This window comes from Saccoglossus kowalevskii, chromosome 12, assembly GCF_978046115.1.
Source record: "Saccoglossus kowalevskii chromosome 12, keSacKowa6.1, whole genome shotgun sequence".
NCBI lineage: Eukaryota > Metazoa > Hemichordata > Enteropneusta > Harrimaniidae > Saccoglossus > Saccoglossus kowalevskii.
In genome coordinates, this window is record NC_140652.1 from 21108833 (window position 1) to 21171012 (window position 62180).

A 62180-nucleotide genomic window follows, 5' to 3' on the forward strand; every position below is an offset into this window, starting at 1 on the left:
AGTGGGGGGTGGGGGTTTGGAAAAAAACTAAAGGAATTAAGTTTTTTATTCGACATCGATCTTTTGACGTCGTCCCTTAGTCCCTATGAAAATACATTTTCATTAAAAAAAAGTTGCATGCATTATTGGCCAGGTACCCCATTGTGTTATATTAGTGTTTCTGCAACTCCACACTTCCGTTTCATCTCTATGTAGATGTACTTCTTGGCCGGTCTGCCTTTGATATAGCTCTATGAAATTCACTACAATGAGTTGAATTCATGTGGGCGTAGAAGCTGTGATGTTTTCCAATAAAGAAAACTTACTACGAACACATGTGTATGGTATATGTGCTATTTATCCGTTTTTAACGCATGAACTCACGAAACTTGGTATGTCGTGTTTTTTGCTTGGACCCCCACACCCGCGATTTAGCGAGAGGTCAACGTATATGGTGATGGGTGTATTCTACGATTAGTGTTTGTTACGAAAATATTTGTTCACTATTTTATAAAATGGCTTTGTAATTCCCATCACCAATTATATATAATGTCACATCATGTTGACAAAATTTTAACTACAAGGTAATCCAAAATCGCTCTCGATAATTTTGTTTACTCTGTATGTGTACTACGGTTGCATTTGAAGTTTTTATCATTTTACTGGTGTGCATATTTTACCGGTAATACATTACATTACTGTGCACTTTACAAAAATACCCATGATATATTATTTATAGAATCCATTATACAACCTGGACAAATGAAATTATTATTTTTATTGGCATAATGATAACATGTACCTTAAATGCGGAAATCCTAGTAAATGAGATTTAAAAAAAAATTGATTGTCACTTGTCTCCAGGGTTGCAAGTTTTTAAAAAAAAATAAAAAAGATTATTCACTCTGACATTTATTTTGTAGTAACATGTTCATGTGTACCATATAGGGTTCACAGTATCTTTTGCTTACTGACTTGACTACACTTTGTACAAGGCAGTTTCCAGCATAAATATCAGATTATTCGGAAACATAATATTGTAATGTAAATTTCGTTCATTAATGCTGTATGTTGACGCTACTTCAGGTCCTACCTGTTATCCAGACTGAGTCTCATGTTGACTATGCGCCAGATCGTTTACTTACTAAATACTTGCTTATCAGTGTAAAATTCGATCAAGAAGAAGTAAGAATGGTAAAAAAAAGAGATAAAAGTCAGTTGCCCGTGTCAGAAAAGCTACAGAATCAAAATTTTATACAAAGAAATTGAAAATCACAATTACATAGAAATGTTCAATACACTGCTATTCCGGCCATCAACTGAATCATCAGTCTTCATCATTGATTTAACTGATATTTCCATCCATTTGCTTAGTTGTCTGAGACTGAATGTTGTCAAGTTCTTGAGTGTATTTTTACGTACGGCGACGTCAACATTACCGATTACATTACAGTCCCTCAACACTGTGATTACATTAAATGCGCGTTGATCAGGAAGTTAATTTTGAGAGTAGAGGAATTTTTATACTGGAGACGTTCCAGTACCGAGTTGTTCGATTGGCATATCAAATTCCTTTATTTGAATAGAACATGTTCTATATATTCACCAAAATAATAACGTTCCTATGTTTCTTGGTATACAACGAACTTGAAACAAAAGAAATCGTTCGATCCAAACGACCTGCGTCCTTGGAAATCAAGTTTTATAGCCCTTGTCTTTCCGAGCGAAGATACCCGGGGAACAAATATTAATGCCGTAATTCCCTCTGATGTGGGAATAGGTGACAAAGGTCAAAACAAATTTGAGGGAATCCGAAAACGTAACTTACTGCACGTGAATTTCACGAAGAAGTTTTCAACGTTCTGGTTATCTCTGTGCGATTGCAGTGTTTTAAACAAAATTGAGGAACTCTAAAAACACAATTTATGGCATGACAAAAACGCTATGTAATGCAAGTAATGCAATATCACGATGAATGTTCGCCCATTCGTCCATGTTTATTTGGTGATACGAATGATTCAGCGAACGCAAATTAATGCGAGTAAATTTCCCTACTAAGGTTTAAATGTTGTCGTTGTATGTCGTGTCCAATATGGCGACCAAGGGCAAACGCATTGTTATGTAAATTAGCCTTAGTTGAAAATTTGAGTTTTCTCGGCGATAGCTACGTGAGTTTGAACCAAAATGTTATCGGCAAGACTCAAAATTCGACAGTGACAGCCACTGAAACGTAATTGAAGACAAAAGAACACGTCAATCAAAAAAGACTTGTTTCGAGTCCTGGTGTAAAATGGAGGCACCTACCATTGTTGACTCTTGAGGGGAATGGAAATCGGTCGATTTGAGGGTGTCACAATAAGCGAGGTAGCAAATCGTTTTTAAGCTACGAAAATATGAAGACTTTGAACCTACTCTTTGGACTTTAGTACAATGTCATTTTTGTTTGATTACCTAAGGGGTTTAGGTTCATATGCTGCAAGTTACAAAGCACATACCAAAGCGGCCGTCCCTCAGCATATAATATAGCCAAGGCATTTTCGATGTCGAAATCGCTAAACGCCCTTTTTACGCAAACTGCGAAGTTCGAATTACTAAATGAAGTAAAGGACGACGAAGATAAAATATCCAAGAACCAACACATACAAACAATTGTATCTCAAAAGTGAATATTCTTGATGTATTTTAAGTCTAACCGGACCGGAAATGGGAATTTGTTAGTTTTCTAAATATCCAAACATATTTTAGTATAAGGTAGTAACGATCATTTATTCACAAGCATAATCATTATGTTTGTAATTGTGATTAACGAGGCAATAAACCACCGCTGAGTATACCACGAGATTCTGCACAATCCACAACATACACAAGAGCAATAACGATGGTGGTGTAATGTCATTATATTGTAACAACTTCTGAGAAATTCATCAGTGACATGAAAATAGCCTTGAAGCATCACACACCTCACATGACTGTATTATGATACAGCAACCAACACGTTCTGCTTTCAACCGTGATAAAATAAAATGAGCCCTGGGACGAGTAGCATACAGTGATCATGGAAACATCGAGTGGTGGCGCAAACTCGGACCCGTATTTCCGCGATTCGAGGTGTGTTTGAGTAATTTCCCGGCAACGTTGGTACTATATGTACATGCTCACAGTTGACGTGTTTTTTTTTTTTAAATACAGCCGCCAATTAGAACCGTAAGTCCGGTTGCGTTGTTGAAGGAATCGAACAACCTGACCGGTTCATGGACGAATCACTGCAGTCGGGAAACAATTTTTGGCGTCGCTTGTTTCGTTTTGGACCTACTTCTAAACATGACAAAAAAACTGTGGTATATGGTGTTGTTGCGTTGTATTTGGAATACCCTTGTTTACAGTGTTATAGACATTCGGTACGTTTAATCGTTGACACGCATTTTAAAAAATCTGTCAATTGGTTACAATGTGACCCAGCATGTAGACAGGGGGTTTTAATATTAGCAGTCAGAGCTGACGTAGTTCAATTGACAAACAACAGCGGTTCGTTGTGTTTGCTTTTCTCTTTGGCTATATATAATAGAAGCATTATTCGACAAAACAGATTTAAAGGGTAAATGTGGTTCAACGGAAACAAAACGGAATATCTATATATTTACGCATTATAGTAAGCATTCACAATTGGGTCCTGTCGATTAGAAGCAAACACAAACAACAAAAACAAGAATTGTATCTACGAGAGATTTATATTTCAGCAACCGCTCGTTGTATCTAAAATGAATTTTGTTTTGTTTTGTTTTGTTTTTTATTTTGTTTTTCTGTTAATTAATTAATAAGGAAATAAACCACCACCGAGTGTACCACGAGATTCTGCACAATCCACGACATACACAAGAGCATTAAAGCCACCCTGACACTTGCACGATTCTGTGGCACGCAAACTAGTCGTTAACTGGCGTGAAGTGTGCGTGAAGACTGCGTGCCATGACGGGACGAGAATTATGAAATGTACAAAATTTTGGTTACGACAAAATTTCGCGACCGGGTCGTGAACTATGCGCAAACTGTTCGTGACCTCGTCGTGAACTCTACGGGAGAATGCGTGCCAGTAAGTACGAGCATAACATTTATCTCAATTGTCCCTCGATTTTGACCAATGTCATGACCTTTCAGATTGTTCACAGTATGGAATATTTGTTTGCAAATCAATTGCCTAAAAATTAAATGTTTGGAGCAATTTCCACAGGAAGGCATGTTAAGCTATAATGGACTTCTTGGTTTAGATAAGTATGCGTCATCGCTCTTGTTTACGCTATGCGCGAGTGCGCAGTTTCTGGTACACATGTTTGCACTCGAAGATAAAATAACGGTGTTTTTCGCTGCTGTTTCAAATGTTATCACAGGAAATCGCAAGCCTGTTCTGATCAGTCTGTATTGATTTCTTATCATACTTTCACATCCCGGTGAAGTGGTTTGTGGTTTAGTGTTTATTTTATAGCATTACCCGACTTACAGAAAGCATGTGACTATCATATGCAAATAACAAGACGGACCGTTTTTATTACACTATTTGAGATCTTTACGAACTTTCTTTGAATTTAATCAATTGACGACTACGTTACTTGAAACAGAATATCATATACATTCACGCAACCCGGTGACTCTGTTTGAGTCACATTAGGTGATACTCTTAATGTCAAAATTTGTAATAATCTGCGAATGTTCTTGAAACTCCTGCGATATACTCCGATAACATCAAAACAATAACAATTACTTCGAATTGAGGTTATAGATGTCGGAAAATAGAATCTCAGATGTTGATCTGACCATTTCTCAATTATAGATATATAAGGTGGCCTCACAGTCTAAAGTTTCCGATGATGGGATAAGTTAATATTTCATACGCAAAATACATTCTATCTGCAGGTGAAGCTAAATATGTAATATATATATACAGTAACTGTTACGAATAGAATAACCTCTTTATGGGCTTAATTTAATATATAATTGTAAAATATATTTTGTATTAATAGAAATATGTCGCTATGTCAAATAAAATGTACGTTACTAAGGGAGTAATGCAGCAAGCTTTAAGGTGGTATAGACGTGTATGTGTCGGATGTTGTATTTCAAATAGGTGGTATTACGTTACGGAAGGTGATCTACATGTAGCCGACAGAACGATTTACTTGTTTTAAACTTAGTTGTCAATTTATGCAATGATATCATTGATTTTCCATTTGATTCAACTCATTATAGTAAATTGTATGTTTTATTTATATTTTACTTTTGACCGAATCGTTTATTCCATGCGTCGGTTCTTTAATTATATTTATTCTGCCTCAAATTATTTGTTTGTTTTTTTTTCTAGTATGACAGCTAGATAATGTTAATGTGATAATTATATAACAGAAACGTGACAAAGACAAAGAAGAAAGGTATCTCCTTCTCTGTCGTGTCAAGCGAGTTGAAGCACTTGGACATCGTTGAACAGAGCATGGTTCTGAATTAACATAGTTTGTTAAAAGATCGAGTCCAATAAAAGGATTCGGATCCGTTACCGGTCTAGAAAATATAAGTAGATCTGAGAGTGTGGGAAAGTATTATAAGGTTACAAATTCAGATCGAATTCAGACTTTAGTATAACCAATATATATTTGCTTATGCGCAGAATAACGACTAAAAAATGCAAATATCAATATATGTTTAGTAGTAGTTTGTTAATGCAACTGGTGTGCACCGTATGTCGTGTAATATGATGAAATTGTTTGCGTGTATCTGTTAATCGACTTAATTAGCTGATTACTAGCGAATGGCTGTGTTATGTCTGTCATCGTTTAAGCCTATGCGAGGTTCTGCACGGAAATTGGCTCAGTGATTTGGAACTAATTACCAGATAACCGTCGCTATTCGGACTACTATTTCTGACAGTTGGTATTCGCAGTTATTAATTTAGTGAACGATTAATCAAAACATATGACGTGTTCAGTACTTAGTGTGATTGGCTGTATGATTGAAGGTTACGCCCTAGAGTCTTTTTACTGCTTTGTAATTGGTTAAGGTTTTGAAAGTGAATAAAGTTGTTTTAGTTGGTCTTGGCGAGTACACGAGGAGAGAGGCAGTCTTGGGAGAGTCTAAGGCAGTCTTGAGACGCAGTCTTGACGCAGTCTTAGGGCGAGTCTTGACGCAGTCTAGAGAAAGTCTTGGGTCAGCCTTGCCATAGTCTTGGAGATTTTTCCCCAGGGCGCTGTGTCTTATAGAGTGCTCGACTGACCGACTAAGACAGAGTTGAAACGTATTTCGTTGTGTGTGTCTTATTTGACTGTAAAGTTTAAGTGACTTTCCCGATCCCGCACCTCAAGGGGACGCGATAGAGAGACGAGACGAGACGAGATTCCCCCCTTAGTTTTCGCTAAGCGATGAATTAATTGTCCACTAACAGGAAAGTGGGACGGGTTTGGACAATCGCGAGATCAGGCTTACCTTATTGATGTTTTAACCCAAGCAGAGTTTGCCAAGGATTAGGCTGCTCACCCACTAACAGGAATCGTGAGATGGGCTTTGACTGTCAGCAGTGAATTTTACCATGTTACTAGCATAGCTTTTCTTAATGGCAATTATTCCTTATCTTCCCTTGTGTTGTCAGCTTGCCAGGGACATTTAACATTTTGATTTTTTCTTTGTTTTCTTTAAACATTCGTACTAAATTTATGGCGTGATTTGCTGTTAAAAAGTGAAGCACAGTTGTGTTGTTGTGCTTTTGTTATCAAGTAAGAAAGTTCAAGCCAGATGCAGAAAACACAAAATGATCAAACTGTTGCCTGTGGATGTAACTTTTACATGCATAAATTAAAAGCGATGTGCTCACACACACAGACACCGTATACAAACAAACTGTTCTGTATTGCATCAACACTACGTCAAAGTTAATTGAAATCCCATATATTCTCAGACGTCTCACAAAATTATGTTCCTAATTACAACAGTGTTACATACATTTATATTACTCTATTAAGAATAATATTAGGAATATTGTGCAGCGTTTTAACTACGAGTGTGTGGGATATTGGTTACTAAACTTTCATAAATAGAGAACATCTTTATCAGATTCAAGACTAGTCTAGAATTTGCATTTTTTGCTCTACACTTGTACATTATTTATCATATTCAAATCAGCACTAATGAAAAAATATTACTGTGCTAGAAAGTTACGGTTTAGGGATGCATTTGTAACATAATTATTCCATCACGACGGCCGATTAAATCTAGTTTGTATACAATCTGTGAAAATGATGGATACACGCCACTTTGTGAAACACGTACATTCGAATTCATATAATTTGCTAACAGCACTACTGACAATACTGACTCACAACTTTCAATGTAAAGACAATATTTGCATATGTGAATAAAAGTATGTAGTGTACGCATCCAGTCAATAATGCATAACACAAATCAAACTGTACATTTAGTACATACTAGTATTTAAAAATATGTAACCATAATTGTTATTCAAAGACATACGTGACATCTGAAGAAAACGCATCTTGATGGGAACAGACTTTTTAGATATACATACAAGACAAATTATATATTTGTTTTGGCTTAATTGGCGATTGTTTCCAAATAGCAACAACGTTTTTCATATTTATTTTAGAAAAACATGATATCAGTTTTTGTGCTCAATCATCTACGATTTTGTTTCGTTTCGTGGTTTTATTTTTCTAGATCCTATCAAATAGAATTTTTGTATGCGCCTACGTAATTTGCTTGCTAACTCTGAAGTAAAACGGAGTTCAGGTTTGGTCATCTGCACGCAGACGGTGTTATTTTTAGCTGATTCCTTTAATTTATAACTTTGTATTTGAACTCCACCCAAATGCCACACGCCCTTTCCATTATCTATGACGTCATCAATACATATGTCCCTGTAGACACGCACTTCTTTCCTCAAAGCCGTTTTCTCTCTTTCCATTCTACCAATTCCGAAGTCAGCAACTTTCTCCCAAAATGTCTTATTAAAATACATATAGAGTTGATAGTCTGCAGTGTTCCACTCTTTTATCCGTTCTTCCATCCATGGAGTCATTTGTGTGACCGTGCTTTGATTACGTGCATTCACATTAAAGTACACAATGTCTTCAATGTCCCAACACATGGCGTGGCGCAATAAAATCAACGATTCTTCAAAGTACTCCGCAATAAACACAAGGTCAAATACGCTGTTAACTGTGTTGATGATTTCCGGAATTCTGTCGTTGGACATCCAGTCTTCTGCACTGAAACCCAGGTCGTACAAGTAATTATTATGTACATAAGGGTTGTGCTGGTGATAAATTTCAGGGGTTTCTAAAAATGATTGTAGTTTACTAGTCTTTGTGGCGTTGACTTTTAAGAAATCTCCCAGTTTATAGTAGTTGAACAATGACTCAAACTGCGTCACCGGATTCCGTAAAATGGTACTGTATATTGTATCGTTCGGCATCAGCTGAAGTATACCTGCAAACAAACACAGTGTTGCATGTGATCCTCAACAATACATCTTGAATTTAACGGAAGGCTAGTTATTGCTTGCAAGGTAGTCTCGAAAGACATATGAAACACAAAAAGTCCCAATTTTAAACGCTAACAAAAAGCTTACACTTACTAATAAAACATTGAGCAACAAACACAATATTTGTGCAACAACGGACATCATAGTGTTTATATTGTTCGAGTGAAAAACTACTCAAGAACGGTGATTGCGTATAATGGACCACTTTCTTCTCATTGCGAGCGAGGTCCCGCATTATGCGTGAAATCGGTCATGAAAACAAGATTGTCCGCATACTTTATTCTACGTTCTGTCATATTACCTCAAACCCTGCAAATAGAAGTGTGCATGGAATCATGGAAAGAAATAACGGTGTGTATTGTCGTGTAATAACTGTTATAGAGGTGATTGATACGACAGGTCATACTTGTTTACAATTGGAATCTACCAGGTGTGCTTGAAATTTACATAACAGGATGTTTATGATTTTGCCTATGTGGGACAGCTGCTAGCAAGGCCACATTCTGATCGGCTCATGTGGAAACCCAGGTGGTGTCGCTGAATCTGGGCCATTTATGTCTATAAATAGGCTAGACTGAGGACAGTTGGGGGGCCCATCATTTCAACTGTGTACCCTGTGTGTTACTGCTGCGATATTGTGAGACAAATGATTCAGGCTTCAACCACCATTCTGTGATAGTTGTATAAACTGCTCTGCGATCTCCTGTTATCAGCGGTGTCCTCAAGAATAGCAGCGTTCCTCTGCAAGCAAGACTCCTGCATTACTTCGTTGTGTTGCAGAAGCGATTGACTGTCATCAATTTCCACACCCTGGAACTGTGAGTTATCACCAATGCACACTTCCTAGACTGGCGCAGTCGGGGCGATTAATTTGTTTTTGTAGTTTAAATACAATAAAAAAAATCGCGAAATGGTGTTAGCGCGAAATCACCTGTAACTGCGAAATCACCCCGACTGGTTTATTCTGCATGGCCCTCTATCGACACTGCAGGAACCCGTCGATTTTTCAACGGGTAATTATGTTAATGAGTGTTTTAATTGACAATCATCTAGGCCAATCACAACGTCTCTTCAACTGACCTCTGACCGAAAAGACGTCGGCTGATTGTAGCAGCCGATTTTTTTTTATACTACAACTAGTACGAGTTATTTTTTTACACATTTTGATGAATCAGAAACGACGACTACGAAAAACTCGAATTTCGACGTGCCGCCATGTTGGGTCTGCAGTGTGACATTTACCATGTTGACCTCATTATGCACGTATTTCCGCGCCAACCTCATTATAATACGTGCAATTCATGAATATTTAATAGCAATGAATTTCCTGCAGAATAAACCAGTCGCTCTAACACCTCCATTTCGCGAATTTTTTAATTTTATTTAAACTACAAAAAACAAATTAATCGCCTCGACTGCGCCAGTCTACACACTTCCCTAAGCAATCCCCTATTTTAGTGACTTTATTCATTGTATTTTCTGTGCTTTATTTCTTGTAATTATTTTGAGAGGTATTAAATCCAGGAGCTTTGACTTGGCATTTTGGTGTATGTGTATTTCATTTCAAGTAGTATTGTCATGTCTAGAACCCATTCTAGCAGTGAAAGAGCCCCCTGTCCAGTGTGAGTTCTGTGGGTGTCCCTTTCAATATCAATGAGCAGGCCTCATTGTCCTGACAAGGACCAAAAGGGTCATAGCGGGATGAGCACATTTGATGATGGTCAATTATTTAAAAACGGGGGTAATTAGGGATATCCTCACTCCATATTCATTTCGACACTGAGCTATAAAAAAGAAAGTCAAGTTCAAAATCAAATTATTCGGGTTTTGCAGCGTCTTTCACGCAATACGCTTGCTTCGATCGGGAAATCACGTATTCTTGCGCGTGTCAACTCACTTTAGAAAAGTGTACAAGACGCCATAATAAGAACCAATCAAGTACGCACCATCCGGTGTCCAACTTTGTTACATTAACTATTAACTGAGTGTGAGTTAATTCCACCACCGTGTACATATATTGTTAACTAGGGCGAGGTTCAACTTACTTTTTAAGTTTAACCTTGCATGATGCGTAAACATGTTGTACACATGCCAGGGAACTTGGATGGCGTTGTTTGGATTAAACAGCTCAGGGTATGTAAACTGGTGACCTTTCTTTGGCAGCACAACAGTTAAGTTGTGTTTATCAGCATACCGCAGGATAATGTTTTGTAAAGTACTGCTTCCACTCTTGTGAGTTTTCAACATCAGCAAATTATTCCTTGGAACGCAGTTTAACTTTCCTGCCTTCCCTTCTCTTAACCATTGAGCCTGAAAGAACAATCGTCCATTGAGTCAGGTTTCAATTTCTCAAACAACATTGTTATAATGTGTATGACTTGCATAGCTTGCATACCTCTTTGTTTTGTTTTTTTCTAATAAAATAAAGTATTATGCGAATGTATCAATGCCGAAATATGGATTACCGCGAAATAAAGTGTCACAAGTCTCGTTTAATTTCGAGGTAACCCGGTTTTGCCATTTATACACTTCCGAAAAATAATTTCATTTATTGAAAAAAAAAAACACAAAATAAACAAGAGACTACATTGCTTTAGTGGTATTATTTTTCATTGTATGTAATAGTAAAGTTCTTTGAATTCACCAGTAAAATAAAACAAAACCCTAATATTTATTGAACATTAAATCAACCCTTAGAACCCTTGATGATTTTAATTCTAAATTACTGACGATATTTTCAGCTCTATCAAATTAATCTGATAGAATATCTTTTACAGATAAAAAACGCATTTCCTTTTCACACATCAACAACGCATATTAAAGGACAGTGGTCGTCACCATGGCGACCGCGTGCGTTTGATGTTTGCCCCATGAATCGTTCAACGCCACGCGAGGGCCGCTGTGCCCGGCATACCGTTGTACGCTATCGACTGTCAGTTCGATGCCAAAACAAAATGGAGTGGCAACTTACACTGGTACTAGTGCTTGTTACAGTGTTCTCATGCGGAGAGTCCCTGCAAGTAACAAAATACCGTGATTAAGTAGTATACAGTCAAGTGGTTAAGGAATAAGTAAATAATAAATTTAACTCCCAGGCAAGATGAGGATATTGACTGGAAAAAAGCAGGGGGTCACCAGCCTAATTTTCGAGAAATTTGAGTGTTAATTTAGTAACTTCATTGGATAGTTCCATATCGGCAGTATTATAATTTTAGATGTATATGGCAGAGATATGCCATATCTTAAATTGTAGGCTGGTGATACAGGCTGAACATATCGTATATGCTTAATGATGGTGAACTTGTTCTGAATTATTAGAAAAATCTGGGTCGTAAAAGTTTCGAAAAATGATTTGTTTCTTTAACATTGTATTCTGTGGAATTGTTTCAAAAATTGGAATTTTTGAAAAATACACAATAGAATTGTATCGTGCCATGGGGAAATGAATCCATAATAAACCCAAAAACATTTTCATGCGATTTATTACCATTTTGAGTATGATTCTACATTAAAGGCAACGTTTTGTGAATACCACGAACAAACACACATTCACAATTGAACCTTCGATCAGTACACATGTCACCCAACCAAAACAATTCTCATCCACAAATCTTTCACCATTTTATAAACTTACAAACAAGGTGGTATGTTTATCGATATGAAACAGATGTAAAGGTGGCGTGAAACAGCCAGGTACTCCAAAAACAGAGCAAAATATGAAATGTCTCGTCTTTCTGCCTGCCATTGGGCATGGAGTTCACCTTAAATAGATGATTTTCCGTACAATTGCGAGATCTCGCGAGATGCATGAAAGACGCGCGTCGAACGTCTGCCGCAAAAATCGAACGATTTGATTTTGAACTCGAATTTCCTTTAAGTTATTTCGTAGCTCACACCGACCGGCCGATCTTCGACAGAGGAATATTGCTTTCGAATACCCTCACTTAATCGAAATTGTCTATCATCAAATGTGGACAGCACATTATTAAGCATGGATACTTCGCGTTTGTCGAATCCCACGCGATGTTTGACGCGACTACGACGCTATGACCTTTGTTTGTCCTGTTTTTACGTTCGATTTCACGCATAACGCGTGATTCTCGCAGTGTACGGAAAATGGTCTATTGTTCATGAAGCTATGTACTTTGAATATTACGTGTTATAAATTGTAGAAATGCAAGTTGGAAGGTAGGTTGGTGGAAGAAAGTGGCTAAGCAACTTTTTATACTGGAGTTTGTGAGCACAGTAGAAATGGTCTGCTTCATTCAGCAACGCGAGCAGATCCACAGACTTTATCTCGGGGGGGGGGGGGATAGATGATGAGACTATATTCCGTTATTCTGCAATCCGTACTTTCTGAATTTATTTTGGTATTTTATAACCGTACAACTGACACATACACCTTGCTGGTTACTGTACCAAGTAATACTACTAGTTAAAGACTGAAGATTTGTTTAAACAAGTTTGTGTGTTCCTTAGCCCGTGCTAATTGTTTCCTTCCGTGAATGAACGCAATTCGGTATAACCGATATGCAAACATAGAATTAGTTTAAATCTTAGCCCGTACTTGGTATGAATAAACATTAAACTCAGACTAGTTATTTTACGACACAAATTAATCACCACTAACGTGTTCGGGTGACTATAGATGGGAATAAACTACAAATTGCACATCAATCAAAGTTAGTTCAAATATTGCCCGTTTCAAAGTTAAGAAGCGTTCTGCATTTGCATAACACATCCCGTGGATTTGTCAGTTTGCCGAAGTCTAGTAGGAAATACTATCAGTATAGTATTGCCAAATACAAGCGCTCGTAATTGACGCTGCTCACTTATTGATGCAGGCTCAGTGGGCAGTGTTGATAGCATGTACGCGGACCTTGTATACATAGTAGTAGCGGCCTTTCTGGGTGACGTCTAAGCAATGTGTCTTATTGACAAAAAAAACACACACATACAGTGACCCCTTGTGCCCGGTACCAGCATGCGTTAGGTTAAAATGATACTATAGGTTAATTATGATGCACATTTATTTATTTTACTTTACATAGTTACGTAGGTATCGATAAATAATCTAATCTTATATCAAGCCGGAAAACGCATTTGAATTATTTATTACCAATATACTATCATGATTTATATTTCAGTCAGTTTGACAGTGGTTGCCATGACATATACTGATAAAGGTTAATGACAAGACCAGATGGCGAGCTGGTCGAAATCAACCAAAAACATCTTATGACTCTGCAGTTTTTAAGATACAATACAGTAGCTGTAATCCTAAACCAATTTTGTTTGCGATTTTAACTAAGGTGGTATCTTTGTGGAATGTTAGTGCGAGACTATTACCCCATCAATATTAGTTAGTGTTGACAATATATAGAAGTGTTTTTTCTAGACAGCTTGACGAGTAATTAATTGATTATGATGTGTAAAACTTTCATGTGATTGGTTGTTTGTTGGAAGGCAAGGCCTTGGAGTCTCTTATACTGATTGTAATTGGTTAAGGAGTGACAAGGAATAAAAAGTGATTTGATGCTGTCACGGGTGAAAACCAGGGATTTGGCAGAGGATCGTTTGGGAACATGAACGAAGCTTGTGTGTGTTTTTGTCAGCCTAGCGTGGAAACGACCGAATCCCGGTTACCTAAGTGAAAGGACTTTAACCATCAAAAAATACCTATCACAATACCATGACTCAAACGCTCTTATGAATCAATATCAAAGATGTGTGAAATATCGGATATACCAGCCTGAGCTATAATAAAATGAATCCGAACTACATATTTGATCAATAAAGGACGCCCAATACAACCATTGTACCACAGTTGGTCAATTAAACATATATTCGCTTACTGGGGCAACTACCACGTGACCCAAAATGACAGTTCACCTAATAGGCAATGGGATTTTAGAATATTTACCATTCTTGTCAGCAGAGCATGTTGGGCAGACTGGATAGAATCCAGTCATTATATGTAATTGATACCAATATTAAGCACTAACTCATAAATTATGTACTCTACGCAAAGTCTAAATGAAAATGTATTGCTAATTTAAAAATAATCATTTAAATAACTAATGATTAACGAAGAAGAAACATTAAGAGAAGTTGAACTGTGATTCTGCGATTGATATATTGTAATAGCTTGCTTAAAAAGTCAATCTATCTACCAAATAAATTAGAAGAAATGCGCATACCCAAAAAGACATACCTATCTGCGGTCCATAGCAGCCATAGGATAACAGTGAGTAAGAGCGATATAGTGAGACAAGATGACTTAAGTATCGATACCGGTCTTTTCATTTCTTCTGCTAAAGTACTTCGCCGCCAGTGTTCGGATCTGCATGAACCTTAGGACGTGCAGCTGTTATTTTTTAGATTCAATTTACCTTCAGTTTACCACAATATGTCTTGCAGAGGATTGTAACAGTCCTTCCAATGAATATTTCTGTCCTCGTTAAAATACAACTATTTACAAGGGGAACTTACATACAAAGATTAAAGATTAGATCTACTGACTGATAAAGACGGCGTAAACACATAAATCAATGAGAATAATAATGACGTTTACCCCCATTGTTTCTGGCTATGTGGCCATTTAAAAAGATAATGTGTAATGGTTATATGAAATGCAAACATGAGAAAATGATTTAACAATAAAATATTATCGTTATTTTTAGCTCCTTTGATGCAGACAGTGAGTAAGGCTTGGCATGTGATGTCATTCCAGAGAAAGGTGCATTTGTTGCAAAATACATTTCTAGTTGGTGAAATGAATTTGCTGATACGCAAAAAGCAGAAGAAGGCAAGCATGAAGACGGCTCAGAGTAGAAGAATATCCCGGGCTTCTATGTAGGGTTTTGTTCTTAGTGCGTTTAAAAGTTTGCGCATTAATTCAATGGTTATTAGAAGTCATAGTTTTATGGAGTCGCCAATTTTCCTTTTATAAATTTTCGGCGTGGAGGTGGAGCACTGAGGTTAGATACACCTTGATTGTTTTGTAGGCTAATTGCTCTGATGCTGATTATCTGATGCAAAAGGGGTGGTGTTGAGAGTTGGGACTGATATGTCCTACCTTGTAGGTTTGTCTTGTGGATGCAGCCGTGCTGTTGAGACAATAGAATGAGCTTGTTGTATTGCAGGTGGAGTTGGACATTGTCTGGGATGAGCAGTATTATGTCTGTTACTGGGACTGGTTGTGGTAAGTTCCAGAACCAGAGCCTCTGAAATCGAGAAACGACAATATTGTTATTACAATGTGAGAGTGATGACAATATTGTTATTAGTACTGGCAATATGTTTGACAATGATGTGGAAGTTACCAATAGCAGATGTGAAAATGATGTTGCACACTATGTCCATGATGTGGGAGCTGCATGAAGTTCCTTGCTTCCATATGTCCACGCCAGTGCCCTTCCCCCAATTAGCCAGGCTATGTAAATGTATATGGCAGGTGCTTGGGTCCATTTTAGTTGTATAAAAAAAATGTGACGATTAGTAATACTTAGGTCTATCAAGGGACTAAAGAAGTTGATGAATTTGCGGGTAAAGCTTAAGGTGCTGATAAAGGATATGAGCTCTTGTTTGGTCTATTTGGTTCGCTGGATCCACAATAGTACTTTGTAGAGGTGGTCCAGTTTGTCTTTTGTTCTGCCAAGCTCTATGCTAAGGAAGATTAGAGCAGAAGATGAACCTTCGATCTTTTCATCTGCAATTGGTAATCCAAGCATGTGACAAGTTTGTAGCATTGTTCTAATGGCAGGAGGATGTGTTGTGTGGACCAGCTGAGAAAAAGTAATCAAGATAGCGAATCAGAAATTTTTCTATATTTGCGTGCTGTTTGATGATCCATTCTATGGCTTCAGCTATGTGGTTAAACAGATATGGTGCTGACCGTAGGACAAATGGAAGTACATGATCGAATAAATAGTGGGCTTTCCACTGATAGCCAAGTGGGTGCCAGCCTAACCAGAAGGTATGTTTGGCCATTAGGGTCTTTGGACCCTATTTTGTTGCTATAGTAATGGCATCGTCAATACGTGCTTAGGTAGTATTGTTCTTTCTGGATGTGACGTTGTTTGTGTTGGTTGTGAAACGTCTAAGATGAGCCTAACTCCTCCAATCTTTTTGGTGTGAATGTCAAGAGAGTTGGTGACAAATTTGTCTAGTGGTGGTGATGGGAATGGTCCTATGGTGTGCCTAATTTCGATTTCTTTCTAGATTGTATTGCTGCCAGCTGTGGATTTTGTTTGTTCGTGTAGTCCTGGTGATGAAATCAGAAGCTGCCTTCTCTGCGATTGCATTGAGATGTTTGAGCAGTTGAATTTGGTGTGGCCACATTGGTCGCATTCATAGCACAGTGGAAGTAGCTCATGAAGGCTTGGTTGAAAGTAGTGGTAGTGATGTCCTGGATCTGGGCTGCTCTAAGATCCGAGGTCAGGAAACCGAGATTGCCCCAGGTGAAATGTGTTGTCGTATATGAGCCAAGCTTCTGGTTTATACACATCAGACTTTATACCAATGGAACAGATGTAGTTGAATAGATGAGCTACTTCGTGTGGAAAAGGAGAAAGCACGATAGGCTGTGAAGGTTCCGACAGCTGAAAGCCAACTACCAAGGGGGTTGAATGATTTCCCTCTGGTTTGTGAATCGACTGTGGTAATTGATTGATTTTCAGGGTCAAAAAACATTTTGGTGCTGATTTCACTGAATTAGGCCACAACTCATAAATCTGATAATTCAACAAACTTACTTTGATTTGCAAGGACGTTCAGTTTGGTCAATGTATTGCTGCTGTAGATTGGGCGGCGGTATAAGGAGAGCAATGTGATGCATTGTGATGTGTTGATTCATTGAACTTTATCACTGTACGGTGTTAATGTGGGGCACAGCCATGTTGTTTACTGGATGAGACAAAGTGGAAGTGATTGCATCATCAAGGGTGAGGTTTGTTGCAGGGTTCAAGACCACATATTGTTGTCACTGCGATTGTTTATATCTGCGTTTGGTGGGTGCAGGCAAAGAGCAAATCATGCTGGGGTGGTTCAACTTTTTAGTGGATGTCCTGGTAGACACTTAATGACTGTTTGCTGTTGCTGACTATTCATGTTGAGCGTAACAGTTTGGGCTGTTGGAGTTCTGCTCAGCCGCTGAGGTGGTCACTGCGTTTGCCGATGTTGCTATGGTAGCTAAATTTGAAGGAGCTGTCGGATATCGAGGACGTCCATGTGGAGCTTGGGTAGGTGCAGTTTCATTTGTAAAGCGAGCTGGTTTGTGAACGTTTCGATATAGCATGAGCAGCAGCGTGGTGTAATGAGTGGATAGCCTGCTTATATAATGAGGTGGGGTGAATGGTTTAGGATTTGCAAAATCTGTTACAAGTTAACCAACATAATGATAAAATGGTATAAAAAGTAAATAAAAACGCAAACATAGTGATCAAATGATACATGTCACAGTGCAAAGTTTGCTTATTGATATTGAGAGGGCCACCCACAGAACTCTGATTGAACAGGGGGGGTTTACTACTAATAATACAAGAATAAATTCACTAAATGTGGATGTGAAAGCTGGTGACAGTTAGTGGCTTCTGCAACCCAACAACGAAGAGAGTCTTGCTTGCAGAGGAATGTTGTTATTATGTAGGGCACCACTGACAGCAGAAGGTCACAGAGCAGTTCATACTAGTCCCACAGAAAGATGATTGGAGCCTGTATCACTTGTCTTACAATATCTTAGCCACAACACAGAATACTCATTTAAAATGGTGGATCCCCAACTGTCCTCAGTCCAGTCTATTTACAGAACATAAATGGCCCAGTTTCAGGTACAACCCTGGGTTCCCACAGGAGCCAATCAGAATGTGGTATTGCTAGCAGCTGTCTCATGACGACATGTAGATACTCACGTAGTCAGTAGATCAGTACATCCATGTTATGTAAATCACAAGAACACTTGCTGGATTCCAAATATGCTTCCAGAGCTGTAAACAAGTATGATCGGTCAATCACCTTTATGACAGTTAGCATTCTTCCCATGATTCCATGCACACCTCAAGTTGAGGTAATATACAAAAAACGTTGAACAAAGAATGTTTTATTCTTAAAGCAACGGAAAAGTTTTAAAAATATGCTAACAATGGGGAAATGATGTAAAAATTAAATGCAAATGCAAACGTGATAACATGGTGTGAAAATAAAAAGCATAATGATAAGATGGTATAAAGGTTAAATAAACATGCTAACATAATAAGGTGGTCGAGTTTGAATCGAAGGTCGGACGACGGACAGTCGTAAATCTGTCCGTTTACCCCAACTCAAATAAGGAAATCGTAACAAGAAACGACACAAAAACAGGTTGTTATCAAAATTAAATATTGTATTCGTATAAATATATATATATATATAAAAAATTCGGCCAAAAAAAAAATGCTGCTAAAACCACAGGACTACGGAGCTATTATTACGAATTTAACCACAGTGTATCAAAAAACAACAAGTCTTTATTTGTAGGAGGCACATGTTGATGTAAACATCTCGTACTGTATTACTGTCACAGGTATCATCACCTTTGATTTTGAAAAGGCAATAGGGTAAGGCAGATGTTAGCTTTGCCAAAGGCATATATATAAACTCAATAATAAAGAAAAACTTACTGTGTTGTATTGAAAAAAAAATGAACAATAAGTTTTTCAACAGCAACCTGGAAATTAACTTCTTTGACATTCAAACTACAGCCTTTAAAGTGACACTTCAGATAGACTAAGTGTAGACACAAATGCTCTAGAACTACTCTGTAACAAATTATAAGAGGCTCGATATTGAAAAAAAAAACACTAACAGAGAGTCAACAAACATTTGGATGCAGAAAATTATGTACATGTATCTTGATGAAAATGCGTCATATGATCAAAATATTACTGAATGTGTGTGCAAGCAAATTATCCGAATCAGAAAATGAAAAAAAAAATAAGAAGAAAATTTTCTTCACCCCGTAAGGGGACTTCGGCCAAGCAGCTTCTGCTGCTTTCGTTGCAGTTTTGTCGACTTCAATGCGGACAAAGCAACTGAACTGATTTGTCGCTTGACCGACTTTTAGGCCACCATACACCTCCACTCCTCTCCCATTTCTCTCATCATTGCAGAAGAAACGCGGGACAGCCACTCCGGACAATATGTTCTCAAAGTTGTCTGGGCGAAACTCGCTTGCCGCTACCGACCTCTCGTATAGCTGTAAAAACGTCTCCCTGGCCAATGTCAATTGCGTACCAGTCTACAACAATCCCTCTGTTTCACCTCTGAACTTTTATGCTCACGTATTTTGGTGGTGTGGTCGCCATGTTGGATCATTTATGGCAAAATTTGCATGTTTTGAGGCAATCTTTTTCCCATAGGTCTTTGCGCTTTACGTAACACGCATCTAACTGTGCGGAGTTTGGTTTTGAGGTAGTCCAAAACGAGTTTTACGACAAGTCGGCGCTTTGCGACAATATGAGTCGGCAAGTTCCGGACAGAAAACCGATCTGTGGAGACTCGTCGTAGGAGATTTTTTTTTTTTTTTTTTTTTTTGAGAACAGGCAAAAACTAATGCGCGCACGGATGTCATCCATAAAATTAAATCGGTGTGGCCTTACCTAGTTTCAAAAGTCAACCTATTCGACGCACGCAACACGTGACTTAATCTTCGGCTCGTCGACGGGCGATAACACATGCTTGAACAAACGCGATGTAATCGCTGAACGGCAGAGAGTTCTTGTAAATCTTGTGTAGAGAGATGACACGGTTCTTGCAAACGTCCATAGAACAATATTCAGGTATAAAAATGGTCACACTATTGAGCAATCATCGACACCTCCCTACCCAACTATGTTGGTGATTAGAAATGTGTCCGTAATGACTCGATGACAATTGGCGACTGATTGAAATTGACCCGTGACCCACATTTATAGTGAACATAGACTCCTTAAGTTCTAGTAAATTACATAATTAATTAACGCCCTCTAGTGATGGTAATATAAACACGTGACTCATTTCTGACAGCAAATATGCTAATCCACTAATTTGCATATTAATATCTGAAAAATTGCTATTTTAATGCGAACAAAAGTTTTATTAAGCTCCTGGGCAAAGAACAATAACAACTATTTTTTCCAAGAATTGAAATATATCCCCACCATTTCGTACTTGTTTCATATTGACAAACTTGAAATATTTGCGACGTTGTTTATTAACTAATCATGCGTACAGCTGTTTACTTGATATCATGTCATTTTTGTTTCAAAAACTTTGTTTACATGTTCATATACATGTTTTTTATTATGCAGGTGTTGACCATCTGTTTATATCTAAATAGGCCATTTATGTGATTAGTAGTTAGTAGTTGCTCAGAATAGTGTGTGTTTTTTGTTCATTAATAAATGCCGGCGAAATAAGCAAACAACAATACTAGGTCGAGCCTGCTAATTCATTTTGTTATTTCATGATTATTCCGATTTCTATATGTGAATTATAGTCAATTTAGATTGTCAATTTTATAATTGGATAAACGATTAGCTCGTTTTATTAGCTGGTAGATTTCAACACAGTCCCTCTATCATAGAGGGACTGTGATTTCAAGTAGCCGACCGAATGTACATATGGGCCACCGTACTAAAACAAACAACAGTGTATATCGTCAAACTATGTCCAACAAAATTGGATAAACGATTCATTCTTTTTTTTTCAGCCGGAACGCGGCCAGGCGTTTTGACAGTTATTGGACGCGATTATTAGATTTGATAGTGGCGGCGTGAGTGTTGGCAAGCCTAAAAAGGTATCGATTGTACACAGCGCCACCAGTGGCTCTTCCCGGCTCCATGTGTCTAGACTTACCAATGTAAAGCCTTCCTCGACTAAGCGGTACGGTAATCAACAAACTCAGATTTGCCCATAATGTTGCCCGGTCATGTTGACGATCAGACAGACATTGTTGTGCACAATACTGCAAATATTTCGTTCCTTAAAGGACGACAGTCGTCGTACCGCGTCCTGTTCGGTATGGGACTCATAGCGACGTATACAACGCGTGTAAAATACATTGTTTATTTACATGAAATTCGAACAAGCGCTGCGCGACGACCACCGCGCTTTAATCAATTTCGCCACTATCTGATAATGAACTCGTTTGTGCGGCAATCAATCGGGGGCTAAGCTCCCTCGTTTAATAACACATAATCTATCAAGTTCGTCCATTATCTATTACATAAAATACGCTAATTTCGCATTCCCCCCGAAATGTGACACCATGCTTCCTATATAAAAGAAAGTCTCACTAATATTAGTTTTCGAAACGGCAAATAGTTCAAAATCAAATTGCAAGACCACGACACCTGCCTCCGATAACACGGCGTTCGTTGTTGGACAACTCGGTGAATGATTCAGACGAAGTAGGTTCGACCATCGGAGCAAATGGCATTCACAAGTGTGTGACTACTGTCTGTCTGACTGGCCGGTTGTTGCATCCAACCCATGATCGGTAGCCGTGTTTCAAAGCAACACGAAACAGGGGTAGATTCAAGGTTAGTGCCATCGACTCAAATAACATGAATGAGGAGGCCATAGATTCGTAGACTAACGGATGTAACTTTAGGCAACTTTAAAGGGCGGCAGTCGTCGCGCCGCGTCCTGTTCGATATGGGACTCATAGCGACGTATACAACGCGTGTAAAATACTAGTACAATGTATCTTTACCTGAAATTCCAGCACACGCTGCGCGACGACCACCGCCATTTAAGATCGGTGTGTGTTTGTATTTGACCGGGTCTGATTGACGCCAGGGTGTCATATCAAAATGACATAATACCACTGAGACAGACAGATGCTCACATATCACGTAAACCCAACCAGGGACAATCGATAAACAAAATATGCTTACGTACCTGCCCACGCTAACGCAATAAATCGGAAATCGTAACAAGAAACGACACAGAGACAGGTTGTTATCAAAATTAAATATTTTATTTGTATAAATATAAATATAGTGTGTGCTCACGAGGTATCAACTGACACGAGCTTAAGTAAACAATGAGTTCAGCATTATACAAATACAATGTGTCAATACGCATGAAATTAGGATACGCAAACAAATACATTTACCGTCGCCTGAAGTCACAAAAACGGAATTGACACTACCATTACCTAGTTTCAAAAGTCAACCTATTCGACTTACGCAACACGTGACTTAATCTTCGGCTCGTCGACGGGCGATAACACATGCTTGAACAAACGCGATGTAATCACTGAACGGCAGAGAGTTCTTGTAAATGTTGTGTAGAGAGATGACACGGTTCTTGCAAACGTCCATAGAACAATATCCAGGTATAAAAATGATCACACTATTGAACACTCATCGGCACCTCCCTACCCAACTATGTTGGTGATTAGGAATGTGTCCGTAACGACTCAATGAAAATTGGCGACTGATTGAAATTGACCCGTGACCCACATTTATAGCGGACAAAGACTCCTTAAGTTCTAGTAAATTACATAATTAATTAACGCCCTCTAGTGATGGTAATATAAACACATGACTCATTTCTGACATCAAATATGCTAATCCACTAATATGCATATTAATATCTGTAAAATTGCTATTTTAATGCAAAAAAAAAGTTTTATCAAGCTCCTGGGCACAGAATAATAACAACTATCTTTTCCAAGAATTGAAATATTTCCCACCATTTCGTACTTGTTTTCATATTGACAAACTTGAAATATTTGCGACGTTGTTTATTAACTAATCATGCGTACAGCTGTTAACTTGATATCATGTAATTTTTGTTTCATAAACTTTGTCTATACATGGTTTTTATTATGCAGGTGTTGACCATCTGTTTATATCTAAATAGGCCATTTATATGATTAGTGGTTAGTACTTGCTCAGAATAGTGTGTGTTTTTTGTTCATTAATAAATGCCGGCGAAATAAGCAAACAACAATACTAGGTCGAGCCTGCTAATTCATTTTGTTATTTCATGATTATTCCGATTTCTATATGTGAATTATAGTCAATTTAGATTGTCAATTTTATAATTGGATAAACGATTAGCTCGTTTTATTAGCTGGTAGATTTCAACACAGTCCCTCTATCATAGAGGGACTGTGATTTCAAGTAGCCGACCAAATGTACATATGGGGCACCGTACTAAAAAAAAAAACAGTGTATATAGTGAAACTATGTCCAACAAAATTGGATAAACGATTCATTCTTTTTTTTTCAGCCGGAACGCGGCCAGGCGTTTTGACAGTTATTGGACGCGATTATTAGATTTGATAGTGGCGGCGTGAGTGTTGGCAAGCCTAAAAAGTTATCGATTGTACACAGCGCCACCAGTGGCTCTTCCCGGCTCCATGTGTCTAGACTAACCAATGTAAAGCCTTCCTCGACTAAGCGGTACGGTAATCAACAAACTCAGATTTGCCCATAATGTTGCCCGGTCATGTTGACGATCAGACAGACATTGTTGTGCACAATACTGCAAATATTTCGTCCCTTAAAGGGCGACAGTCGTCGTACCGCGTCCTGTTCGATATGGGACTCATAGCGACGTATACAACGCGTGTAAAATACATTGTTTATTTACATGAAATTCGAACAAGCGCTGCGCGACGACCACCGCGCTTTAATCAATTTCGCCACTGTCTGATAATGAACTCGTTTGTGCGGCAATCAATCGGGGGCTAAGCTCCCTCGTTTAATAACACATAATCTATCAAGTTCGTCCATTATCTATTACATAAAATACGCTAATTTCGCATTCCCCCGAAATGTGACACCATACTTCTTATATACAAGAGAGTCTGACTAATATTAGTATTCGGAATTTCTAAATCAAATTGCAAGACCACGACACCTGCCTCCGATAACACGGCGTTCGTTGTTGGACAACTCGGTGAATGATTCAGACAATGTAGGTTCGACCATCGGAACAAATGGTATTCAAAAGTGTGTGACTACTGTCTGTCTGACTGGCCGGTTGTTGCATCCAACCCATAATTGGTAGCCGTGTTTCAAATCAACACGAAACAGGGGTAGATTCAAGGTTAGTGCCATCGACTCAAATAACATGAATGAGGAGGCCATAGATTCATAGACTAACGGATGTAACTTTAGGCAACTTTAAAGGGCGGCAGTCGTTGCGCCGCGTCCTGTTAGATATGGGACTCATAGCGACGTATACAACGCGTGTAAAATACATTGTTTCTTTACCTGATATTCCAGCACACGCTGCGCGACGACCACCGCCCTTTAAGATCGGTGTGTGTATTTGACCGGGTCTAAATAACATACCACTAAGAAAGACAGATGTTCATATATTACGTAACCCCAACAGGGTCAATCGATAAACAAAATATGCTTACTTACCTGTCCACGATAACGCAATAAATTGACAGACACACCACAACAAGCGCAGAGAAGAGTTTTAAAATTGTAACTGGTCTCTTCATTTTGCCGTCATCTGTGCCACGCTTCCGATGTGGTGGTTAGGCGGATAAAACATCTTTTGAAACGCGTTGAAAATATCCGTGGTGTACATATTTTATTGCCTGATTGATATGCAGATTGTGAATTGTTAGACCAATGCGGAAGTCAGAACCCTTCTTGCCTTCATAAACCCATGGATGAATGCGTAGTGATGAATAATTGGCAGGTAAAATTACATTATATGTTCGTTTGATTGTCTTCTATGATTACATACATTGAACGCAGCTAATTACATGTATTCAAATTATTCAATTATAATGTTCTAAATACAAATATATTACAAGAAATTGCAATTTCCGGTCATAATTAAGAATACATGGCTTGGTGCGTAATTATATAAACTCGACAGTATTTATTTTCAAAGTTAACAAATATCGACAAAATTATGCAGAGTGTATAACAGGATGGTAGAGAATAACTAAACCTTATGGGGAACTCATTAATCACCATCGAGAACAATTCTCACGAATGTAATTAACATTAACTGTATTTAGCGAGGCGAGATATGTAGACGTGTCCTTGTAACCACATACATGAGAATTTGCCGAGCGTTGACATATATAAATGGATATTTTTTACCCCCCAGAAACAATGACTGCGCTCATAGCAAGTATTTCTTGCTTTTCCACATAGTCCATATATCTGTAACGGGTGTAATCATGATTATGTCCATAAAACAGTCGTTTAGCTGAATGCCAAGTTGAGTGGACTTGAACATGTTACAGTGAATGTGTTGATCAGTATCAACCAAGACCACGGACAAAGAGATATAAACGAATTGTTATACCATGCAGTATAGTACACAATGAAAATATCGTGATTATGTATTAAAAATGATGCTCCCGCTTTCTCAGCAAAATATTTGTCTTTGAGTACGTCATCATATTCGCCATTTTGTGCATTCTAATTTCTATCTAAACATGCAAATGCCACCAAGACAGTGAATTTACACACCCAAATGCAAGCTGTACGAGTATATAACACAGAATTGAGTGTTCAGAATACGTGTGTTTGCTTTGAAGCGGCTTCACGCTAACAGACATTACACCGTTCAAATAAATCGCGACCTCTGGAAACTAAGAGGTTCTTTGACGTCAAAATGACGTAGATCATGGGTGTAACTTATGTCGTTCAGACAGACAACTATGCTTGGTTGTATATTCTTTCGTTATTTACAATATATAAACTCTTATGCAGTATTTAAAACGATGGACAACCGCAGATCGAATGATACCAACGTTGAGGGAAATACACACGTTTACGTCACTGGCGCACGTCGTCGTTAGAGGGCGTGACTTATAGAAAGAGTGTGACTTTGAATATATCCACAACTGTGTGCAGCTGGAATGCTGGTTTATCAATTAACGTGGAAAATCACAAGGTCATGGTTGTCAAAAAGGGATTAGTTGCAACAGTAAACAGATTAACTTTGGAAGAAGGAGACCGGTTCATATATCTCGGTCAACAACTTATATTTTATCATGAATAGAATGTGATATAGTAAACCATGAAGAGATTATAAACGATCTGGAAATTGTTAATGTCGACAGCAAAGGTATGCGATTATTGAGAAGACTTTACTCGGAACATGTTGCAGCGATGTCAGCAGAGGAATATCTTCGTAAAAAGACAGACAACTATGTAACGCAGTGTACGGAAAGGATGAGTACTGATTTATTTATTTTCACTTCATGCAGAAATTATAATTTGAATAATGATTTATAAGGAAATATCAATACCAAATATGAGGTATGTAAATGACATCGTACTGATTATGATTTATTAATCAATAGGAAAATACTAACTTGTTTGTTTTCAGTAAGAAAAAAACATACTAAGGTAGTGTATGTGTAGCAAGCAACTGTGAGTTCGACAAAGACGTTAAAAGAGGAATGGCGATGATCATGAAGAAGCTCATAGATGTAAGAAACAAGTAAACTGTTTTAATCAAAATGACAAAACGGCCACTTAGAGGTTATGAGAGGCAATACTCCACGGTAGGGGGTTGTTGAATGAAAAGACTAGCAGCAATACAAATAATCCGAAAAATCTAGTATTAACTGTGCGATATTTCGATCCCAACCCACGACACGAATAGTTGGTATATATTGGCAACCATCGTCGAAACAGTAGTAGAGAGAAGCGGATTCGAAGAAGGAGTCTGAATAAGATGTTATATATAAACAGTGGGGGAAGTTTTTTCTCCTAAATTAGTATCACTATATAGGTAGCACCTAGAACCAGTATTCGTTTGATTATGACTGCACATGTTTTGTACTTTCATGATTCAAAAGAAGTGGCATTATCATAATAATAATAATCTATTATGAACATGCAATTTACCAAACATAAATGTTTAACAAAAACACTCGAATTTGTCTTTATTTATTATTTACGTATTGTGAAGGTTGTCTTGTTCTAGCTGCTGGCTGCTTGAGAATTCTTTGGTGAGTGTTGTGGATGCTGGAACAGTCATTCGTGATCTATACTTAACTCCAATTATTCGTACAAATTAAACAAGCATGAAATGCGGTATGCGGTGGTTGCAGTACCCAGGAGCCACACGCGTTTATTACAAGTATCCCCCTTACATATGTAAATATTCACGGAATAATCGATGATAAATCCCCATCGCGAATACATTGACCGCCCAGGAAAACCAGATATAAAAAACCCGTTAAGGGGAAAAAACATCTGGAAACCTGTACCCGACACAATGTCAGATGTATCTAGGGGTGGATGTCGGGAGTCATCCATATTAAAATTGAACATATATTAAATAAGAAAAAATACATCGTGAGTTGTTTGCAACCGAGACTGAATACAATAGAACACTCTTCTTACTATATACCCATGAGCACCTGGTTATTTAGCCAATAACCAGTCAGAACAGGTGCAATGTCACCTGAATAATTTACATACGAATAGATAGCAATTATCTGCTAATCTACGAAACGCAGATAATTTATCAATCTATACTTAACTCCAATTATTCGTACGAATTAAACAAGCATGAAATGCGGTATGCGGTGGTTGCAGTACCCAGGAGAGCAAAAATTTAGTTATGGTTTCACAAACGTGTATGTTAGACCCCAAGGGACTTTGATACTTCTAGTTTGCTTTGAAGCGAATCACAAATATATCTGTCTTTTGAACTCGTGCTCTTCCACCCCCCGTGTCTGGCACTGCACCTTTCATTAACGTTACTATTAGCTGCCGCCGTTGCGCCACCCGCACGAAAACTGTGAGTGCCGAATTGGGAAATATCGTTAACCAATGGTTTGATACCCTTCATCATTAAATCTTTAGCAGTAGAATATGAAATCCCTAAATGACTGTGAGGCTTGAGCCCTTGTTTAGTATGTACTAGTCTTCGAATTAAGAAACTTTCGGAATTAACGTTAACCCCCAATTTAGATATGAACATTTCAGTAACACGTACGGGACAAGTATTTTTGGGAGACCTTGCAATAATTATAGAACTTCCTTCTCGAAATTTGTCGTTCTTTCGCTTATGCAATTTAATCTCCGTATGAGAATCTGAGAATGAAATGTCGCTTATTTTAACGCTCAAGAGCTCGCCAATACGCATAAATCCAGCATACGAAATAAGGCACAAGCATAGCAATCGTAAGTCTGATAACGAAGACAGATTCTTTTGGGACACCAGTGTGGCCAGAATTTTTGGGTCGACTGGCTCTTTGGCCTTTCTAGGTTTAGCGAGAATGCGCCTGCAGCCCTCCATCGTAGCCCGAACCATTCAATTGGATGACAAGTCGGGGATTCTATACCAGCCATTGAGTGCGCCCATCTAATACTATACAATGCGGAATCCATGGGCGCAACTGTATTTGCGTTGCCCAACAAACTCCGAAGATATATAGCAATGTGCAACGGCTTTGCTGGACAGGCGGCGCCCGCCGACAGATTTGACTGACACCATCGTTTCCATCTGAGCCAACTGCCGGTGTACTTGCTTAACGTATTACCGGCTCTAGACGCCAACATCACATCGGGAAGAGTGTCACAGAAGTCATCCAGTGCTGGGTTGCTGAGTTCAGCCTTCCAATCTTGTATCTGAAAGACATCTAAAACTACACAATTTATACAACAAAATTGACACGACGACGCAATAATATACCGACATTTAACCGCGAATTGGAAATAACGAATTGTCTTACTCACATCGAACATTGCTGTCCCACAAGAACAGCGTCAGCAAATGGCCGCACTTCCATAGCGCCAGCAACATGCCGAAAGGCAAATATATACAGACAAACGCAAGGGCGAATATCTATACGGATACAGGCCCAAAGGCGAATATCTATACCGACACACGCCGAAAGGCGAATATCTATACCGACACACGCCGAAAGGCGAATATCTATACCGACACACGCCGAAAGGCGAATATCTATACCGACACACGCCGAAAGGCGAATATATATACCAACACACGCCGAAAGGCAAATATATATATATGTATACCGACATGCCGAAGGGCGAATATGCAGAAAAGCTACATATCCTGTAGGAAAGTAAACTAGCGTACGAAATGATGCGACATAAATTTATTCATATTAAGTACCTATTTACAAGAACCCTTAGTCATGACAGATCGGACTGCGACATTAATCATACAATACAAACGTACACCAAGTGACATTACTATATGCAATTACATAATTTGGCAATTTTAATTTAACCAGTCCCTGTGGACTGAAGTTTGCTCGCGTCCCGCGCATCATGTGGGTCTGGATCGAATGAGAGTCTCAAAGCCAACATATTGAAATTCGGACAACCAACAAGACTGGATGTCTTGCGAGTTTTAACCAAATTGAATGTTTGACCCCTTCCTCTCACTAGCAAATTGGGGATACGGGGAAGGACGCGAACAAACTTAACAAAGTCAGCTTAACGCCCAGGCTGCGGACGCAACACAGGCCAGAAAGCGGCAGATGGCCATTCTGGCCATATTAAAGTTGCCTTTCCTCTGCAACTCTGAAGATGACGAATAGCGGGAATTACAAGACTGACGGGAGGACATACCCAATTATTTTCAGTGGACCAATTCTGACAGAATGCGTCAACGGCCTCTGTACCGGGGTTCCAAGCTGCTGAATTGAAACGTGGCAGTTGAGCGTTGTGACAAGACGCAAATCTGTCAATGCTATGCGGGCCCCATATTTTGTCCAACATGTCGAAAATCTTGGGATTTAGCGACCAATCGTCTGTATCAACAATTCTACTCAGCAGATCCGCTTTTTCATTCTCGGACCTCGGTAGCCAAGTCGCCTGGAGTTGAATATCATTCTGACAACAGATTTGAAAAATTTCAATGGCTAACACCTGGCAAGTAATTTATCGATTGCTTGACGAACGAATTGGGGGTGCTTCCTGCTGGACAAATTATTTTTACCCCTAAAACTGCGGGGGATAATTTGAGAAAGGTAAACGGTAACCAAATGCAATTAATGAACGTACAAAAAGCGGGCAGGACAAAGAATTTTGCCAGAAAGACAATGAGCTCTTTAGCCGCCCGACCACGGACCGTGACAAAATTTGCTCAGATTTGCATGCATTTAACTCTATGTTATAAACGCTAGGCGAAACCGGAACGATGGGATGAGAAAAAACAATATTGCCCAAGCCAAGTGTCACCGAATTAGAATGGGTGGGCTCCCTGGATTCGGACGGTAGGCTTTTTGTCGGCAAGCCGCAAGCATCTGTTCTGCAAGTGTCCGAAATCTCCGCACCTGAAACAGGGACCAATCCGGAATGTCCCTGCACGTTTTTCGGAACGCTGAATACGCTTTTCGTCATCAGTGTCAGAGGCCAACTCATCAGAAATGTATTCATTCACTGTGCCCCACCCAAATTCGCCTTTATCGGCCAGCTTGATAAGCTTCATACGATGAGAAACCAGAGCCATACCTTTCTCGAGAGCGTCTTTGGCTTTCTCCACAGCATTCTTAGTAGTGGCATCCATGGCAGTATGCAGGCACTCCATCACCTTCCGTTAGTGCTCGAACTGCTGCCGATTACCAGGTTTTTTGAAATCATGCTTGTCGGCCCTGGTACGTTTTGCCGCCGTCTCGAGAGCTTCGTTATTTTCTTCAGACAAGTCGCGCTTAAACGTCGCCAAACGGTCTTCTACAACGGTGGTAATATTGCTAGTAACATCGTCGAGCAAGTCCTTGATGTTTGGTGGTGTTATCGGTTCACTGAGGCCTTCCGTCGGTGTGGACATCGTGAGTTGTTTGCAACCGAGACTGAATACAATAGAACACTCTTCTTACTATATACCCATGAGCACCTGGTTATTTAGCTAATAACCAGTCAGAACAGGTGCAATGGCACCTGAATAATTTACATACGAATAGATAGCAATTATCTGCTAATCTACGAAACGCAGATAATTTATCATTATGACCGTATGGTTCATTAAACCACTCACATGATTAATGTCATAAGTTGCATTGTCGCTGCAATATGCTGGTTAATTAACAGGTAAGGTAATCATTGTATTTTACAACACATATTATAAAGTAAATTATTAAGGTAATAAAGTAATAATTAAATTTTAAAGTGACTAAATAAATGAATCAATCAATCAATCTACATTCATTTGCTAGAGAAAACCACTGACGTACAGCTGCCGTAGTACTTAGTCATTGATCACGTAGCAAACTCAAAAGCAAATGTATACAGTAACATTTGCGTGACCTTGACTATCCAAAACTGTCAACATTGTGTGTGAAAGAATAAAATTCTTTTCGGCCAACGGATTGATTCATTGCTTGATAGCATACTTTGACTTGGCGGAATTTATTTTTTGTAGGAATTGGATTTTCTTCTCAGCTCTCAAAATATTTTATTTAACAAGTCAAAGTACATATTGGATAACAATACACAATTTGATCGGAGTCAACAAACAATAACAACACAAAGAAATCTTCGATAGCGCTGATATCTTCTGACATAGACATGACGGGATTGGGCTATTCTATTTATTAATGCGGATAATTCCGCATTTCAAATTTTTCACAAAATTAACATATATATTCAAATTTACTTAGTAAGTGTCTCTAGCATTGGCTAGTTTAAAATTGAGTAATTCGGCAAACTAAATTGTATTATTTTCCACAGTGACCCGACATCAAATTTCGTGTACTGTGCACAGGGAGTAGGAATAATGTGGTTTTAATAACAAATATGCATGTAGTTGTCGTTTTCCTTCTATCCCCAACAATTATCGCGTACCGTGTTCACATCTGTTATCAGATCCATTATCAGATTTTAATGAAACTTGGTACGTAGATGATTCTGGGGTAATGCGCAGACCACATTAGTTTCTTGGTGAATTCTGTGCATATTAATGATCTAATCTACATTTCAATTAGCCACAATATTCTTTTTCCACCAATATATCAGCCGCTCATCTGATCCAATGAAACGTGGTACATAGATCCTCTAGGATATGTAATATTTTTTGTTCAGGGTTCAGTTACTAATAGAATATTTCTTTTTTGTACTTCATGCCTCCAATACCTTCAGCAACGGGAGTTCTTTTTTTCAGGGTGACTGGAACCGCATATAACAACAGTAATGCTTCTGATTACACGCTGATAATAAATAAAATATGAATATTATCGTCGTACATACCTTTTCACATATAACCAATATATCATCACGCCTATGACGTGGGCGACCACGTAGAGGGTGATCAGTAAAGGACAAAGTTTCAAAATTGAACTAGTGCTTTTCATTTTGCTCTCTTATGTACTACGGCCTTTCCTTTCAGATTTGATCAACTGCGCATGCGCCGACAGGAACATGTGTATTCTTAACAATTCAGGCAAACCATAGTTACAGTCACACACATCCTGAGCTTTGTTCTAATTTACACATTATTTTATTCGTGCTTTACCATGGTGACGGGCTCTTTGTCAACCGTTAATTTAGTCAAAGGAAATTTTAATATACCATATTTCTTGGTATAGGCACATTCTCGCCATATTTAGTTTATTATTGTACATGCCCTTCAAGTGCTGGTTAAATAACAATATAAATATAACTGAATATGGCGAGTAATTTAGAAACGGAATCAACACAGTTAGAAATGCATTGACAGCGAGCAGGTGTTATAATATTTATGTTGTTAGAAGAATTATACTGTGCTTATACGGGTTATTCTTTGAATAAACAAACGACTATTAATTAGTCGAGGGAATTGAGTTACACATAGTTCAAGGAGAAAATAATTATTTTCACCCACTGTGTGTGGTAGATGTGTTTCCATGTGTATTACGAATGGACATTCAAAAGCTGTTCAATAATTAAAATAGTATTGATTGAGGATGGGTTGCGATTGGTTGAAAACATTTTAGATTATTCAAATGAACAAAATCAACTGGGAATATTTTGACTATCGATATAGAAAATAGCATTTGACACAGTTGAATGGAATTTTCTATTTTGTAAATGACTTCATTCAGAAAGTATTTCACAAAATATTTCTAGTTGTGTCATGCACAAGGGTACAATTATTGGTTATTTCGCTCTTCACAGAGGTTTGAGGCATATCACCTAGTATGCTTTTTATTTTGCGCTTAGGAATTGTTATGAGTTCAATGCGTGCTGATCCAAATACTAAAGTGCCCGGACAGGGGGGTTAAGGAAGCTGATTATGCAGATGACCTGACTCGTTTTTTAAGGGATATACCCTCCTGCCATCGTCTGTTTGAGAAACTTAAACACTTACGGATAATCTCAGGCTTAGCAGTGAATAAATCGAAAAATGTGGTTGGGCAAATGGAAACATAGATAAGATAAACCCATACGCATCAGTTGGCCCATCGTCCGAATCACACGGTTCTGTGTCTTCGACCTATATGCCTCTACACGATACCGTGCAGGATCGCATAGGCTAATTGAGTATCTTAAGCAGTGAGATCTGATTGGGCGCGCCTCGAAACAAGGCACCTAATCAGCTTGCACGTACCAAATTATAAAACAAAATTCCACTTCCTGTTTTTGTCGCCATGAAGACATCCTTCCCACACAAAACTGCGTCGATTGCCTGTACCTGATGAGGCTTGAGGGCACCAACACCGACAACTGGGGGCGCTGTTACAATACGCATATTTGATCGTTCTACCAAGGTCTGTTATTATTATTATTTCTTTATTCCGCACTATATGGCCACCGGCCTAAAGTACTGTTACATTTCAAAACTTAAATTACACACGGTCGCTTTAAAATTACTAAATACATATACTTCAAATCATACTTCCATTTCAGTTTCTCTGTAATGAAAACTCTTAAACAAATATTTACCCAAACTTAGTAAAATATACGAGTTAGTACTCTGTAGCAATGCAATGAATTTCATCTTGGTTGGTGGTGAAAAATAATATTTTGGTAAGAATTCTTGTCTAAGTGCTTCATATTTTGGACAAACCATAGTAAAATGATATTCATCCTCTGCGACCCTGCAACCAAATGGACATAATCTTTGGTCGCGTGGAATACCCAATTTTCTACCATTTTCAATTTCTAGGGGATGACAGGAAATTCTAAGTCTAGTTATAGCACATGAATAGATAGGAGTAGCCAGCGAAATAGCAGCAAGATATCTTTCATATATTAAATCTTGTTTAAACATGCAATATGTTTGAAGCTTTACATTTTTATTAATTTCTGCACACCAATTCTGTCTAGATATATCAAAACATCTTCTTTTAAATTCACTGAAGAACATCTCGCTATTATCAATTCTTTGTTCATACCATACATGTCCATAACCAGATGTACATAAAATATTTTTTACCTCTGAAGCCCAACACCTAGACCCCCCTGCTGCTCTATGGTATAGATAATTATAACATTCCTTTAAGATAGTTGAGCCGCCCTCTTGAATCAGTTTCAGCCAAAATCTGACCATTTCAATATTAACATAAACTCTAACTGAGTGTCTCCCTAATTCACCCCTTACTGCAGCATTGGAAGCGTTGAAACTAACTTTCAATAGAAATTTACAAAATTTATTTTGTACTTTTTCTATGTCAGCTAATACACCCCGCATTCCCCACACACAACTACCGTATAACAAAATTGGCAATATGTTACAGTCAAATACTTTGCATGCAAGATCAGGCTGCAGTCCCCCCAACCCCATAATGTTTTTTTCCAAACAAAATAGTGCTTTTCTAGCTCGCTCCGAGATATCTTTTTGTGTTTGAAACCATTTTCCCGAACTCGAAAAAACTATGCCTAAATAATTATATTTTGCTACAATTTCAATTTCTTTACCCCTCAGAAACCATTTTTCATATTTTTTCAGACGACCCCCTTTTCGGAAAACAATTATTTTTGATTTTTTCAGATTAATATTCAGTCTCCATTTTAGACAATAATCCACTAAGTTATCAAGTAATCTTTGTAATCCAACAGGTGTGCTGCTGAACAACACAACACCAAGGTCTGTTTAGAGGCTTGGCCGAATAAACTTAGACCTTGGCTAGCGAAGATGCAGTACATTTCGTACGATAAAACTGACATCAATTCATAAAGCTCAGGATATAAACTGGATGCGCCGCTATTTTGATGAAACCTTACCTCATCCGTGGAACATCTTAAACTTTTTTTTTCAAACTATTCAGAAGACTGAATACGTTATTGCTAATTAAAAAGGGGGGGAATTAAATGCACATATTAAGAAATGGGGTAAATTTTTGACTGTGTTAAGGTATTTCATATGATTGTTAAGTAAAACTGAAATGTATGTTTTAAGAGAATTGACTCAATAAAAATATCTTTAAACTGTGATCGTGGCTATTCATAGTGCACGTATGAATTTCGGATTCAGTGGGGGTTTTTTTTGTCATGTTTTTAACATTTTAAATACACTTCGTTATTGCCAAAATTCAGGAAAAGTGTTTCAACTTAATCTCCTCTTCTAATAGCATGGTCTATTTTATGCTAATTTTTGGCTGTTTTCATGCCGGATGTCTGCAAATATTTTTGGTTTTACTGATATTTCGATTGGTATTTGTGTGTGAAGATTCGCTGTCATAATTTCAGATTAACGAGCGCGAGGTCGTACAACAAGATAAAATATGCAAATGTAGGTAGCAACCACCAGAATGTACATGGCAATATTTCTTGTATATATACCTTAGGCGCCGCGCAAAATGGCCGCCAAGATCTCGCTGGGAGCCAGAAATCCACGTGACGTGTTTAAGGCCCTCAAATAGTGATCCGTTCTTTTCCATAATCGCGTCCTCTGTTCCCTTGATTCTAGTTATCCGTTCAGTGTTCCCTTGATTCTAGTCATCCGTCCAGTGCTCCCTTGATTCTAGTCATCGCGTCCAGTGCTCCTTTGATTCTAGTCATCGCGTCCACTGTTTCCTTGATTCTAGTCATCGCGTCCACTGTTTCCTTGATTCCAGTCATCGCGTCCACTGTTCCCTTGATTCTAGTCATCGCGTCTACTGTTCCCTTGATTCTAGTCATCCCAGGGTCATCCGTCCGGTGCTCCCTTGATTTTAGTCATCGCGTCTACTGTTCCTTTGATTCTAGTCATCGCGTCCACTGTTCCCCTGATTCAAGTCATCGCATCCACTGTTCCCTTGATTCTAGTCATCGCGTTCACTGTTCCCTTGATTCTAGTCATCGCATCCACTGTTCCCTTGATTCTAGTCATCGCATCCACTGTTCCCTTGATTCTAGCCATCCGTCCAGTGCTCCCTTGATTCTAGTCATCGCGTCCACTGTTCCCCTGATTTTATTCATCCCGTCCACTGTTCCTTTGATTCTGGTCATCACGTCCACTGTTCCATTGATTCTAGTCATCGTGTCTACTGTTCCCTTGATTCCAGTCATCGCGTCCAATGTTCCCTTGATTGTAGTCATCGCGTCTGCTGTTCTCTTGATTCTAGTCATGTGTCCAATGTTCTCTTGATTCTAGTCATGGCGTCCACCGTTTCCTTGATTTTAGTCATCTCTTCCAATGTTCTCTTGATTCTAGTCATCGCGTCCACATGGCCCCTTGATTCTAGTCATCACGTATAGTGTTTTTATTCTAGTTATCGCGTCTGCTGTTCCCTTGATTCAAGACATCGCGTCCACTGTTCCCTTGATTCTAATCATCGCGTACAGTGTTCCTTCGATTCTAGTCTTCCCGTCCACATGGTCCCTTGATTCTGGTCATCGTGTCCACTGTTCCCTTGATTCAAGTCATCGCGTCCACTGTTCCTTTGATTCTAGTTATTGCGTCCGCTGTTCCCTTGATTTTAGTCATCGCGTCCACATGGCCCCTTGATTCTAGTCATCACGTACAGTGTGTGTTTTTATTCTAGTTATCGCGTCTGCTGTTCCCTTGATTCAAGACATCGCGTCCACTGTTCCCTTGATTCTAATCATCGCGTACAGTGTTCCTTCGATTCTAGTCATCGCTTCCACATGGTCCCTTGATTCTAGTCATCGTGTCCACTGGTCCCTTAATTCAAGTCATCGCGTCCACTGTTCCCTTGATTCTAATCATTGCGTACAGTGTTCCTTCGATTCTAGTCATCGTTTCCACATGGCCCTTTGATTCTAGTCATCGCGTCCGCTCTTTTCTTGATTCTAGTCAGCGTGTCCACTGGTCCCTTGATTCTAGTCATCGCGTCCACTATTCCCTTGATTCAAGTCATAGCGTCCACTGTTCCTTTTATTCTAATCATCACGTACATTGTTCCTTCGATTCTAGTCATCGCGTCCACATGGTTCTTTGATTCTAGTCATCGCGTCCGCTCTTTTCTTGATTCTAGTCAGCGTGTCCACTATTCCCTTGATTCTAGTTATCATGTCCACTGTTCCCTTGATTCAAGTCATAGCGTCCACTGTTCCTTTGATTCTAGTCATCGCGTCCACTGTTCCCTTGATTCTAGTCATCGCGTCTACTGTTCCCTTGATTCTAGACAATGCGTCTACTGTTCCTGTGACTAAATTCCCCTTATTTTCAGCGAAGTTTTGCAGATTGCCTGCAATTACCAGCAATCTTGCACGTAATTTGTTTTTTTCTTTAATTGTATTGTTGCGTATGACCAATTTAATCTTAATAAAGTTAATAAATAAATATTATTATTATACATCTGTCACCGTAACGCCATAAGTTACAGCGTGCCGTAATTTTGCGGTATTTTACGGGGCATTTTCATCCTACCATTTTAGGAAATGCGAATTCCAAATATGGAATGATTACCCACATAAGCGTCCTAATACTAGCTATAAAAACAAACATGGCAGCCACCAGGGTTTGAACGGACTCTACACAAAGAAGTTCGCTGATTCTGTTCTAAACTTTTTGAATTTCAGCATTCCCATGATGTATCTTTAAAATATGCACTCAGACAGTAGGCCGTCACATCGACCTCCGCGCAGAAACTCTCGCTGTACTGTCTTCGTGCATACTTTACGATATCCTCGTAATAACCTCATATTATATCCGATATGCGCGCGCACGCGAAACGCCGTATCTTTGACTTCCGGCACTCATATATTCTTTACACAACTGTGCCACTAGAGGGCACCGTATATTGAATTGAACTTCATGTTCTAAGAATAAATCCTTGATATTCTAGAAACATAACTTTATATTCTAGAAAGAGAATGAATAAAGTATTGAACAATACATAACTAGGATTTTGGAAGGAACGAACTTAAATTTTGTATTTATTCATTTGTTTATCTGAATCGAACCTCTTCGCTCTTAGTGAGGTCATTCGCAACATCTCGGTCGAAGAGCCGGTGAAAATAGCTAAATTCGAGAAAACAACACAAACTCAACTTTGAAGTAACCAAATTTGTATATGCTACATACGCAGGGGGTAATCTTGTTACACTGTTCAGGGAAGTCTGAACAAAAATCCCAAATTACCGTTTCTGAGGGGTTTCGGCCTTTGTTTTACCGTGATGGTTACCAGGCGGTGAAAATGCCCGGATGAGACCTGGATCTTAACATCGGTTGAATCACGCACCTGTGGTTTCGCAAACTCGAGGCAAACATTGGCTGGCGGAGGTGTAATCTGAATCACAATCTGAATCACTACTCAAAAACAAAAAGTGCATCCCCAGTCACTCTATGATAGCACTGTATCTAATTATCGACAAAGTTTGCCGCTGGTGGCGCTCGCTCATAAACTGATTCAAACCTTGTACTCGTTGCCAGTGATACGTTGATATATGATATGTTATGTTATATGTTATCTTTGTTATGTAAATAAGAATAGCCGTGTGAGGGCGCTGTCCATAAATATTATTGCTTGTATTTCGTTCTGTGACGTAAATGGGAGACACAAAGACGTCACAGCGTTGATATCGTTTTCATCTGTAGTAAGTCGCCCACCGATGAAAATTACGTTTTTGAAAGATTTTACCATATTCTAGATGAACCACATTGCCCAGATACATCATTTTAACGTCACCGAAGTGTTACAACTTGTTTTACGTGACGTAATAGAGCGTGTGAAAATTAATATTCTCTACAGAAAGTGTATTATATCTGTCGCGCAAAATACATGACTACATGTTTTCATGTGAGAATGAATTGAGCCCTGAATCGACCCCATTTCCAGCCAAGTACAAAAGTATGTTGATTGTTCGTTATTTAGTAACTAGAATCAATTTCCAGTACACACTGTACGTTGGGCAGTGATGCAATAGTAAGTCGTATGCATTGACATGTAGATGTGTTTTCAATATGGCAGTCTTTACAGCGAATAGTGATTTGATTAACTGTTTAAAAAATGTTTTATATATACTATTTATGTATACTTTTCACCCTGGCAATATGTAGTGGTAAAGTGAATGTCCAATTAGTTTTGTGTGTGTGTGTGATCTGCATTTTTAAGCGCGGTCGTCGCGCAGCGCGTGTTCGAATTTCATGTCAATAAACAATGAATTTTACACCGTTGTGTCGTCACCGGAAGCGCTGTCCCAGCACAGACCTGTGTCATATGACGCCTTACTAGCCGATTTTGGCTAAAACAGCGCTCCGCCACCTCTTTACACTAGTGTTTATACACGGAACTTGATAATCGTTTTTCCAATTTAAGTTGCTTTTTTCGCGTATTATGGTGAAATATTGTTTAGTGGGTGAAATATTAATGTCATAAATAATTTAATCTTTGAAACAACAGAAAATAACACATAATAACGATAATCAAATTTGTGTTTGAAGTTCGAAAGTAATTGCGTAATTTCCGGTTACAGAGCTCTCACTATTTCCATCCACTCCGCTGAGATCCTAGGCCTGTTTGCCGAATCCTCTTTGTGCATGACCTCCGCGCGAACCAATGACGTCATCGGTTGCCTGGTCGTTCGGCAGTCGTTTTGAACGTGATCAAGATGACTGACTCGTAGTTGATTTCCGAGAGTTTTTCTCGCTGTCAATTTTGAATAATTTTCATTGACATTGATAAAACGTTTTATATTAGAGTGTTTTTGAATATTTATGATGAAATAAGAAATATTGGATGCATTTTAGCTGACATTTATACCCACTGAAAACGCATGATATTGTTCTGCTGAAAGAGGATTCGGCAAACAGGCCTAGGATCTCAGCAGAGTGGATGGAAATAGTGAGAGCTCTGTCAAATGTCTGTGAACTAACTACTAATTCTGATTCCGGACGTGAAATGACATAACAAATTTTATTAGGTAGTTATTGTTGCCCAATGAGAGACGGATTGACATGGTTCTGTTTCAGTTACGTTCCCGTTTTGGGCGCTTGTACTTAATCGTTTTCTGACACCCGAGAACGTAACGCAAACGAAATTAGAACATCACGTTACGTTCCCGTTATGTACGCAAACTAGCAGCGTAAACTTATTGCAAATTTGCGCAATTTGGGCCCAGTTTGTTCTTACAAGTTTTCTAAGTTTCATTCATCATTATTTAGTAAACAGACCTATGAAACAATTTAATATTTCTGTAAAATACGTGCCAACCGACGACTGACTTCGAAACGTTCGAAATTTCGAACAAACTCCCGGCACACCTTGCGCGATATGCGTCAGATCGGTGTAGAAGACGCCGACCTGCAGCGTCAATGATTTTACACGCGTTGTATACGTCGCTATGAGTCCCATATCGAACAGGACGCGGCGCGACGACCACCGCCCTTTTATGATAATTTTAATTAGCGTAACATAATTCGTCTAGCTGGTTCAACTCCAGCGGTATTGGCAATATTAGAAAAAAAATACCCAGCTGAGAACACGTGTAATTTGTAATAATGTTGTTTGACGTTGTATGTTATTGAACATTGGACTATGATTTATTCATATTTTGAAACGCAAGTCTGAGTTTGTGCTCGTTATTTTGATAGGTAGGATAATAATCACTGCTCACATGTATTGGGGTTTGGGATTTTTCATTTTGACGAATACAATTGTGTGTCCTGCAAACATGTTGTATTCATACTAATCATAATCCGATTAGGTCTACAGTATGGAATATCAAACAACTATATTAAAAAAAATAAGTTTTCGTCCATATTGCATCTTACATGTATCAGCCCGCCATATAAAACCAGCTGTTTTTTTTTTTGCTAAAAATTCATTCCACTCACAAACCGACCAGAAGTCTTACATATTCTGGTATCGCATTAATATATATAAATAAAACAGTTTGAAGAAAAACCATGATATCTCTTGCAGAAAATAATATAAAGTCCTTGATGTGAACCATCCAGAAATTTTGGTATTCAAACTTGACATTTATAAAGGTATATAACTATTTTGGACAAATTGTACAATCAATAAATGCGTTTAAAGGGCAGTGGTCGTCGCGCCACGCATGCGCGAGATATATGGGTTTCATATAAACAAAGATGGCGACTTTGACCGTTGCACAGATCAACGAGCACTAAGTGAGACGTTCAAGTTCCAAGCTTTAATTAGGCATTTTTAGGTGATTGGAAAGTTTCAAAGGAGTCACCGGCGGTATTCAGTGCAAGTCGCGCCCAGGTCAAAACCTCATACTTGTGATTTCCCTTTGAAGAGCGCATTGGATTGTAGGGAAATCAATGTTTATCAACGCAAATGTCGCACATGCGCAGCGCGAAGACCACCGCGCTTTAAGAAGGACGTAAACCTGTAAATTCAGTTGATTACCGTTAACTAGTATATCTTAGGTGTAACAAATCATCATTCAAGTCTTTTCAGTTTTTGTGAAACAGTGTCCGAACTATTGTTTATTTCGAAAATCCCACTGTTAGTCGAAAGGCCCGTAATATTATTTCAATTCTAATTATAATGTACGTGGAAGTATGTACCGATTAGTTTTGGGAACAGAATTTCCATTTGATGCTGAAGTAATAGTACCAATGATTTGTCAAAGTTTTGACAGAAAACAAAATCGTTTGTTTTGTTTTTCTCCGTCAAACCACGGTTAGTAACCGTGGTTAAACTAATGCATGTACCACGGAAATTAGAGGCTGGTAGTCGTCGTGCTGCGCATGTGCGAAATTTGTGTTGATAAATATTGATCTTCTCACGATCCAATGCGCTCTTCTAATGGAAATCACAAGTGTGAGGTTTGACCCGGGTGCGACATGCATTAATACCGCCGGTGACTTATTCCATACCTTCCAATCACCTAAAAATACCTAATTAAAGCTTGGTAACGTCTCAGTTTATAGTCGTTGATCTGCGCAACAGCCAAAGTCGCCATCTTTGTCTATATAGATCCATATATCTCGCACATGCGTGGCGCGACGACTACCGCCCTTTAAAGTTTTCAGCAGTTGTTTTTTCATGGTTGTTTCAAACTTTTATCATGGGTATATTACCCACCATGCCGTCACACACATATGTACACTCCTTAATGTTGTTATGACAACAGACAATTTAGGTAAAGTCCCATTTTCTAGGATTTGCTGTTGACTGGCTAAATCTTAAATGAAGGGCAACTGGATTTGATAAGACGGTGTGTGTAAGCGTTCGAAGAGGATAAATAAATAATAAATAAATAAATATGGTGTGTGATAATTATTCCAATTCGAAGTGTATATTTATGTTTCTAAAATACAGACTGTGACAGCTGGGAACAATAAGATTTATCTGGAAATCTCGCTGTACACATGCTTTTATGTATTGTTCAGGAAGAATATTGACAACTGAGCGATGTTGTCCCTCGACAACCGTCTGCTACCCCCCAAAGTAGAATGGTAGCGACCGAAGCCATTTTGAATGGTACTTTCACAATCAGCGCTATGGATGACCAGTTTCTTGCGGCGAGATAACCATGCGGCTGTTCCGTAAATTTCGACTGAAAAACAACAAATCTTGTTTTTATTCAATAATATTTCTTGCCACGCTGAGTGCTGGGATTTTGATTATTCTGAGTTATAATAATGGAGAGGAAAAGCTTCAACATCGTCGTCCGTAAGTGCTTACTGTTTTATGTTTACCTTTACATTTTTAACTTGACGATGAGAAAGGTTGAAAAGGTGGAGTAGGTGTAGGTAGGTGTAAGTCGGGGTGGGTCGGGGTGGGTCCCGGTAGGTGTATAGGGCGGGGAGGGGTGAATTCTGGGGAAGTGAAGTCAAGCAACTCAATTACTAAATTATGTCAAATTAGGCTGAAAGCGCTAGTGACCTCTGGCTCATGGTCGCGGTCGTCTTAAACTTCAGATGTAGTGCGTACATGTGTGTATTGTATGTTATTACAGGCAGCTGTACGACCTGGCTTGTTGGTGCAGCACGTCCTGTCTCACTTCTAAGTCACTGTTTTCAGTTTATGTTTATGCAAGATATTATTTATGAGATCTTGAACTTGGCAGCTGAGAAGGCCCGTATTTTTATTGGGCAGAATTTGGCATTAAGGTGTATTTTTAAAAGGACACGAAGGAAAGCTTCTAGGACAATGATGGTAGTTGTCTTTGACGTTTATGTGAAGCCCACAGAAAATTATAATTATGTAACTTAGGTGTGATTAGATAAGATATGCCTTAGCCACGTCCTGACATAAGTCGTTTTCACTTCTGATGCAGTGTTTCCCGACTGCGGCCGTATTTTCACGAGTTATATGAAGAAAAAAAGAGCATGGATACACTGGATTGTGAGTGAAAATAATTTGTATATCCCACACAATTGCAGGGCGAGGCAATGGCATTTTGTTATTGTTATTATGTTCCCATATTTGGTAAAAAGCGCCAGGAAAGTCATATATATAACTACGGTACGTCATCCAAGCTGTTAATTAAAGTGCCGTGGTCGTCATGCAGCAAGTGTTCGAATTTCATGTAAACAAACATTATATTCTACACGCGTTGTGTATGTTGCTATGAGTCCCATATCGAACAGGACGCGGCTCGACGCAATGACCACCGCCCTTTAATACCAGTGCGCACAAGGGCAATGACCTTTCAAAATTTTGTCCAATGATTGATTAATCTGATGTTTCATTCTATTCATATGCAAATGTAGGTGGACACATGCTCATTGCAGTGTTTGCGGTTGTGCAAGCGATAAAAAAGCTGACCAATATAAATGTAATTGTCATATGCGACAGACTAATAAAATACATATATAATTAGCCATCATCAGAACAAATTGGTAAAAAACAAATGTGTATAGAAATAAGCATTGGAATACCCAAAAAATACTTTTGAATTCTACACGATGTTTTGATGTCACTGCAATGCTATGATATTTGTTTATCCTGTTTTTACGTTCGATTTCACATGTATAATCTTGTAGAGAATGAAAAGTAATACATAATTATTTTTCATTGTGGCCTTACCATATTTATTTAATCCTGTAATTCAGTCTGATATCCTACGGTGTCTTAAACATATGTTAGGCTTCCATAAGATTTAATGTTTGCCAACATATATATTAGAAATTTCAATGAGGAAGCCGCAAAAATTATTGAACAAGGAGAGAAGATCTGTTTTACCAAACGCTATATTATATGAGAACCTGTCTTAAACTCTATACTTTAGGCAGGTTTTCCTGTTCCTGTTTTCAGATCATTTTCAGTTGTCGCCATAGCAACAAATAGCTAAAGTATGTCTATATTCCATGACAATTAGACCACATTTATTATAATTTCAAAGGCATTTTATCAAATTCTGAATATTTAATAGATAGTTGATGCATTTACAACATACATATGTAATTGACGAATCCACTTGTATGCAGGAAAATTTCAATTTGTATCTGCATGCCCTGGTATTGACGGTTTGTAGTCTGCATTTACATGTATGGCATCAAAGTTGAAGTGTGGTGGTAGCGTATCATGTGCTTGACTTAAAATAAAATGTATTTTCCATGCATTATACATGTCTTCTCATCAAACACCACGTAACGTGATCATTGTGAGGGAATTGTGAGGGAAACTATAGGAATTGCCGTAATTGGATTACACCTTAGATATCTACTACTATCTGATGGAAAGACTAATTGAGAGGATCACTATGAGTTTATCATGCTTCTATTTACCGGGTATACACTAGCTGTTAAATGATGCATATGTTGTGATGGTTGGGCAGATTCTGTTGAATCATTAAATATTTGTGTGTTTTTAATTTTGTGATTGTCGCGAACAAGCTAAAATCAAGAAACTAAGAATAAAACACAAATATTTCATGTTGCCCAAGTCCAGAGACATTTAAATATTCCACTTAGATTTCACCACAACAATAAAGAGAATTGTAAAACATTGGATATTTTGACAACGTGCCAGACATTTTTTTTTAACAAACTTACAGTTAGTGATAGTTAATTAATTACACATTATTTATGAGATAGTTAATGAATAATTAGGCATTATTTGTGGCAGAATATCTATCGGAAAAAGAAAACAAAATTTAATTGCGTGCAAAACAAAAATTGGTGGTATTGTTTTGATCATAGTGCAACAGTTTATTCATTTTTGAGACAAATTATTCTTTGTTTCAATTATGACTAGTCTGATGTGCAATGCTGAATATAAAACCCCTGAAGTTATGGTAACACATCGTCTAATGACGTCATTTTTTTCCACTCATTTTTGTTGTCTATTGAGGCTTTTCAACAAGCAATGTGATATTTTTTTTTACTCGCATACAAAGTTTCAAGAATTCAATATAATATACAGTTTTAACTGCAGGGGTGGAATATATGATGTTTTATATATTAAATTCTGCATGCTTAAAGGGTGGTGGACGTCATGTAGCGTATGTTTGATTTTCATGTAAACAAACAATGCATTTCGCTTGTGTAGCGTATGTCGCTTTGAGACGCATACCGAGCAGCATGCATCACAATGACCTTTAATTATTCGCTCGGTTTTAATTTCACTATTATTGATAATGAGAGAAATCTGTCAAATTAATTGTAAAATATGATAGAAATTTAGTTCAAAACCCAGTAAATATGATCAAAATGTCAAAATAGTTGAATCAAAAAAAATTTAAAATTCTTCATTTATATTTTCTTAACTTGTCTCTCAGGAATATTTCATTTGAGTAATTGTCCTTCATACGAGGGAGGGGAATTTGGGGAGCCTTAATTTCCATTCCTTGTCTGAATGACAATACTCTAAAATAAAAAAAAAAGATGTCGCTAATTACAATTTCGCCTTGCAAGCACTGTGCTGTGCTGACCGCCTCTGGACATTTACCCTTAGCTAGCTTTTCTGTTGCAGATGTCATAACAATACTATCTGATAAAAATAAAATCTTAGATTAGGCTTTTGCTATTTTATTTTATTCTATTATATTTATTTATATTGTATTTTCTCTATTGAAAAATTCAATAGAAGGCATATAAACCAAAAAATACATTGGTATTTACAGAATCATTATAATATTACTCATTTTGATCATAGTAAATCTCTAATTCATGTAAACGCATGAGATTCTAATACGGCAAATAAAAAATGTATTCATTTTTCACTGCACACACTACATCAGATTTTAATCACATTGATAACAATGATGCATATATACAGTTAAAATGCAATCAGTAAAATTCATATTTATATAATTTATAATTGGGACCTTCATATTTTATTCGTTTTTTTTTCAAATATCAAAAGTCATTTAAGTCAATTAGTCTACTGCATTGTACTGTGCTCATTTGAATATCAGCATCCTATTTGTCTTTCAAAATAAACTAGAGATGTATATAAAGCACATTATAGATGCATAATTTCAAAAATGTTGAAAATAATATGTCTTATTTAGAGCAGAAAACCCTGCTTGACCCCATGGTCATCTATATTGATCTTTCAAGTTCATTCTTAGAACATATCGCTTTTGGAATCATTCACCATCAAATTTTCATTCTGCGTAACACTAGATTCATTAAATGGTTTATTTTGGTAAGCTCATGTGTGAATTTTCGGTCTTAGCAGTCCCTCCAAAAAATTGGTTAAAATTAAAATAATACAAGCAAATTGGAGAAAACATAAGAAATTAGCAGAATTGATACACAATTAGCATATGAGATGTGTGTAATGGTACTGTGAAATACTTTATTTTAGCTGGAATTAATTTTCACTAAAAAGGCATTTTAGGTGTTTTGTATGGAATTTATTAATTTATTTTCACAGATTTTTGACGAGTTGAATGTGAAATATACAGAAAAAGTATATTCGCTGGATTTATTTTCACGGAATCATCCTTTCAGTGAAAATAGCGAAAATAAATTCCAATCGAAAATAAAGTATTCCACAGTATATTCAAATTCAGTATCATTTTCAGCTATAATTCTGCTTTCAACACTCTGTCATTTCACTTTTTCAGACTTTGGAAATATACACATTGGGATTAGACTGTCTCGAGACAGATTAGTTTTACATTACTAATACTGTTGCACATGATTGCCGCCAAATTAGCATCAGTATTTGCCTGTGGCTCATAGTAACATAAAACTTGCGTCTGCTGACATCAACTTAAGAAAATATATCATGGGATTATATATATATTTTTTTTTTTTTTTTTTTTTGTGCCAGGCAACAGTTCCGACCATTGATTGTCTCTGTTGTCTCTCCTGACTTTTTTTTTTATGTAAGTGCAAATTGCAAGTACTAGTGCTGACATATAGTGCATTTTTGCCACAGAAGTATTAATGTTTGGGACTACATGACAGGGCTGTGTGGCCATCTCTCTATCAAATGGCAATTTTTTAATGTACTATTCTGGCGTCAACCAGGCTCGGTCGAACACAAGCACCTGCGGACGTTAACAAGGTTCCTCCAAAGTCGCATTCGCTAGTGAATGAATCTCGGCCAGTGGCCTTCCTATTGAGTCTGTGGCACACTCACCCAGGGTAGGGGTCGACCCTTTTGATGTTCAGTTAGGATTTGAACTTGTGTCTACTGGCCATGAGTCTGATGCGACAACCACTAGGCTACCAGTGACCGGTAAATTATGTATATTATGTTATTATGGGAACAATATCAAACATATCTGGCCTGATGACTTCAGGGTTTTAAGAACATCACTTTTTGTACCTTGCTTTGGCTATAATAAATGTCATACGTGAACTTTCAAGAAAACATTACAGTTTATTGATGTGTTAATTATTTCTGTTGCAACACAAAGCACATATGCAAATAAGAGAAATTTATATGAAATTGGGTACCATGCCATTAATAAGTGGATAACAATGTGTAATCTCGATAGATATGAAATTCAATGAATATTATTATATAATTTGAATTATAGTACGTGTTCTAGGGATTATTTACTTAACCTTCATTAATATGGTCGGACGTAACTTAAAGCGAGAGGGTCGTCACCTGCGCATGCACGGGAATTGAGTCCCAAGTGACGATAACAACACACGCTAAAAACGCAAAGGCTCATGAGTAGACGCTTGTTTGTAAACAATGACACGCTATGGCCGTCTGACACATGCGCAGGTGACGACTCCCCCTGCTTTAACACTTAGCTAGCATTAACTGAATTAAGGCTTACATGTAGCTTAGCTTGCTTTCAAAATTTTACATGTGAAAGTACAGTAATCAGAATAAATATTTCTCATATTAGTGATATTGGTAAATACTTAAAAGAATAAAAACTGAAATTATTGATGACAATAATACTCATTTTAAAATAACAATTTTAAGTTGATGCTTGGAAGTTAAGTTGCGCCTAGACTGTGCTGAATGTGTGCTTATGAAAATGACAGAGGTGTGTCTGTGGTTATATTTAGTAATTTATAAATTTAATTCACTCCTTGGTTCATGTGCACCTCAATTAAAAATGTGCATTTAATAGTACACAGTATGCATGCAACACTTTGAATAATTAATTAATCTAATTTGTATAATAATTAGCTGAACGCTGTGGAATCAAATTGGTGCTTTGCTCTCATGCTTGTGGAACTATATAACCAACCTGTAAACACAGAAAACAACAATTGATCCACTCACAAGTGAAATAAATAAGTAAATATATGAAGTAAACTTGTCCTGACATGTACCAGTTTGTCAATAATGTAATTTTGTCAACATTGTTGATTTATTCAAAAAGAACTGAATTTGGAGTTTGTTTCTGTTGATGCATTTCATTTCATTATACAAGTTGTTATCGACCATTTTCCGTTCACTGCTTGTGAAATCAAATGTAAAAACAGGACAAAGGCCATATCGTAGTAGCGTCAAAACATTACATGGGATTCAACAAATGCAAATCTATTTCGACACTTAAATAATATGGTACATGTATATGCATTTTGATAATGGTCAATTTTGATGAAGTAAGGTTATCTGTACGGTATATTCCTGTTTGAAAAATAGGCGCAGGTACATTGAATTACCCGGTATAAAAATGATGTTCAAATCATTTGATTTTTCCAGCAGACGTTCTCTCCCCTTCTTTCCCCCATTATGTGAAATCTTACAATGGTTGAAAAATCATTTATTTATTGTGCCTATAGCAAACATAAGAATCCCACTTTAAAATTATACAACATATATGGCTTGTGTTTATTCTATGTCTCTAAAAACAGTGGAACACTAAAGTGGGGCTTCCTGTGAATACATAATTATATAATCTGTGTTGCTAAGATACACACCACTGTAATATGTATTTCTATGGGCTCTATGCAAGCTGCTGTGAAACGGCGATCAAAGAGCCGATGAAAATAGCTACATTGTAAAGTGAAGGAAGCTGCACAAACTCAACTTTGATGTAATCTTAATTAAGCAACCAAATTTATATACGTTGTAAATGTACAAGTTATCTTGTTCAGGGGAGTCTCAACAACTATATCGATGTACAGTTTTCTGAGAGTTTTCAGACTTTGTTTTCACCATGATGGTAATTGCCAGGTGGTGAAAATGCTCAAGTGTCTGTTTCCAAGAATACTGTATTTGCTGTGTTAGGAACTGTTGTAATATTATACATCTGTCAATCTACATAATACCTACAAAATACAAATATATTTAATGTCTAATGTTTTTGTTTGATATTTGATAGGGCAGAAATGTGTTTCCATCATATTAGATTTGTTTGAAAAAAGTAGAGCCTAATTAACATAACAATTCATACAGAAAAGATAAATTTACCAAGTTGTTAAGGTATTTCCTGGAGGGGGGGGGGACTTCAATGTACCCTTGCATGTAGCAAAGATTTGTGTCAAAATAAGCTTAGAACATTTTGTTCTAAATGGCAACTAGTGTCATGTAATAGTTTTAATTATTTGTTATGTTTTGGGTGTAAAAAAAGTAAATTTAACAGAAAACACTTGCGAAATGATTGACTAATTTAGGACATTTTTGAAAAACACTGAATTGCTGATGACCGGTGAGCATCTGAATCACTGTGTAGTTAGTATTGGCAGTATTTTAACCATACACAACAAACTCAATAATTAATAACTAGATATTGGAGTGTCTGTGATGGATGATTCATGTGTTAAGAAGGTTTAACTTATTTTACGATGCAATTTGCTTATTTATATGATTTTTGAGTATAATCAGCCTCTAAAAAACTAATCGGACACGGAACGAAACTGCCGACTAATATGTCATGAGACAAATACCTGAACTGCATGGTTACTGAAGGTTGCATATCCATGTATGTAATAAACAAATTCAATTGATTTGAAAAATTAATTTGTTTTGGCAAGGATTTATAACTAAGATATGGAAGGGCTTATGCAACTTTTATATCTTTGTAGGGTTAAATGTATATTCTGCATCCCCAATCAAATGCTTATCTGATTAATAGGAACACAGAATACAGCGAGTGCTTAAAATAGTGTGATTGCATTAACAGAAATGAACGTGACCATCAGCGTATTCAAAAGGTCAATATATATTTAATACATGCTTTTCGAATATACAAGGATGATAGTGTAACAACCCAAGACAAACACTAAACTTTTTTTTGTACAGACTCATTTGCATAATTCAGTTTTTTAGAATGCATGTTTTTCATGTGACTTTGTTTCACAATTCATGATACTTTTCTTCACTTCTCATGAGATTTTTATTTCATATCACATTACTTGCATACCTTTAACTTATTAACCCTTGGTTTTGGATACTGCACTTGGCTTTTTAGTCCCTGCTCGATTGAAATTCGAACCAGAAACATATAATTTGGTCTCTGTTCGTCCATCCGTCTGTCAGTCTGGAGTCATAATTCAGAACCCTGTGGACCAAATCTGTTCATTCTTTGTATGTGCCTAGTACTTTATCTTGAACATGCAGTGGTTTACTGATTCAATCCAGTCATTTTGTTTTTTGAAAATGTGGTATCTTATGCATGCTTTGTCAGTTTTTTGTACATAGTACATTATACATGTCAGGATACGTGTCTATGATGATTTGTTTCACGATCGGATCAAATATGGCCGACTGGCAACCATTTTGTTTTTTGAAAATGTGGTATCTTATGCATGCTTTGTCAGTTTTTGTTCAAATTTGGTACATACATTGTACATTTTAGATTACATGTCCATGACAATATGTTTTACAATCAGATCAAAGATGGCTGACTGGCAGCCATCTTGCTCTTTGACCATATAACTACTATATCTCCAAGGCTTAGGGATCATTTTCAATCATATTTGGCAAATACATCATATACATACATGTATTGGAATACATGTCCATGTCAGGTTGTTTCATAATCAGTTCAAAGATGGCCGACTGGCATCCATCTTATTTTTTTGAAAATGTGTGAAAGATTTGTCCTTGATGATTCGTTTTGTGTTTTTTATCTCTATACATGAGCCGGGACAAGCTTGTCCTGTTTGATTTCTGACCAAATATTATGATTTTAGAAGAGTCATTTAATACATCTAATTTCTGTTGCTACTAGACCATCCAATTGTTCACTCTAAATTATTAACTAGCGTTTTGGTGCATATTACTTTCTTTTTGGCATGAATAACATTTCCCGTAATTCCAACAACGACTTGCAATGTAGTAGTAGTGAAAATTTCTCTGGAGTTTTTAAATGGAGTGTAGGCGGCTTTTGCAACATTTGTCATTCAATCATTACAATTCTTATTTGGAATAAAGTTAAATGGTTTATAGTAACTCTTCATTTCTATTCTGCTTAAACCACAAGCACACATGTATTAATTTTAAGCTTTTTGTAAAGATTGCAGAAAGGACATAAACTTCCATTTCATTTACAGGTGCAATGTAGCATGAATATTAATTAATTGACGATGGAGAAGGAAATTGCATTTCCATGGCAACGGCACAACTTGAGAAATTTACAACATTACAAACATTAAAATGTGATTAATGATTTATGTTTATATTTTGGTGCCTCTTTTTTAATCTCTGTGAAGTAGCTAGGTATTTTATATACATGCATTGACTAGTCACTGAAACGTACATACATACTATTAAAAAATTAGATTTGAAATTGTATTACCCCCTTAATTCCCCTGCTCCAAAACAACATATTATGGTCTAGCAGTATTCAGTAATATAAACAATGTCTTTTTAGCTGGCTTTATAGTTAACTGTTTAAGCTAATTTAGCATGTAATTTTTTTTTTTTTTTAATTTAGCATGTGTTTATATGTTTATTACTTATGTTAAATATTTTTTATTCTTGCCTAGAGACAGTTCGAAAACAGAGACTTATCAGGAGCGAACGCCTGGTAACCGTTGCGGTGAAAACAAAGGCCTAAAACAACTGTATTTTGGGATAGTTGTTTTGTGATGTAGCTCTGTCCTCAAGAGTTGATCTATGCATGTCTGTCATGGATAAACTAAAATATGAAATAAAAATTGACTAATTTACATAAAATAAAAATTCAAGTTTCACCAAAAATATAGGAAAGCTGGGTTATCAATAGACGATAAATAGTGTACTATTTTGATCCATAAAACATATGGTATAGTATTTATTACTTATTGTTAGTTTTTTTATTTTAAAAACACAACCGGTGGTCCTCCTGAACATTCTTAGAGTTTTTTTTGTTTGTTTTTTTAACAGAAACAAATATTCATGCCCTCTCACTCTTATGTGATTATGTCTAATGACAAATTTTGTCGATAAGTGTTCTCTATTTATTGCTTTTTTTAACGATGTCATTATTGTCATAATTGAGGAAATGAGCATTCATGTATGGTTACTGAATGGAGAACAGACAACATTGCATTTTTTATTATTTTTTTCTTCCATTTCTTCCAATAATAGAACTGCACATGGAGATAAAGTGAAGAAATAAACAAAAATACATCACCAATTTTTTCAGCACCTGGACTTTCCTTCGGTGTCATTAAAACAAATAAATACTGCAAAAACTAAAGCAGTAGTGGAAAAAATAAATAAATGTTATTTGAAAAAGCAAATTATAAGGATACAATGGAAATTATTTTTTTCGTTTGTGCAAATCAATAGAATTACTATATTTATATTTAAAATATAGTAATTCGTTTTTTTTGTAGATGAAAATAGATACAGATCAGATGTAACATTTGCCGTGCTATGATCTAGCATTGGCAGGTTTAATGAGAATTTCACTCACACAATGACAGTATCATTCTAGTGGAGCTTTGTAGAAAATTTGCAAATCTGCCAAAATGTAATAACACTGTTATGCTCAAGATAGACTTTCAACGTATTGCCTACTCTATATATTATTAGATGGAACTGACTTCCACATGTACATGTGTCACACTAGTGTATTCGGTTTGATTAATAGAAAGTGTTCTGACTATGTATTATTCCAGAGCTTGAGCTCAACAGATACATCAAAGAAAATTGCCTTGATGCCCAATGACTTTTCTTTAAATCTCTTTAATATTCCCTATATTCTTATATGCTAAGGCCATTTTATAAATGTTGGTCTTAGTGCCTATTACATGCCCTGTTATTAGGAGCTTTGAGAAGGGATCTAGCACAGACAAAACCTGTATTAGTGACTACACCTGCCTATAGTGACCACTTTTAGACAATCCCATAGCAACCTGTGTATAAAGACCACCTGCCTATAGTGACCACTTTTAGACAATCCCATAGCAACCTGTGTATAAAGACCACCTGCCTATAGTGACCACTTTCAAGCAATCCCATAGCAACCTGTATATAAATACCACCTGCCTATATTGACCACTTTTAGGCAATCCCATAGCAACCTGTGTATAAAGACCACCTGCCTATAGTGACCACTTTTAGACAATCCCATAGCAACCTGTATATAAATACCACCTGCCTATAGTGACCACTTTTAGACAATTCCATAGCAACCTGTGTATAAAGACCACCTGCCTATAGTGACCACTTTTAGACAATCCCATATCAACCTGTGTATAAATATCACCTGCCTATAGTGACACTTTCAGGCAATCCCATAGCAACCTGTGTATAAATACCACCTGCCTATAGTGACACTTTCAGGCAATCCCATAGCAGCCTGTGTATAAAGACCACCTGCCTATAGTGACCACTTTCAGGCAATCCCATAGCAACCTGTATATAAATACCACCTGCCTATAGTGACACTTTCAGGCAATCCCATAGCAGCCTGTGTATAAAGACCACCTGTCTATAGTGACCACTTTCAGGCAATCCCATAGCAACCTGTGTATAAAGACCACCTGCCTATAGTGACCACTTTTAGACAATCCCATAGCAACCTGTGTATAAATACCACCTGCCTATAGTGACACTTTCAGGCAATCCCATAGCAGCCTGTGTATAAAGACCACCTGCCTATAGTGACACTTTCAGGCAATCCCATAGCAGCCTGTGTATAAAGACCACCTGCCTATAGTGACCACTTTCAGGCAATCCCATAGCAACCTGTATATAAATACCACCTGCCTATAGTGACACTTTCAGGCAATCCCATAGCAACCTGTGTATAAAGACCACCTGCCTATAGTGACCACTTTTAGACAATCCCATAGCAACCTGTATATAAATACCACCTGCCTATAGTGACCACTTTTAGACAATCCCATAGCAACCTGTGTATAAATACCACCTGCCTATAGTGACACTTTCAGGCAATCCCATAGCAACCTGTATATAAAAAACCCCTGCTTATAGTGACTACTTTTAGGCAATCCCATAGCAACCTGTGTATAAAGACCACCTGCCTATAGTGACCACTTTTAGACAATCCCATAGCAACCTGTGTATAAATACCACCTGCCTATAGTGACCACTTTTAGACAATCCCATAGCAACCTGTATATAAATACCACCTGCCTATAGTGACCACTTTTAGACAATCCCATAGCAACCTGTGTATAAATACCACCTGCCTATAGTGACCACTTTTAGACAATCCCATAGCAACCTGTATATAAATACCACCTGCCTATAGTGACCACTTTTAGACAATCCCATAGCAACCTGTATATAAATACCACCTGCCTATAGTGACCACTTTTAGACAATCCCATAGCAACCTGTGTATAAATACCACCTGCCTATAGTGACCACTTTTAGACAATCCCATAGCAACCTGTATATAAATACCACCTGCCTATAGTGACCACTTTTAGACAATCCCATAGCAACCTGTGTATAAAGACCACCTGCCTATAGTGACACTTTCAGGCAATCCCATAGCAACCTGTGTATAAATACCACCTGCCTATAGTGACCACTTTTAGACAATCCCATAGCAACCTGTATATAAATACCACCTGCCTATAGTGACCACTTTTAGACAATCCCATAGCAACCTGTGTATAAATACCACCTGCCTATAGTGACCACTTTTAGACAATCTCATAGCAACCTGTATATAAATACCACCTGCCTATAGTGACCACTTTTAGACAATCCCATAGCAACCTGTGTATAAATACCACCTGCCTATAGTGACCACTTTTAGACAATCCCATAGCAACCTGTGTATAAATATCACCTGCCTATAGTGACCACTTTTAGACAATCCCATAGCAACCTGTATATAAATACCACCTGCCTATAGTGACCACTTTTAGACAATCCCATAGCAACCTGTGTATAAATACCACCTGCCTATAGTGACCACTTTTAGACAATCCCATAGCAACCTGTATATAAATACCACCTGCCTATAGTGACCACTTTTAGACAATCCCATAGCAACCTGTGTATAAAGACCACCTGCCTATAGTGACACTTCCAGGCAATCCCATAGCAACCTGTGTATAAAAACCACCTGCTTATAGTGACTACTTTTAGGCAGTCCCAAAGCACAAAATATTAGCAACTTGTGTATAAAGACCACCTGTATGTGTTCAGGGTGAATATCAGACAATATTTGTGCAGGAATGCCTTTGCTAGAGAATTATATATTAATATAAAAATGCTTTTGTTGCAATAATACTATTTTACCATACACAGTATCTTAAATGAGTTTATGACATATAATGACCACCTGTCTTTAAATACCAATTTTAATAAAGTGGTTGCTATACACAGATTTGATTGTACAAACTCTAACTATTGACTGCTTACTCTTTTATATCTTCCAGAGGTCTATTTGCAGCTGATTATGAGAATCAAGACGACAGACACCCAGATCATAACTTATTTATGTTGAACCAACAACACGATATGCTGAATGGCTGGAAAATTCCCGATTTTCATGGGTCTAATTTCTTCAAACACGACTCTGATAAGCTATGGTTGCAGGACATGTTTGCCGGAAAAAAAAATTTCTCGAAACAGTGTACTACAGAAGTACAGAATATCACATTCCTGAAAATTCATAAAACTGGTAGCTCTACTATACAAAACATACTGATGCGATTCGGCAGTCGCAATAACTTGAAGTTCGTACTACCACCACGTGGACATCACCTTGGGTATCCAAATTATTTTCAGAAGGCATACATGGTTGAATCGAGTGACGGTCTCTATAACATTTTCTGTCACCATGCACGGTTCAATAACGAGGTCATCACGAACCTGATGCCAGGTAATACAATTTATATGACAATACTTCGGGATCCTGCGTCAGTATTTGAAAGTGCTTTCACCTATTTCTTAATGGGCAAAAAATGTAATTATAACTTACCTGATCGACAAGCGCTGGAAATGTTTTTGAATAACCCGATGGCTTGTTACAGTCAGTTGAAACATGCGACACATGCACGTAACCCGCTGTTTTATGATTTTGGCTTGGAGACAAAAAATTTTGAAGATTCAAATACGGTTGACTTATCTATTGAAATAATTGATCGCAAGTTCCCATTAGTTATGATTGCAGAATATTTTGAGGAATCCGTCATTTTACTGAAAGATCTGCTCTGTTGGACGTGGGAAGATATGACTTACTTTAAACTGAACTCACGAAATGAAGAGTCGATAAACCAAATAACAGATGACATGAGAAAAAAAATATATGACTGGAATAAAGCAGATAAGAGACTCTACGACTATTTTAATTGGACCTTTTGGCGAAAAGTTGACGAGTATGGCCATGAGAGGATGCACGATGATGTGCTGAGATTACGAGAATTGAATGAAAAATGGAAGAGTGTATGCCTACAGTCGGATCAAGTCACTAAGAAAGGACAAGGCAATTTTAAGATTTTTCAACCCCCGGGGGTGAAGATTAACAACTTTCTACTTAAACCTGAAGCGGAGAGAAACAGTGTGTGTCAAAATATGGTGATGCCCGAACCACAGTTCACAGAGAAGCTTCGTATCAAGCAGTTTCCGAATTTGGCTCATAAGATGCGTCCAAACAAACAGCACATTTATCCTCAGAATAAACCAAAATTTTAACCTTTTCTGTAATTAACATTACGGTACAGCTATTTTTTTTTTTAACCTTTATTGTAATTTTATCTACTGTCAACAGAATTTGTTTCATTGGATTACCTTGGATATGCGTAACTACCATATTTGCTTCATCATAAATGCATTTTTAATTGCATGCTGGATTATTAAAATATTACTTAATTTGAACATAGACTATTTGTCATTTTATACCTAGAGGCATGCACTACTACAAGCAAATACGGTATCTTTGTGAATTCTTTGTGTAAGGTTATAAATTTCACAGCAGTCGTTAATTGATTGTCCTTATCGTGACATATGTGCGACAGATACAATGTATTTTGCACACATTTTCTATATGTTGTATGGGACCCATATCGAACATGCATGTGACTTGTGAAATGTATTTATATTGTTGCATGATTTGTTCACTTTTCCCACCAATAAGGAACATACAAATTAAATATGTATCGTGTAATTGTGATAAAACATACGGTAATAACCAGAGGGTTCTTCAGCGGGGAACATTGGTGCAGCACCCTCATATCTTGGGCTTGTGTTTTTTTTAGTTTAAATAAAATAACAAATTTCGCAAAATGGAGGTGTTAGCGTGAAATCACCTCGACTGGTTTAATCTGCAGAAATATTATTATTGCTATTAAATATTCAAGAGGTGGGCGCGGAAATATGTGTAAAGGTCACATTGCAGACCCAACATGTTGAAATTCGAGTTTGTCGTAGTCGTCGTAAATAGACTTTAAAAAAAAACTTGTAAAAAAAAACGGCTGCTACAATCAGCCGACGTCTTCTCGGTCAGAGGTCAGTTGAAGAGACATTGTGATTGGCTTAGAATATTGTTAATTAGAACACTCATTAATATAAATACCTGTTGAAAAATCGACTGGTTCCTGCAGTGTCGATAGAGGGCCATGCAGAATAAGCCAGTCAGTTTGTTTACAAACAAGGGTCTACTCACGAGTCTTTGCATTTTTAGCGTGTGTTATCGTCGCTTGGGACTCAATTCCCGCGCGTGTGCAGGTGACGACTCTCTTGCTTTAAGTTATGGTTCAAAGTGAAAAAACTATCAAAGAATGTACAAGAAAAAGCAATTTTGTCCATGTATAGTCTCTAAAAGTTACTTAATTTTGTTTTTCACTCGTAACAATTTTGAGATAATAAAATGTTGTCAGCCCTGCGGTACACTTCATTCGGTATCAAAACCTACCTTTAATTGTTAGTTTACTTTGTTTTTTTAATCACACCAACATTGTACCTCAATTTGTGTGATGACCTTCACATTTTTATTCCACTGTCATGTAATAAATATCACTGTTCTAAAAATAAATATAATGACATCATTTTTAACTTCGAGTGCAGTGCATCTTTAAACCACTGTTCCTGTAAATAGCGCCCTCTAGTGGCGGGATATTTTCTGTTACTCTAAAATATTTTAGCTGGAATTAATTTTAGCTATTTTTCGAATGTGAAATATGGGAAAAAATTCTTCCTTCAGCAAAGATAAATTCCAGTAGTTTTAAAGCCAAATGTTCAACCTAACAACCTAAAGTCACATGATGGTGAAACTGCTACATATTCCGAGTTTCAGCAACATGCAGATACCTGACTGCAGTTAGACAATTACTCCTTACTTTAATGTATTTTTGCCTACCTTCTTTTAATAAAAAAATAAATTTGTAGCCATGCAATCTTATAGTTCCAATCGTGCTGAAACCGTCTGCAAATGAGTTTTAATCAAAATTGCCAAAATTTGATGAATCCATAGCATTTGTCGTAATTGAGATTTATAGATCGTGGTACAGTACACATAAAATGGAAACGTGTGCAGGCAATAAATAAATACTGTTTCAATTGCAACTGCATTACCGTGCTGTGACTTTTCTGTGATTTATTGAGAACCTTGAGGAAGATTATTCCAAGAGGATTATCACATGTATAAATACGTCCGTCGTCATTTTAGTTTGCTTATTTGTTAAAGCGAACCTAAATGCGGCCTTAATTTATAGTTGTGTATATTGTAAACTGTATTCGAAATAATATTGCAGTGGTTTAATTTTGTTTTAATTATAACTGTAGCTTGGATAGGCATTTGAAGTGCTTGCCATGGAGGCCATTCATGGAGGGGAATAATTAACGAACGAACATATTTAACATCCGGGTACTTTTCAAAGCTATGACGTTTTAGTATCTGATCGCATTCGTATACGCCATTGTACATAGCCGTTCATGCTGCCTAGCATTGTGTACTATTAGTATAAACTCAACTTTTATATGCACAATGTGCTTTTTAAAACTTGGGTTAGAGCCTTATGCGTTTGAACCACAGTATTCTCAGAGTGAAAGCCCAATTGCGTTAAAGTACCGTACTTCCCCGATCGTAAGCCCCTCCCGAGTATGAAGCCCATCCCTATGTTTGACTCCCATGTGCGAAGCACAAAATGGGAGTCTTTGCAGTTAGTGTGTCTGTATGTGTGTACGTGTGTATGTGTGTATGTGTGTGTGTATGTGTGTATGTGTGTCCGACTGTTCCACTGCTATCTCAAGAACCATACATCGGTTTTTGATGAAACTTGGTGCATAGATGCTCTGGGCCAATGCGCAGATTTGATTAGGTTTTGGGAAAAATCCATGCTCGTTAATTACCTAATTTGCATGATAATTAGCTAATTTTTAGCTGTTCTATGACTGTTCCACTGATATCTAAAGAACCACTCATTGGATTTTGATGAAACTTGGTACATAGATGCTCTGAACATGTGCGCAGATTTGATTAGGTTTTGGGAAAAATCCGTGCATATTAATTACCTAATTTGCATGATAATTAGCTATTTTTTAGTGGTTCCATGACTGTTCCACTGATATCTAAACAACCACTCATTGGATTTTGATGAAACTTGGTACATAGATGCTCTGAACTAATGCTAGGTTTTGATTAGTTTTTGGTAATAATCCGTTGATACTAATTACCTAATTTGCATAATGATTAGTCAATTTTCGGTTTTTCCACTGATATCTCAAGTACTAATCATCACATTTCAATGAAACTTGGTACATAGATGTCATACGACACTGCACAGACCTGATAGTTTTTATGGTAATATCAGTACATATTAATTACCTAATTTGCATAATTAATTAATTTTCAGCATTTGATATAAGTAGTTAGCATTACATTTCAATGAAACTTGGTACTTACATACTCAAGGACTATGCAGAGATTGATTGTTTTCGATAAATATTTGTGCATATTAATCACCTAATTTGCATAATTAGTTAATTTTCAGCTTTTCCACGGGTATCTCAAGTACTAATCATCGCATTTCAATGAAACTTGGTACATAGATCCTTTAGGACTATGCAGAGACCTGATTAGTTTTAGGGTAAATAATTGTGCATATTAATTACCTAATTTGCATAATTAATTTTCAGCTTTTCTACTGATATCTAAAGTACTAATCATCACATTTCAATGAATCTAGAATTATGCAGACCCAATTAGTTTCCGGTAAATATTTGTGCATATTAATCACCTAATTTGCATAATTAACCAACTTTCACACTGATATCTCAGGTACTATACATCACATATCAATGAATGTACATGGATGCTGTAGATCAATAGACAGACCTGAATAATTGTGGGTTAAAATCTGTACATATTAATTACCTAATTTGCATAATTAACCAATTTTAAGCTTTCACACTGATATCTAAAGTACCGTAAAAACTCCAAAATTTCGACCGGTTTTAAATAATTGGTGTTAGAAATGTGACGTGTTTTTAGAGTCAAAATTAAGGTGCATTTTCGGACGGTCGAATTTTTCAGAATAGAAATCAGCAAATGAAAAAATGGGGATGATAGACAGTGTGCTTCATTAGTTTTTAAAAAATGCAATGTCCGTCAATTGACGTAAACTTCCTCATGTTTCACGG

At 37.4% G+C, this 62180-nt stretch overlaps 2 protein-coding genes and 1 long non-coding RNA gene across 4 annotated transcripts; 1 reads left to right on the forward strand and 2 right to left on the reverse strand.

Moving 5' to 3' along the window:
- Nucleotides 1-6778: 6778 nt before the first annotated feature.
- LOC144356725 (galactose-3-O-sulfotransferase 2-like) lies at nt 6779-15985 on the reverse strand. The gene is made up of 5 exons (XM_078011406.2): nt 15841-15985; nt 15594-15741; nt 11487-11529; nt 10561-10825; nt 6779-8460 (listed from the first exon to the last, which is right to left on the reverse strand). Exons 1-5 carry the CDS (start codon nt 15983-15985, stop codon nt 7652-7654), a joined length of 1410 nt encoding a protein of 469 aa, XP_077867532.2. The 3' UTR covers nt 6779-7651.
- Nucleotides 15986-16232: 247 nt separating this feature from the next.
- Nucleotides 16233-17331, reverse strand: LOC144356719 (uncharacterized). Its single transcript, XR_013421498.2, has 2 exons — nt 17272-17331; nt 16233-16302 (listed from the first exon to the last, which is right to left on the reverse strand). It is a non-coding gene; the product is annotated as an uncharacterized LOC144356719 (long non-coding RNA).
- Nucleotides 17332-43279: 25948 nt separating this feature from the next.
- On the forward strand, nt 43280-59594 carry LOC100377789 (galactosylceramide sulfotransferase-like). Of its 2 annotated transcripts, XM_078011395.2 has the most exons (3): nt 43395-43475; nt 44083-44150; nt 56978-59594. In XM_078011395.2, the coding sequence occupies exon 3, from the start codon at nt 57039-57041 to the stop codon at nt 58233-58235; it is 1197 nt and encodes a 398-aa protein (XP_077867521.2). In that variant the 5' UTR covers nt 43395-43475; nt 44083-44150; nt 56978-57038; the 3' UTR covers nt 58236-59594. The 2 variants fall into 2 exon arrangements, with proteins under 2 accessions (XP_002737319.3, XP_077867521.2); XM_002737273.4 differs by lacking the exon at nt 44083-44150 and having other exon boundaries at nt 43280-43475.
- Nucleotides 59595-62180: the final 2586 nt, after the last annotated feature.

Excerpts from the sequence above, each read along its gene's own strand:
- LOC144356725 (XM_078011406.2), bottom strand. The coding sequence starts at position 15,985 with ATGGACCCAAGCACCTGCCATATACATTTACATAGCCTGGCTAATTGG. Across the intron at positions 15,742-15,840 it reads CATTTTCACATCTGCTATTG|AGGCTCTGGTTCTGGAACTT; the intron begins GTAACTTCCACA and ends TCTCGATTTCAG. Across the intron at positions 10,826-11,486 it reads TAACAAGCACTAGTACCAGT|GCTCAATGGTTAAGAGAAGG; the intron begins GTAAGTTGCCAC and ends TTGTTCTTTCAG.
- LOC100377789 (XM_002737273.4), top strand. The coding sequence starts at position 43,336 with ATGCGGCTGTTCCGTAAATTTCGACTGAAAAACAACAAATCTTGTTTT. Across the intron at positions 43,476-56,977 it reads AAGCTTCAACATCGTCGTCC|AGGTCTATTTGCAGCTGATT; the intron begins GTAAGTGCTTAC and ends TATATCTTCCAG.